At 35.3% G+C, this 70,199-nt stretch overlaps 6 protein-coding genes across 11 annotated transcripts; 3 read left to right on the plus strand and 3 right to left on the minus strand.

Moving 5' to 3' along the window:
• The first annotated feature begins 3,384 nt into the window (after nucleotides 1-3,384).
• On the plus strand, nucleotides 3,385-8,412 carry LOC113712675 (probable pectin methylesterase CGR3). 5 transcript variants are annotated; one of them, XM_027236179.2, is made up of 8 exons: nucleotides 3,385-3,474; nucleotides 3,575-3,618; nucleotides 3,741-3,890; nucleotides 3,977-4,016; nucleotides 5,058-5,096; nucleotides 5,808-6,182; nucleotides 6,823-6,878; nucleotides 7,879-8,412. In XM_027236179.2, exons 3-8 carry the CDS (start codon nucleotides 3,750-3,752, stop codon nucleotides 8,029-8,031), a joined length of 804 nt encoding a protein of 267 aa, XP_027091980.1. In that variant the 5' UTR covers nucleotides 3,385-3,474; nucleotides 3,575-3,618; nucleotides 3,741-3,749; the 3' UTR covers nucleotides 8,032-8,412. The 5 variants fall into 5 exon arrangements, with proteins under 5 accessions (XP_027091980.1, XP_071923810.1, XP_027091977.1 ...); XM_072067709.1 differs by adding an exon at nucleotides 7,534-7,579 and having other exon boundaries at nucleotides 3,387-3,618; nucleotides 7,879-8,109; XM_027236178.2 differs by having other exon boundaries at nucleotides 3,394-3,474; nucleotides 3,733-3,890.
• A 6,137-nt stretch (nucleotides 8,413-14,549) lies between these two features.
• Nucleotides 14,550-16,671, plus strand: LOC113711176 (1-aminocyclopropane-1-carboxylate synthase 3-like). The gene is made up of 4 exons (XM_027234358.2): nucleotides 14,550-14,726; nucleotides 15,135-15,266; nucleotides 15,372-15,532; nucleotides 15,637-16,671. The coding sequence occupies exons 1-4, from the start codon at nucleotides 14,580-14,582 to the stop codon at nucleotides 16,559-16,561; spliced, it is 1,365 nt and encodes a 454-aa protein (XP_027090159.1). The 5' UTR covers nucleotides 14,550-14,579; the 3' UTR covers nucleotides 16,562-16,671.
• An 11,724-nt stretch (nucleotides 16,672-28,395) lies between these two features.
• LOC113711997 (CSC1-like protein RXW8) lies at nucleotides 28,396-38,672 on the plus strand. 2 transcript variants are annotated; one of them, XR_011821675.1, is made up of 13 exons: nucleotides 28,396-28,627; nucleotides 29,184-29,614; nucleotides 31,937-32,083; nucleotides 32,991-33,054; nucleotides 33,168-33,377; nucleotides 34,171-34,350; nucleotides 35,349-35,647; nucleotides 36,035-36,326; nucleotides 36,725-37,003; nucleotides 37,776-38,009; nucleotides 38,094-38,274; nucleotides 38,364-38,554; nucleotides 38,622-38,672. XR_011821675.1 is itself a non-coding variant. In XM_027235266.2 (12 exons), exons 2-12 carry the CDS (start codon nucleotides 29,334-29,336, stop codon nucleotides 38,432-38,434), a joined length of 2,238 nt encoding a protein of 745 aa, XP_027091067.1. In that variant the 5' UTR covers nucleotides 28,396-28,627; nucleotides 29,184-29,333; the 3' UTR covers nucleotides 38,435-38,672. The 2 variants fall into 2 exon arrangements, 1 of the variants encoding a protein (XP_027091067.1); XM_027235266.2 differs by having other exon boundaries at nucleotides 38,364-38,672.
• LOC113711998 (uncharacterized) lies at nucleotides 38,556-41,860 on the minus strand. The gene is made up of 3 exons (XM_027235267.2): nucleotides 41,703-41,860; nucleotides 39,322-39,744; nucleotides 38,556-39,239 (listed from the first exon to the last, which is right to left on the minus strand). The coding sequence occupies exons 1-3, from the start codon at nucleotides 41,742-41,744 to the stop codon at nucleotides 39,003-39,005; spliced, it is 702 nt and encodes a 233-aa protein (XP_027091068.2). The 5' UTR covers nucleotides 41,745-41,860; the 3' UTR covers nucleotides 38,556-39,002.
• Nucleotides 41,861-47,020: 5,160 nt separating this feature from the next.
• LOC113712997 (transcription factor RAX3-like) lies at nucleotides 47,021-48,848 on the minus strand. Its single transcript, XM_027236685.2, has 3 exons — nucleotides 48,484-48,848; nucleotides 48,209-48,338; nucleotides 47,021-48,044 (listed from the first exon to the last, which is right to left on the minus strand). The coding sequence occupies exons 1-3, from the start codon at nucleotides 48,617-48,619 to the stop codon at nucleotides 47,252-47,254; spliced, it is 1,059 nt and encodes a 352-aa protein (XP_027092486.1). The 5' UTR covers nucleotides 48,620-48,848; the 3' UTR covers nucleotides 47,021-47,251.
• A 5,646-nt stretch (nucleotides 48,849-54,494) lies between these two features.
• On the minus strand, nucleotides 54,495-59,646 carry LOC113712776 (branched-chain-amino-acid aminotransferase 2, chloroplastic-like). The gene is made up of 10 exons (XM_027236340.2): nucleotides 59,386-59,646; nucleotides 58,104-58,177; nucleotides 56,960-57,131; nucleotides 56,695-56,871; nucleotides 56,443-56,574; nucleotides 56,212-56,310; nucleotides 55,731-55,847; nucleotides 55,365-55,460; nucleotides 55,073-55,185; nucleotides 54,495-54,826 (listed from the first exon to the last, which is right to left on the minus strand). The coding sequence occupies exons 1-10, from the start codon at nucleotides 59,452-59,454 to the stop codon at nucleotides 54,712-54,714; spliced, it is 1,164 nt and encodes a 387-aa protein (XP_027092141.1). The 5' UTR covers nucleotides 59,455-59,646; the 3' UTR covers nucleotides 54,495-54,711.
• Nucleotides 59,647-70,199: the final 10,553 nt, after the last annotated feature.

Raw genomic sequence — 70,199 nt, forward strand, 5'->3', positions numbered from 1 at the left:
CCCCTATAGTTTGAAAAATTACACTGACCTCCCCTGAGGTTACTAATCCTTTGCAAATTCAGTCCAAATGATTAAAATATTGTTTTAGGGAGTGAAATTATAATTTTTTTATCAAATTTGTCCTTTGTACTACATGTCCAATGAATGACAAAATACTACAAATCAATTAACAATTAATAAATTTTAAGGAATATTTATAGGCAAATATGCATTACCTATTTAAAGCACCGGTTCTTTATGGGTATTTTACTTTCAAACATTTAATTTAATACAAATATTTAAGCTCAAATACATATTTGTATTTATTTTCAAATATTTAATTTTTATTAAATACAAAAACTACCAATCTCTCTTCCGTAAAAATATTAAGATAACACTTTTTCAATTTTAGTTACAAACATTTACGTATTTAACATAAATTAAATGATTCAGAATAGAATACTCATAAAGAGCCAATACTTTACTCATGTAATGGATGAAATCCATACAAAATTAATACTTTATGGATCATTTTTTTAAAAAAATTATTTAATTTATATTAAATAAATAACCTATCGATTTTCTTTTTGCAAGAATATTACTGTAACACTTTTTGAATTTTACTAACAAACACTAATATATATATATATATATATATATATATATATATCATAAATTAAATGTTTGAAAGTAAAATATCCGTAAAAAATCGGTACTTTAAATGAGTAATGCGTGTTTACCTATAAAGACCTGGTAGAGTATTTTACTTTCAAACATTTAATTTAATACAAATATTTACGCTCAAATACATATTTGTATTTACTTTCAAATATTTAATTTTTGTTAAATACAAAACCTATCAATCCTTCTTCCGTAAAAATATTAATATAACACTTTTTCAATTTTAGTTACAAACATTTATGTATTTAACATAAATTAAATGATTCAGAATAAAATGCACATAAATAGCGAATACTTTATTCGTGTAATGGATGAAATCATAAAAAATTAATATTTTATGGGCCATTTATTTTTTAAAAAAAATATTTAATTTATATTAAATAAATAATCTATCGATTTCCTTTTTGTAAGAATATTACTATAACGCTTTTTGAATTTTACTTACAAATATTGATATATTTATCATAAATTAAATATTTGAAAGTAAAATACTCGTAAAGAGTTGGTACTTTAAATAAGTAATGCATGTTTGTCCATAAATTACACTCCTTATAATTTATTAATTGTTAATTGATTTATAGTACTTTGTCATTCATTGGATATATAGCACAAAGGACAAATCTGGTACAAAATTCTAATTTCACTCTCTAAACTAATATTTTAATTATTTGGACTAAATTTGCAAATGATTAATAATCTCAGGGGAGGTCAGTGTTATTTTTAAAATCACAGGGGAGGTCAGTGCAAATGTCAGAAATCTCAGGGGAGGTTTCTGCAATTATCCCAAAAAAAACCCAACTTATCAAAGGTAAATTTGCCACTTAAAGGGATTTAATCCCTATAATTAAAAAATTGCAATACTATAAGGATCGATTAGATAACTAGTTTCATCCCATTTCGGTTCCCCTCCCTTGTAGCCCAAAATAGTATTGGTAGCATAAGATAGTATTGATATTGCCAATTGTTAAAAAACAAAAATTATGCGGTGTGGATTTCTTCATCTATAGTATTAAAAAAAGTCAACTACTAAATCTCATTCCATTTAGAAGAACAAAACTAGCGAAACTCAACTTACTCGTATGAAAATGCACACTTTGGTACTTGTTAAGGTAATTAGCTTTTATTGATCCTTGAATGAGCACTCGTTGATATTTAAAAAAATAAATAAAGTAAGTAAAGTATATAAATATAAGGCAGTGTAATAACTATTAGTGTATGCATTTAAAAAATAGATTGAACGTAATTTAAGTGATTGATTTGGAGCACCCATGCAAAAAATCCTAGTAAAAGCAAATGAAAGCCCTTGTTTTCAAGAGTCAGCTTGGTGATTAATTAGGTAACTAGTTTTATATATACGTTAATTGGCTATATCAAGAGCAAATGCCAATCTTTGTCCCAAGATTTATACTTAAATTGGCTATAATAAGAACAAACAAAAGCCTTTGTCTCCAAAATTTAGTCTTGTTTGACAAATGAGTTTTTTTAATATTTATTTAAAATTTTACTGTAGCTTATCGCAGAAATTGTAGAAAAAATTTGTAAAATGAAAAACTTTTTTTTCTTTCCTCTCTTCTTCTTCTCCATTCTTCCTCCCCTGCCACCTCTCCCTTCCCTCCCGCTAGAAATTGCAATAGAAACAATTTTTTTTTTTGCTTTATTCTCTCTTTCTTTCTTTTCTCCTTCTCCCCCGCCATCTCTCTTCCCCCTCCCCCTCCCCCTCCCCCCAGTCACAATTTAGTTGTGCGACCGGGGGAGGGGGAGCATGGCAGGGAGAGAGAGGTGGCAGGGAAGAGGGGCGGGGAAGGGAAAGGAGGAGGGAGAGGGAAAGGGAGAAGAGGGAAAACAAAATTTTTCTCTGTTGGCGCTAGAAAAGGTGTCTATCAGTATTGGCCAACGGCGAAGGTGGTGGTGGATTGAAGTGGGGAAGAAAGAAGAAGAAAGGAATAAGGAAAATGTGTGTTTTTGGTATTTTAAAATGTGTATTTTAAAAACTTTTGAGAAAATTTTTGAGATTATGTAGTTAAAGTCGTTAAAAAAACTAGTAAAAAACAAAACTTGGACAAAAACTCATTTGGCAAACAAACCCATAAATTGGTATCCAACTCAACTTGCAGGAAGATTAACGAATGATCATGAGGTCTTACCTCAAGATTTTTCGTTTACCCTTTTTCCTAGTAAAACTTTGGAGTATGCATTATAAAAAAATCTTCAAGCTATCAAAAAACTCATTTTTCTAGTAGATATGGATAAAATTTCTTAAAATTTATATTAAAAAAAATCATGCCATCTAAATCAGCAATTTCTATTTTTGTGTAGTAATTGAAAAATTAAAATTGAGTACTTTAAGTTAAATATATAACTCAGTCGATGGTTTCTTTTAAATTACCGGCGCCTAATGCATACCCAATATGTGTGCAATCAAAAAATATATTCACGGTCATATGTTTTAAATAAAATTTTTATTACTGAAGCAAATTTTAATCTTTTAAATATTTTTCATAAAATAATTTTATATTGATAGTTATAAATTATAACTTATAATGTTTAGGGGTAGTTATGTTGAACATATATTTAAATAGTTAAAAGTAAAAATAATTATGAATAATTATAGATAATTAAAATAAAAATATTTTTTATAAGAATAAAAGAGAAAGTTTATAAAGCCGCAATGTTAACTTCAAAGCCTTTTCATATAGTATAGATATATATAACTCTCAGCGTAAGGGTGTCGGCGTACACTATACACAAATACACAACCGTCAAATAACAGGCAAACCCGCGCCATTTACAGCTAATCCCCTCTTTCCACAAAAAGTAAGTCATTTCTCCTCCCAATATCTTCCATCCTCCCCCAATTTCATTCATTTTTCTACTGAACAAGAAATCAAGTCCAACGCCATCGTTGTCAGGGCAGATCTAAAAAAATGCGGATGAGGTTGATTTAGTTGCTTTTATCAGGTACCAATTAATTAATCATTTTCGACCCAGATATAAATCTTTCGGATTGGTTGAATAAAATTTATGCATGCTGAATATGAAGAATTCCTGAATAATAGTAGCTAATTGGTTTAGGTGTTTAGGGTTTAAGAATGATGGCAATGGCAATGTCAAGGAGGCCGATAAATCCATCTAGACGAGTTGCAGATATTGTAGGAGCTTCTCCAGTTCCAACCTCACTTCATTCGAAATCTCGATCGTCACCATTTCTATCTCTTGGACTTATTGTCGTGGTAATGTTTATGCTAGATTCATTGTTAATTCTCCATAAATACTTTACTTAATCTCATTTCTTGTTAAATTTTATTTTTATTTTCAGGGATCAATCCTTCTTATTGGCTATTTTTATCGTGGCTCAGGTCCGTTCGACTCAGTTTCCATTTGTAACTACTTGGTATTTTCTTTAGTTGATAATTTTTGCGTATAAATTCACCATCCCATAGCCAAAGTAGCTAAGTTTTATTTGGAAAGAAAAAATATGGAGAATGGTGCAGACTTTGGCAGGCCAGATTATACTTCCCTAGCCAGTAGCTGGAACTTATGCTGATTGAAAATCTTGATAGAGTAAGGAATCAATATAATTAAGCGTTATTACTATCAAATAAACAAGTGTGGTTTCTGACCTTTCTGATATCAGTGACTGTTAAAATGTGGTATTTTGTGATTTCCTCTAAAGGCAGAGTGAAATACCTATACCCTACTTGGAATCCATGAGTCTGTGGTAGTACTGAACCTGGAGATGATTAATACAAATTCAAATCAATCAGGGGTTTCTTAGAATAAGTGAATAAGTGACCTTTGTTAAGGGCACTATACCTTGGACACAAAAGTTAATGCTAATCACTTTTCATCACACACTTCGGTTTTCCTCTTCCTCAATGCTTGGACACAAAAGTACTGTGTTAGAGTCAATGAGCATCTTTTCTTCTTTATGTATCCATATTATTCCTGAGAGCTCTCCCTCATCCATTTCTTGTCTAACATTTGAAATTAATTGTATGTTGCATCCTATTTCCTTATTGAATTTTAACTATATTGTTAAGCATGCCCCTGAGACAAACACAACGTTGTTTTGTTTTTCTCCTTTATTTAAATGTGGAACATTAATTTGTTTCCACTATAAGAAATTGTGCCTGATTTTATGGGTTTCGATAGTAAGCTATGTAGACTATGGAAGGTGCAACTATCTAAGTTGGTACTTGGTTTGCAAAGTTATTTGTTTCCACTATGAGAAATTGTGTCTGATTTGATGGGTTTCGATAGTTACTTGGAGTATCTACTATGATGTAGACTATGGAAGGCACAACTATCTAAGTTGGTACTTGGTTTGCAAAGTTATTTTGACTTGCTGCATTTACTACCCACTTGTCTATTCACTGAGAACCTATTTTGCCTGACAGGTGGCTTTGGTCATATAGGAGCTGTCAGCAGGGTTCAAGGTAATTCACCTCTGATTCATTCACTTGAGTTCTGGCTTTATTTGTGTGCCCTGTATAACTTTTTCAATTTGCCAGTCTTGCTGGTTGATACATGGAAGTTAAATGTAGACTTGGCTTACATTATTGATGAGAGTTGAAAGCTTTGGTTGAGACTAGAATTTTGAATTGTCTGTCTCCTAATTCCTAGAAGATCTCGGGGTTATGAAATGGATCTAAAATATGTAAATGGCTCTTTGTTTTGTGCTTGAGGTCCTTGAGTTGTCATCTGATGTTAAATCATGAACCATGAAAATTTTGAGTTCTAGACCTGCTTCTTGTTGGTAACTAACTAGATCATGGGCCGTCTTTATTTTGGGTAAACATTTATACAATTAAACATGTGAAATGATATTGGGAGTGATGCTCTTCAACAATAGAAAATATGCAAGATTGGTTCATTAACTATGAAAACTGTAGCCATAGTGGAGATCTGAGCTTTGCATAATAAACAGTCCCATGCATAAAAACTGCCTAAGTTGTTGAGGCTATCATAACAGTTAATCATTTTATCACTTATGCAATTCTCTAGTGATTCACTATTTAGCATGTTGACTGATTAAATTTTATTTTTGATGCTTAGAGGTGGGGACCCCTATCTGAAATTAATGTAGATGTCAGTGTTTGACATACAGTCTTCCATTTAAAAATCTTGGACTTCTTTATTATGTGCAGGGGATTTCTCATGTACTACAGAGGTTCAACAGGCGATTCCTTTTCTGAAGAAAGCATATGGTGACAGCATGCGCAAGGTGTTGCATATTGGTCCAGATACTTGTTCGGTAGTTTCCGCACTATTAAGAGAGGAGGATACTGAAGCTTGGGGACTGGAGCCATATGATATAGAGGATGCTGATCACAGTTGCAAGAGTCTTGTACATAAGGGTCTTGTTCGTGTGGCTGATATCAAGTTTTCTCTTCCATACAGGGCAAAATCATTTTCTGTTGTGATTGTCTCAGATGCACTGGATTATTTGTCCCCAAAGTATCTGAATAAAACCCTTCCTGAATTGGCAAGGGTTTCAGCTGATGGACTTGTTATTTTCACTGGTAAGTTGAGATTCTGCTACATTTCGCTAGTTCCTTAAAATTGTTAAATGTTCTGGGAAAGGTCCTTTTTTACTTTTCTACTAAGTTCCCCTTATATTGTTTTTCATCAACCTTTATTATGCTTTACTTTTTACCTTTCCTTTTAGATTGTAAGAAATCTTAATCCTTTTAGGTGAGAATTTTGTGATCCTTGGGAATAATTGGGATAGAAACCAAATGCTGCGATATTGAGCTTATTAGATGAATACAAAATCTGCTATCTTTTAATTTATTTTGAGATTTTTTGCTGAAATCGAAGTCAGTATTTCTTTTCAAGAAGTTTTCTGCAAATATTTTGTTGCCTTTGCTGGTCATTGGTTGGGATTGTTGCTATTGGTGTCTTTCCTCCTATGTTGATCGTTGTTTAGAAAGATGCAGAAAACAGTCTCATTGCCACTGTCAGTGGAGCATAATTGCCATGGTGTTTTATGGAATTAAAGAAACATTACATCAGTTCCGGCAAAGTGCATGCAATTATTTGGGATTGGAAAAGAGAAAGCAGGCTGTGAGACATTTTATGATGACACATATTATCTAACTCTCCACCTGGCTGCATCAGTATTCCCTATTTCTTATATAATCTGATTTTACAACATATCAGGTTTTCCACAGCATCACAAAGCAAAGCCCACGGATAAATCCAAATTAGGGCGATCTGTAAGTATCTTTGTATCCTATGCTACATTTGTTTTATTATTCATTGTTGTCTATTTTGCTTATGTTCACCTTTTGGAAATAAAATCCATAGTGTCTAAAGTTTGCACAACAGAAGGTCATATTCTTTCTGATCAATGTTTGAGCATGTTAATATCGTCTCACACTTGAAGCTTTTTTCAATTAATATCATTGTTATCAATTTTTGGTTGTGTTATTTTTATCTCTCATGCAAATTATTCCGAGTCATATCCTGATTTCTCAGGGTTTTATAGTATGTTGGCCATAATGTTCATCTGTGCAAATTCAGGTAGATTTTCAGAAATGGCACCATCTGTACAAGTCTTCTTGTTTGTTATGATTGCTGCTTAAGGCTTCAGGTTTAAATAATGTTGTAGCAACACAGATAGAAGCATACAAAATGTCTGCAAGAGTAAAACTGAATATGAGTAGAGAGTTGAGTCTGGAAAATGGTCTTCTGGGCTTGACATATCTAAATGGATTATTAATTTCCTGGGGGAACCACTAAGGTGCTGAATCGCTGGACAATAGCAAATATAAAACAATGAAAAACGATGGGATTATACAAGGGCATCAAAAAGAGAAACTAAAGACAGTGACTTTCAACCACCTAATTCCCTCCGTTTGATGATTACAGAAACAATTGAAAGCTTCTTCAATCTTGTTACGCTTGAAGAACGCAGGCATGTATCATTGAAATTTCAAACATAACATACTTACTAGTTCTTCTCTTTTGCTGGCACAACGCTTACTTTCTCTTATGGAGAAATAAGTATCACAATTCATGATTTGTTTTCAAAATTTGTGTGATGATTTATGTTTAAAATTAGGGACATAACATACTCCAATATATTTTATCTTCTTACTGAGAAAATATTTTATACCTCGTGATGTTTAATCATCCACTTAGGGCTGAAAGAATTTCTCCCCCACTCTTATGATTTTTTTTTTTGGGGGCTGTTGGGCATGGGGTGGTTAATAGGCTAAACTAAGGAGCGCAACCTGGTGGGTTCGACATTTTGTTCAGACAAGTTTGGAAGAAAATGAAGCTGCCGTGAAAAAGTTTGAACAAGCTGCGTTGAGAAGATCTTACAACCCAAGTTGCCAAATATTTCACTTGAAGTCATATCAATAAAGTTTTGGAGTTTTGTCAGCTGAAGTGCCTTTCCAGTTTCCTCGACCCTTAAGTTACAACATTTATTTAGTTCCAAAAGGCCATTGGACCAGTAACTCTTAGAAACGATTTAAACAGTTGAGATCTTTGGGGCATTTATGGACAAAATAGGCCTCTGCTTCGTGATGAAGAGGTTGGATTTCGGCAGATTATTGATCAATTGTAAGCGGGAAATGTAGCTAACATCTGGTAATGCGTACCTATTACTAGATTTCGATGATTAAAGCAGCTTACTATAGCTTCTCATTACAATGGGCAATGGTCGGATGAGAACATCACGGTCATTGTTCAAAGCATAATCAATGTTACAGCAGTAATATTATTAACTGAAAATTGACAGAATCTCTTTTCTTTCTGGTCCTGAAACGGTGTAAAGGATGTTGATTTTACAATGTTCTTCCTTTCATGGATTCTCTTTTGCCGGAATCTACTACAAAATACGAGCCATTGTGAAGTCAGTATTTGTTTACGTACGGGAGGGACATCTAACATGTTTACAGCATCCATCTTGTCTATAATCTAGCAGAAACGCACGCACACACACACACATATGGTAAAAATATTTTCTTCGGCAGTTGTATTAGAAATGCTAGAGAGCCAATTGATTTTACTGCCCGAATTTGGTTGTAATCCTCATTTGGATTCCTGTAGTTCTTGATTAACAATAATGTTATAACTTAAAAAAAAAAAAAAAGAAGATTAACATGAGTGTTATCATAGCACAGGACATATGGTTTGGGACATTGATAACTGATCCGAAAGGGCTCCAAAAAGCTTATGACATATACTCAGGAACATTGATAACTAATCCGAAAAGGCTCTAAACAGTTTATGCTTGGGAGAAAGGGTAAATGGATCCGTCCATTTCTTCTCTCTCGTTGCAATTCAGAGAAATTATCTTTAAATTCCAGATAAATGACTGTCTCCTCTTTAAATGATGAGCGACCATATTGTCAACCCATGTTGCTGTTCTTCTTGTGCTACTGCTCTCTTTTATGCTAACATTGAATGGATTGAAGTGCCCTCCATGGATGACTTTCACACTGATATGACTTTTCACGTTGATGAGCCACAGAGGCTGGACCTTGCAGCCGTTGTTGGGTCTGATGTGTTGATTATGCTTCGGTGGGGTGGGCTGGTATCGCAATTGTCAGCAAGAAACACCACTAAGCTAAAATTCAACACATTTGTCCCTCACATCATGGACTAAATTATCCGTCAACTCCAAATTAAAAAGATGGGGTGATTATTGTGACTAAAGTAAACAACCGAGTTCTTGTGTTTATGCTAGTTACATCTTTGACCTACCCAGAGAGAGAGAGAGAGAGAAAAAGAATAGTATAGTTTAGAATTTGTGAGTGAGCCTTAATTTAGTAGTACATTTGATGCATGCAACTTTTAATGCTTTAGGAACGAAGCGAATACAGTCAGTTTAAATAAGAGTAGCGAAATGGTTCGTCTTACTTATCGAGTACGTACGAGTATTTGATTGTCATATTCTCCATTTTCCTTTCCCGGTTTCATCATTCCTCTCCCATTTTCCTTACTTTTCATATACTGATGGACCAATATCGCTGGTTGAAGAAAGAACACCAATGCAATGGAGCCATCAAGAAAAAGATGTTTCAGCTGTAAGTTCAGCTAGTCAAGTTTACGCTCCATTACTGCCATGTAGATGAAAGACAGGATCCAATTATTGGTTCCATTTGAGGAGCAGAAGTTTTATCCACTTACCGCCAATATTGAATCTCTGATAGACCACTTACCCCTTTTGCTTTAAACTGAAATTACACAAAGCACAGCTGATCTTTTGTACTTCTGCTTCCGTGTTTGCCATTTTGGTGAAGGGTTGCGTGGAGGGCGATGGAAGTCAAGTGAAACATGCAACGCATTAAATTTTGGATAGCTCGAGAGAATTTTTGAGTTTCATTATTAACTTCTAGATAAATGCATGCTTTCTTTCTATCACATTTCCATGCATGATGATGGTCGACTTGTAAGCTGGTGAAAAAGAAGAACTGGAATTGACAGCCTCCTCTGCCTACTACTCCCAGTCCCAGTTCATCATCAAGTCTTCTATTGCGATTTTTCTGTTCTCACACATGGATGCTGCAGCAAATTGACTGAAATGTACTTTTGGAGGGATTGAATACCACCAAAGTCCTACTATATAGTGTGTGTCTTTCATCTTTTTTGACTTTGCGTTTTCCTGATTGTCCTGGTTGAAGCTGTGACCAGTCATGCGTGTCGAGGAGGTCTAACCAGTCACTTATTCCGCTTGCAGATTATTTTTTTTCATTCCATCGTTGGAGATTTAGTGCTCGTTTTTTCTTTCATTTTTTTTTGGGGTGTTATGTTTTTCTTCTTTCTTGCTTTATAATTTCAAGCAAAATTATGCTAATGTTGGATCAACCCTGTTTCTACCAATCTTCACTATGATTATTTGCCTCTGCTTTTTCATTGAAAGAAAAAAAAAATATATATATATATATATATGTGTGTGTGTGTGTGTGTGTGTGCATATTCCGACACAATTTCCGTATACAATCAAGATTCGTAACTTGAAAATTCAGTGGTTGTGAGAGTTCTCAAAACTGTTGCAGAGGCAAGATTTTTGGAGACAAAATTGGATTGGCTTGCATTGTCGAGGGTGAAAAGCATTTGTTGTTATTATCCGAAACCGATCTCAATAGTTATCTGCGGGTTATCATGTTTACACTCAAATGGCAAATTTTGTTCTTGGGATTGAAACGTGGTCTTAAAGCATTTCGTGGCCATTCTAAAGACACCCATCCATTTCTATCCAGACTTTGTTAACTTGGAAATTTTATCTGTTAAAAATTCAGTAGGCCAATGTTATTTTTTGCTCTTTGTTCTTTTTCCTCGCAGACAAGTATTACTACTTCTTCCGTCCTATATTTTTTGAATGTCCCAAAATATTTATGGTTCTTTTAAAATCAAAATTACTTTTAATCTTTTTCTCCCTCTAATGTTATCTGCATGCACCTTTAACATCATCAGCTAGCACGCCATTAATTTTTTAAAAAGTCGAAATTTTGAAATGCAACAAATAATTTGAGAAGAGGACTAGAGGAGTACGTAGTATATATTTTAAGTTAGCGACTAGCGAAAGGTGGTTTCCATCCTTTCCTTAACTTAGTCACACCTACCTACCCAAAATACAGAGAGCTTAGTGGTGGGGGGTGGGGCTGTGGGGTAAGGAGGCAGGGGGAAGAGGGGGATTAGATGTCAATGGAATAAGCAATGTGCTCCCAAAGCTTCATCTTCAGGGATGGGGGGTGCCGGCCTTTTTGGTGAAGCATGAATCATGGCCTAACATGCATATCCTGTCGTATGTTACATTCTACAATAATAATAATATCTTGCAGGTCCCCAAAAGGATCCAACTTATTTGTTCAAAATTAGTGGAGGATAACCTTAAACGCGGTGGGATCGATAGACCTATTGATATTTGAATGAATAGTATGCGTATTTTCAAATGTAGCAAAGCGAAAGAAAAGGAGTTAGCAACATGGAATCCAATCCACCGGCCACCAATACTAGTTAGTATATGGATGTTCTTTGACTCTATCAATATAATATGATAGAGCACAAGAATCTGAAGATTTTCTAGTAGATTTTGGGGGCAAGTTTCCAGAAAATGAAGAGGGATTAATTATTGAGATGCCCAAAAAATTACATGCACGATCAATATTTGTACATTTATTTATGATCGATCAATGTGAAATCTAAAGCAACTCAAACTGTATTCCTGGAATTCTCCAACTTGAGAAATGATTGGTGTAATTAAGGTCGAAGGATGGAGCAAATGCCATATTCCGACCTACAGTTGCAAAGAGGAAAAAGGACGTTTTCTTTCTGAAAAGCAAGCAAATTATGCAGTGCTATATTATATATGCCATCAATATGCATTAGGTGTTACAAATAAATATCTAGTAGGCTTTCCTGCTCTCTCCTATTCCAGTACTCACATGATCACGAATTTGTACTACTGTTGAATGACTAAAGATTTTACAATGTACAGCCATAAGGCAGCATGCATTTGTAAATCTTTTGCGGGGTGTAACCTTTTGGTTTGGCTCTGGAAATAAATTGACCACAAAAGAAAAAAAGAAGAAGATGGAATTGAATTTCACAAGTTGAGACTTGCCACGTCTATCAGTGGCTATTTTTCCAGTTGGAGGTGGATTACAGTAGTGTGTGTTTGGAATCCTGGCCTCAGTCTTTCAGACACAAAAAGTGCATATGAGAAATGGCAGACATGCAACTGACATAAAACTTTAGAACCAGAAGAGGAATGGATAGTTGTATGGGACAAAGTGACTCTCATAAGGGTTGCAGTTCTACGCTCTAGCAAATGCTTTTCGAAAGGATTTTCTTTTTTTTGAAGTCTCTTCCAATCAATGCATGGAAAGCCAAACAAGACTACCCAAGTTGTGGTCATGGACCACCTTGGTTTGGGTTTTGGCAGGACACGTAGTAGAGCAATTGCTACATCAACAGACAGGAGATGCATAATATGAGCGCTGTCTCTCCTTCCTGTACTCTTGAAAATTTGCATGGCTTTTCTACCCCCCAAAAAGATTTTTCTTTTTTTTGTTGTTGTTGTTGTTGTCGTATGCCTTTCAAATTCACTGCAAGCAATGATGATGTCTATTTGTTTTATTTCTCTCCTTCTTGTTCTTCTCAGAATTTGTGGTTGAGGATCGGATCCAATACGAGTAGTTGAAAGCAGCAAGGATCAGGGACGAAAATAGGTTCCTTTGGTTGGAACATCAATTTCTTCATTCCAAATGAAGAAACTGTTTTTCTTTAAGTGTCCACTTACGGAAAAATATAAAGTCTAAATTCCGTAGTTTCTTAATCTCTTGTGCAGTCACCAAGCTACTGTTCACATTTCATCTTAAAACTAACAAGATTCATTGCATTAAAAATTTAATATCAATCAATCAATCAAAAATATTTCTATTTCTAGAGGGTATACAGCTGTGTATCAGGGCAATTACTAAGCTGGCTGTGGCAGTGTGAAACAAGTACAAAATGATTGATATTAGAAAGAGTTACCGTTGTGCTGCATGGAATTAATTTAGATACCATTCAAATTCCAAAAGGAGGAATTGTATTGTATTGTTGCAGAAACTTTTTCAAGTCCTGACTTGACATCCTGTTGGTACAAACGTGCAAGCTAACGCCATAAACCAGGTGACCTTGAGAATTTAAGTTGATGGCAAAGGACGACCTAGGCAGGTATGATGATGGTCTGAAGCAATCATGTTTGATTATTGTACTTTATTAATATAGAATTTACTTATGCATAGACGTTTTATAAGATCTGGCGTATTCAAACAAAATTCACGCATTTAACAGGTTAAGGTAATGTAAACCATAAACTGCAAAAATTCCTTCCACTGATGTTACCGGACAGCTCATTTCATGAAAGTAATGTACTCGGGTAACATGGTACTGCGCAGATGTTCGTACACCCGACTTTGTCAATATACTTAGGATATTGTTGATTATTGCTTTAATTTGGCTTAGTACTCAGTTTTAGATCGATGGCGAATTCTACCTGATATATGTAAAGATTCTTTGCTGTATTGAAGACGCATACGAGTATGCAGAAACTTTCTCAAGTTCATAATCCAATCCAGATTTGTAGCCCCATACTTGTAAAAAAAAATTTATCGGTTTGTTTGGATGGAGTATTATTTAAAATATTATTTGGAATAATTACTGTAGCGCTTTTTTTTATGATGTGATGTATGTGAGATAAAAAAATTATTGAAAATATAAAAAGGCAGATTGAAAAATGTGGCGTCTGCATGTTATTTCTTGGTAGATGAATTTATGTCTTCTTTCTTTAGTACCATCGCACCATGCACAGCAATCAGATCCAAAGAATTTCCTCTCATTGTGTACCTATGTATTAGTTTGAAGGGATACATCATATGTATTAGTTTGAAGGGATACATGATATGCTAGCAGAATAGGCTGAATCCATCCCTATCTCCTTCATCCCCCCCCCCTTCCCCCGGGGCGGCCCCCAACATCCCAGAAAAAAGAAAAGTGAAAAAGGAATAAGAAATTAAATTTGCAGACTGCAAATTTCCATCTCTTTCCGTTTAGGGACCCGCAGGGAGGAATGAAGGACTTGAGTCTTCATATCATTGAATCACCATGGACCCGAGAAGTGATCTATATATATTTTTTTTCTGATTTTTTATATATCATTTTATCGTAAAATACCAAAACTGAACCATTTATTGGTCGGGCAACAATTTTGATCTGTTTGGTCAAAGAAATAATGAACACCGTCCACTACATCCACAATACCATGTTATTCTTTGTTTAGTCTCACAGATGGATCCTATAAATGAGTGCCAATGTTGCAATCAAACCCTACTCGACTCACAATCGTTTCTCTTCTAGCTCTGCATTTGTTTCTTCACTCGAGTTCAAAACAAACTGGTAGACTTTGATAAACGAGCATGGAAATGTTGTCCAAGAAAGCTACATGCAAATCGCATGGGCAAGACTCTTCCTACTTCCTGGGATGGCAGGAGTACGAGAAAAATCCGTTCAATGAGGATAGAAATCCATTGGGGATCATTCAGATGGGACTAGCAGAAAATCAGGTATGTAAAAACCATAATTCTGTCACAATTATTGGAAAGGAGACTAAAAAATAGAAAATTTCATGTGTATTATATGGCCAATTTTTTTTCCTTTTAATTATTTTGGTGAAGTATTATATAACTACAGTTCTGAATTCGTTGAATAAGAAGGAATGGAATTTAAGCACAGTATGACGTACGAAATACATTCCAACCATGCATGCTTCCGAATGTCATCTGTTGTATGTGGAATCTGCTAAATTTCCAACCTTACCAGCACACAAATGGAATATACTCTTCGGAAAAGTCTGACCACAAAATGTTAAAATATGAATTTTCTTTGAGAACCAATGTTAATTGAGAGCAATTTTCCATGCATGTGACATGTCGTACTTAACTCCCTTTTTCTTTCTCTGTCTCTAATTGCAGCTCTCTTTCGACCTTCTTGAATCATGGTTGGCAAGAAATCCAGATGCTACAATGTTTGGAAGCAATGGAGGATCCATATTCAAAGAACTGGCGCTTTTTCAAGATTATCATGGCTTGCAAACTTTCAAGACTGTAATGATTATCATTTCACCACATTTATGATTAATGTGCTATGTACTTTGCTCTATTTCCACTGTACCAGATTGTTTGTCTAAAACTAGGCTCCGCCATTCTCAGGAGTTGGTTGAATTTATGGCCGAGATCAGACGGAATAAGGTAAGATTTGACCCGCAAAAACTCGTACTCACAGCTGGTGCAACTTCAGCAAATGAGACTCTCATGTTTTGCCTTGCCGAACCTGGCGAAGCTTTTCTTATCCCTACGCCTTACTATCCCGGGTAATGTCGTCAAACAAGCCAGGAGCTTTTTTGCAGGAAAATGATTCAGCCAGTTCCCCCCATCAACTGTTTTTTTAACCCCTTTCTTTTTTCCTTATGGTCAGGTTCGATAGAGATCTTAAATGGCGAACCGGGGTCAAAATTGTTCCTATACATTGCTCTAGCTTGAATGGTTTCAGAATTACCAAGGCTGCCCTGGACGAAGCCTATGATGAGGCGCTAAAACTTAATTTAAGAGTGAAAGGGGTGTTTATCACTAACCCTTCGAATCCATTGGGCACGACCATGAATCAAGACGAATTTAATCATGTCATCAGCTTTGCGGTGTCCAAAAATATTCATATAGTTAGTGATGAAATATATGCTGGAACAGTTTTTGATTCCTCAAAATTCACAAGCATCATAGAAGCTATAATGGACCGGAACCTGGAAAAAACCGATATCTGGAGCCGAATTCATGTAGTTTCTAGCCTGTCAAAGGATTTAGGCCTGCCTGGATTCAGAATTGGTATGATTTATTCCAATAATGAAACGCTAATAGCTGCTGCTACAAAAATGTCAAGCTTTGGACTTGTTTCCTCCCAAACTCAATACCTACTTTCCAAACTTCTTGGAGACAAAAAGTTTACCAGGCACTACATCCAGGAGAATCAGAGGCGGCTTAAAAAGAGACAACAGGTGCTGGTCTCCGGCCTTCAAAGTTATGGGATCCCATGCCTAAAAAGCAATGCTGGATTATTTTGTTGGGTAGACATGAGAAATTTACTGAGTTCAAATGCATTCGAGGCTGAGATGGAGCTTTGGAAGAAGATTCTTTATGAGGTTGGCTTAAACATCTCTCCTGGATCTTCTTGCCACTGTACTGAACCTGGTTGGTTTCGTGTTTGCTTTGCAAACATGTCACAAGAAACATTAAACCTTTCGATTCATCGACTCCAGGCATTTGTCACTTCCAATGGAGATGGAAATTATCAGAATCAGAAGCTGTCCACAAGAATCTCTAGACGAAATTCACTAGTGGTTAGCTGATCATTTTTCGTCAGTTGGGGTCTTAGTAATACTGCATGAACATGTTACATGCTTGTATTTTCGTAAATTTCTGGGTTAATTTCACATACCTCCCCTGAGGTTTTTCACAATTACAGAAAGCTCCCCTCAAGTTTTAAAAATTACACCTACATCCCCTATTTTCACTATTTTAGTAACATTCTAGGCCCAAAAGACTATACTTTTTTCAAAATTTCTATAATACCCTTGAGTTATAATTCACAATCAAATGGTTCACAGTCTCTATTTCATTTATCTTTACTTGATATCACTATTACCTACCCATCAACATCTAAATGACCATTAAATAAATACTTATCTTTGCTCTAATGTTCCTCTTTTACCTAAAATTTTTGTATGCAGACTATTGTATCAACTATAAACGCTACATCAGATACCCAAAAACTTACCTACAATCTCATATCAATTTTATATTTTACTTAATACATAATAGTATTCATCAATATCACTAAATTTCAATTCCACGACCGCCACCTTTTTAACACAAAATAATTTAAACCATCACTACTAATATCAATATCCAATATATTCCATTGGCACAGAGTTCAAAATCAATCAAATTCTCTCTGTAGGAATAATATCAATAATTGTAAATAAAAAATAGAAACATAATGCAGTTATAAATATATACCAAGAACAATTTTTTTTTTCATGGCAACCACAACAGTATAACCTATATTTAGTTCCTATTTCACTTCTTATATTTAATTTTTATTTTTTATCATTGTCACTATCTTCATCTCTATCTAGTTTGGTAATGAAATGAGTACTCAATTTGTCATTTGACAATTTCAATTTGTTAATGCCTATAAAAAAAATTGGCAACAAAAATGGACGCAAGGAAACTATTTAATGATAATGGAAAATCGAGAACTGGGAATAGATACCAAGACATGTAAATAGTGGTGGTTTGGTGTGAATGGTAATTTTATTGCTGGTGACAGTACACATTTGGTTGATAATAATAAACGAATGGGTTTGAAAGAAAAATAAATGCAGGAGGAAGATAATAGATAGTTAAATAAGAAAAATTGTAGTTTGAATTATTGGTTGATAATAGATGAGAGAGCCTTAATATTTGAAAGAGTTTTTTAATGAGTTGACAATTAATGAAGGGCATTACTATCTTTTTATCACACCAAAGGAGATCTTTATAATTATGTAAATATCAAGGGAGCCGAATGAAATTATTAAAAATTTTAGAGGAGGTTTCTGAAATTATCCCTAAATTTTACTTTCTAGTAGTTATCAATAATGTACATAAGAAAATAGCAGAAGAAGCTGCCTTGTTCGACTCAATGATTATGATGGACCATGACTTGTTGGTAATAGTACAGCCATGAGATCCGAGTAGCAATTTCTACTTGGTGACATCATGTTTATTATGTACAAGAATAATTGAAGATATCAGAAGAACTTCGTGGTGGATGATTCCTGTTGGGCATCTCGTTTCCATGTGTGTCACGATTGCGAGTTATTCTCTTGGGTATATATCTTCTTCTTTTAGGAAGAAAGTGAAGTGCACAACTCAGTTGTTTGTCACAAGTCAAATACAAATTCAACTACGCCACGACAGCATATGACTTTGTAAGAAAAATAAGTAAATCTATCCCTTAAAGAACCATAATTATAATCCTTAAAGAAAAAAAAAATTGAACCAGGTACATATCGGTGTGTTACATACGCTAGGAGGGCTGATGGATTGGGTGGTTTAGGGAAAGAAGATTAATTATTACATTGAGAGGAGGGATGAACTGAGTGGTTTAGAAAAAGAAGTGTAAGTGATAAGTTTCGAGTTAGATTAATTATTATCTACAATTACTGGGATGTATAAGAGACTTTTAGATATAATAGAATATAACAGTGGAACCCAGACACATTTTCAGTGGAGGCACAAATAAAAGAAAAACCTTTTTACTTTTGTAAATAGATGCATACAATTTTCTATAACCTATTGGAAAAAATTTGTATTAATCCTAAACATGTTTTCAAACAATCCTTTCATATCACAAACATTATACAACAAATAGTGTTACAACGAAGAATGCAAAAAAAAAATCCAAATAATATTAACTCCAACGCTCACATAAATGTTCATCTATAGGAATAGCAGTGGATGATCAAGTAAAATACATTACCCAGGGGTATCCAATCCAATAGTTAATCTGATTAGACCACCAATGAATTATCCATTAGAATTTGATATTGATGAGGGATTACCAATGAGTAGGCAAATAGAATTTGGTAAAAGGATTTCAAAACTCAATACCGGATACCTAATTATATATATATATATATATATATATAGTTTGATTCTTCTTTTGGATATTTGCTAAAATTGCTAATAGCCAAAGATATATTTTAATTAAAAGTCTCAAATGGAGATAATTATTTGCAAAAATGAAAGAACGTTGATTTAATCCTTTAAAATGTTGAATATTTATCATACAAGTTCTATGGATCCATGATAGGGTATAATTTGTTAGTATTTTTATTATTAATTTTTCCTTTTATCCCTGATAAATATTGTATTAATTGTTGATATTTACTCATATTTGGTATCTGGACTTAATTTCAGGAATGAAGCAGAAAATCATCAAAAAGGAAGGATTTTATGGAAAATAGGGAGACTTCTAAGGGTTTCAATTCTTGGGCCCTTGAATTGGTGGGGGACCACAAGCTAGTGGAAAGCATCTAGTCATTTGAACTCTTAAAAGAAAGCTACGGAAAAGAGACTTGGAACAAGAAGTACTTGGAGGGATTTGTCCACATGTGTGGGGATCACCTAGATAGCCTTTAGTCATCTTTCTCTTGTTGCTTAAATAGGGATAACGTAGAGTAGCAGGGACATCTGGAGTTTTAGTCTTTTAGTTTAGTTTTAGTTTTGCTTTCTCCGGACTGGCCTCTGACACATGCCAGGTGTTCGACAATATTCCCCAACGGGGAGAGTTTCTCATGAGGCGTGGTTAAGCTTTTCTAGTCAAGGGGACAACTGACGATTTGGTTCGACAATTACTGTGAGATCGAATCTGTTTTAATTATTTTCTTCATTTATTGGTATTTATATGTTCCTTGATTTTAATTGCTATGGCCTTGTGTATGATTGATTAGTGCGCAATAATTAATTATTCATATAGGCTATTTTTGTTAAATAGGGGTAATTGAATCCGTAATTGTTCATTATCTCTACCTCAGTAGCAACTGGCGTAATTGGGTTTATGTCAGGGGAGCATATGATCTAATTTAAATAAACCCTCGTAGCGTGTTTGTTGGTTAGGATTGGGCCTTTCTAATTATTAATGCAATCTAGAAATTAAATCCTACGGTCGTACCTAGGGTTATTTTTGGGTTAGAGAAATAGCTAACGGTCGTACCTTAGCTATCGAGAAATTAAAGAAGGGTTGGTTGTTTATCGCGTGTATGACAACTATAACTAATCTATTGCTAAATGTTGGAATTATTTCTGCATCAATGATCAGTGCATGAACCATTTCTGATGTGTACCCTTGGCTAGAGTTTCCCCAATCATTTCTTTTAATTAATTATTTTCTGCAGTTAATTTATTTAGTTAGCATTTAATCCAAAACCCCCCATACTTCGGACTCTAGAAGAAACGAATTATCCCCAGTCCCTGTGGATTCGACCCTACTCACTGCTATATACAAAATCTGTATTTTTCTCGAGTAGGTTTTTATTATTGCACAGGTTCGGCACCTGTCAATTTTTGGCGCCGTTGCCGGGGACTGGTGCCAGGTTAATTTGTTTCTTTTTGAGTTCATCTTTTTTTTATTTTTCTTATTTATTTTTCTCTTATTTTTTTTATATAGTTTATGGCTTCTAACACTCCGTATTTTGGTGATATAATGGATTTTGTTTCCGGGGAAGGCGATGAGACTAGTTTTTTCGCTAAGTTTGCATATTCAGAGGCACTAAACTCTATTAGAGAAAGAATGGCTGCTGCAACCTGTAAAATTTGTTATGTCAGGGATCATTCAACCGGTATGTGCCCCGAATATCAAGATAATCTGAGTGTCCCACTTAATAATTATGGAGATTTTTCACCATGGTCTCAAACGTGGTATAACCCTAATCCAAACGGGTATGATCAAGGATGGTGGGATAACTCCAGCTATAATTATACAACAGGGCCAGTGAATTTTCAGCAGTATGAGTCTCCAGAATCATCGTCTATGTCAGGTATGTCTCTTGAAGAAATGGTTGAATCAATAGCTACTAATACGTATAAATTCCAACAGGAGACACGAATGAGAAATTAGATGATGAAGGATGCAATGAGTAATCTGGAAGATCAAATATGTCTATTGACATCCAAAATAAATCGATTGGTGGCTTCTCAAATTGAAGAATTGCCCTCAAAAACCATTGTTGATTTTGAAGAAAATGAGAGTACAATTTGCCTGACTAGTGATGAGGAGCTGCAAGATTTTCAAGAAGAGAGATGTACAGATGCAGTTGAAAAAGAAGCTGAAAATGAAGAAATGAAACCCCAACCGCAACCCATTCAAGTGAAAGAATCCAGTGAAGAATCATCAAATGTGGTGACACCACCTCCATTCCCTAACCCGCATTTTCTTAATTCTTACTCCATGATTTCTGTTAATGGGATTGATTTTGTTATACCGGAAGTTCTTGAGTCTCATGGCAGGAATGAGTTAAGAATAGCTATGGTCAAATATCTTGAACCGTCGAAAGCTCTTGATGGAGGAGTGGATGAAGAATTGCGATCAATGCTTGATTACTTGGCGCCATCAACTAGTTCATGGAAGACCGTAGCTCGTGTGCTCAAAGATTACTCCATCTATGAGGGCTATCAGGACTATGTAGAGGATGAAGCAATGAGACGAGCCACAAGATTTTATCCTCCATGAACAAAACATGATAATGTCTAGCCAAAGACATTAAAGAAAGGCGCTCATTGGGAGGCAACCCAATTGTTTCTTTTAATTGTTTATTTGATTTCGTGTCTTAGTTGAAATCTATTTTCCTTGAATTTGACTGATTTTGGGTGTTAATTTTCGTTTTTGCTGTTATGTAGGTGGCATTTCCTCTTGACGCGGCCGCGTGATGAAGTGCAGGAAGGGGTCAAGATTCAAAAAAAAAAAAAAAAAATTGCGACTCGAAGTCGCGTTTACCTGCACAGTCGCGTTTCCATTTCTGCAAGTTTTGTGCAGAAAACGCGACTTAGAAAACGCGAGTTGGAGGCGCGTTTTCAATCGCGTTTTAATTCCTGCGAGTTTTGTGCAGGAAACGCGACTTAGAAAATGTGAGTTGAAGGCGCGTTTTCAATCGCGTTTTCTGTGTCCCAATAAAGGTTTCAGAAACGCAAGCTTTGGAGGCTCGGATGGTCAATGTTGACACCAATGTTGCCGGCATGGCACAGAATATAGCAGCATTTATACAGCAAGCCGGGTTCTCTCCTCAGTTTCCGCCTAACCCTCCCATGTTCTGACGACTACAGGGAAGTACCGTTGCTCTTCTCCTTTTTCTGCTTTTTCATTTTCACATTGAGGGCAATGTGTGACTTAGGTGTGGGGGGGTCAGTTTGGGTGCTACATGTTTCCAGTTTTCCGTTTTTGGGGTGTTTTTCCTATGTTTTTAGTTTAAGTGTTTTCTATTTTAGGTGTTGTTCCTTTATCCCTTTTGGGTGATTTTTCCTTGCTTTTGTCTTAGTGAATATGTTGGCAGCTCACTTCTTTATTGCTAGTTGTAGTTTATACTATGGGTTGAGTTTCGGTGGCTAGTAAAAGCATGTTTTCTTGGTGAATACTTTGAGTTTAACGACTTGGTGCAATTTATGGCTAACTTGTTTAGGCAATATAAATATTTTGCCGGCATTGTTGTGTAGTTTGGTCTCCTGGTTACCTTAGTTCTCCATATTTAGGACATGACGCAGGCTATGATCTGTAATTATTTGGTATCTTGGTGTTTTTTGGTGAATAACGTATGGCTATACTCCGCTAGTGTCGCCACCTAGTAACCGGGAGTCTTCACCACAAATGTCGGCTCTCGCGTCAAAAAGTGGCGATATCCATGAGTAAATAGTCCTGGAGCTATGAAAGGTCGAGTAACTGGGCTCTTTCATCTAAAAATGTCATAGTTCACGTCAAAAGACTTGAATAGCTCGTGACTAAGCATTATTCGTGCAATTCAAAAAAAAAAAAAGGAAAAAAGAAACAAAATAGAAGAAAAAAAGAAAATCAGATGTGGAGAATATGGGAGTTTATGATCATGTTAGCCTGCCGATCCTTGGTTCGTATTGTTGAGATTTTGGTTGCCAGTTGACTTAATTACTGACTGTTGCTAGTTAATATTTGGATTTCCTACGCGAATTAGCCATGAATTGGACAGGTCTATGAACTTAGAAGCTAACCGAGTGAGATCTGACTTGACACTTAGCCGTTAAATCTTGATTTTTTGGTATAAGCACAGCTGGCAATGAAAGCTTGAATGCTAGCCAGTTTTGAGTTGAGTTGTCCCCATGCTTGAGGGCAAGCATGATTCAGGTGTGGGGGGAATTGATAGGGTATAATTTGTTAGTATTTTTATTATTAATTTTCCCTTTTATCCCTGATAAATATTGTATTAATTGTTGATATTTACTCATATTTGGTATCTGGACTTAATTTCAGGAATGAAGCAGAAAATCATCAAAAAGGAAGGACTTTATGGAAAATAGGGAGACTTCTAAGGGCTTCAATTCTTGGGCCCTTGAATTGGTGGGGGACCACAAGCTAGTGGAAAGCATCTAGTCATTTGAACTCTTAAAAGAAAGCTACGGAAAAGAGACTTGGAACAAGAAGTACTTGGAGGGATTTGTCCACATGTGTGGGGACCACCTAGATAGCCTTTAGTCATCTTCCTCTTGTTGCTTAAATAGGGATAACGTAGAGTAGCAGGGACATCTGGAGTTTTAGTCTTTTAGTTTAGTTTTAGTTTTGCTTTCTCCGGACTGGCCTCTGACACACGCCAGGTGTTCGACAATATTCCCCAACGGGGAGAGTTTCTCATGAGGCGTGGTTAAGCTTTTCTAGTCAAGGGGACAACTGACGATTTGGTTCGACAATTATTGTGAGATCGAATCTGTTTTAATTATTTTCTTCATTTATTGGTATTTATATGTTCCTTGATTTTAATTGCTATGGCCTTGTGTATGATTGATTAGTGCGCAATAATTAATTATTCATATAGGCTATTTTTGTTAAATAGGGGTAATTGAATCCGTAATTGTTCATTATCTCAACCTCAGTAGCAACTGGCGTAATTGGGTTTATGTCAGGGGAGCATATGATCTAATTTAAATAAACCCTCGTAGCGTGTTTGTTGGTTAGGATTGGGCCTTTCTAATTATTAATGCAATCTAGAAATTAAATCCTACGGTCGTACCTAGGGTTATTTTTGGGTTAGAGAAATAGCTAACGGTCGTACCTTAGCTATCGAGAAATTAAAGAAGGGTTGGTTGTTTATCGCGTGTATGACAACTATAACTAATCTATTGCTAAATGTTGGAATTATTTCTGCATCAATGATCAGTGCATGAACCATTTCTGATGTGTACCCTTGGCTAGAGTTTCCCCAATCATTTCTTTTAATTAATTATTTTCTGCAGTTAATTTATTTAGTTAGCATTTAATCCAAAACCCCCCATACTTCGGACTCTAGAAGAAACGAATTATCCCCAGTCCCTGTGGATTCGACCCTACTCACTGCTATATACAAAATCTGTATTTTTCTCGAGTAGGTTTTTATTATTGCACAGGTTCGGCACCTGTCAATCCATTTAAGTTTAAGACTCAACATTGCATGTTGATTTAACATGAAATATGTGTCAATTTAGTTGGATAAAAGTTAATTTCCTTTTCTTGAACAATTCAAATAAGGGAATAGAGAGTAGCAAATATATAATCCGACCCCGTGAGCAAGAGAGTTTGATAATGGAAATCAAAAGCGGTAAGGTTGATAGGATTTGGTAATAGATTTAGATAAGTAGATAGGGATTAATAAAAGACTTTTACCAGACTATCCAACCCCGCTACCATTCCTATTCATGTAGCAAGTAACAATATACATATTGGGCAAAAAACCTCAACGACTATTGAATTATTATTCGCATCGACTTTTGATCATCAAACAATTTTTCGTGTCAAATTGGTAATTAAACTAACTAATTAGCACAACCGTGGCCATTTCATGGATTTTGGCTCTTAGCCTACAAAATAATCAAAACGCCTAGGGGTAATTTTATCCACAACTAAGTGTTAATTATATTGGATGAAATTTGAATTTGCTGAAAATACCACATGCACTGATCTTGAAGAACTGCAAGAAATAGGATCAGATACATTTAGTACTGTTTATCTGGAAAGAGGAAGGATGCAACTGTTGCCACCAAAAAAATTTTTTAAAAAAAAACCTATTTTGCTAGAACTTAATGGAGCAAGGGTATAGGATCGAGTTAGTGGTGGACAAAAATACCCTTGGGTGTTTTGATTATTTTGCAGATTAAGAGGCAAAATTCACAAAATGGCCACGGTTATATTGATTAGTTATTTCAATGGCCAATTTATGATGAAAATTTATTTTATGGTCAAAAGTCGATGCGAGCAATAATTTAATGGCTACCGAGATTTTTTACTCTATATATGTTTAGCACATAAAATAATAGGACGAACCACATGCTTTACTACATAAAAAAAATCTCATTGTTGGACTAAATGAATTATTACTGATTTAATGAATTATTTCCATTGGAAAAATTATCAAATTACTTGTGAGGAGATATTTAAATTGATTGAGAGTAAAAAACAAAATTTTCTTTACCTCGTGGGGGACACATGCACAAATTATAAGAGTGAAATCAAATTTTCTTGCAAACGCTATACCTAAAATAGTAATTTTCTTTTGCTAGTGTGGTCTTGCCACCTTTGGCTTGCAAGTAGCTCCGCCCTTGACAGAAGAACTAAAGCCACGTAGAGATTGTAGTATTTCAAAGTCAAGTAAAGTTGCGTTTGACAAAATTAGAATCTAAAATTTGAATCAATTAAATTATTAAATTATTAAGTATTATATCTAATAAATTTGATTATATATCACATTCAGTAATAAGTGAGTAACTTATCATTTATTTTTTGAAGTAAGTTTTGTTTAGGAAATTCATTGCCACTTTATTAATTTGGATGTTCAATTTTTGATTATCAAACACGTCTAAACATATTAAAATTTGAATTTATTAAGTTTAAATGTTGAATTGAATTATTAAACGGGGTCTAAGTATAACAAGTCTTCACGACAACAAAACAAGCACGTGCCAGTTACATGCTACTAGCAAGCTTTATGTCTATGAATGATTAAAAAAAATTTAAATTTTAGAATAAAGTAGAATTTTGTACATTTATTAAACTCATGTCTCGTGCCACGTAGAGATTCGAACATTTGAACTTAAGTAATATACAATTATCACTGGACAGCATGAATTTATAAAAATTATTAAAGAATAAAATAATAAAATAATCTTAGAAAATGACACATGCCAGAGCATTGAAAAAATATCTTAACTAGTGAATATGTATATAGATAGATTTCCAATCTCTAAATTAAAATTAAAAGAAATTATTGAGATATTCAAAGCAAAATGAGAATTACAACCGAAACCCCATAATTTCCTCAGACATGCTAAACATCTATTCCTTGTATTAGAGATCTGAATAGTCCTATCCTCATCACAATAGATTCATAGATCTCATTTGACTAACGTAGGATTGAATGGCCTATAATTTGCACCCTAACACATTAATGATATACTACTAAATTGTGATGCCGCAAGCCACGTGCTACAATCCCCAAAGTCTTCCTACCTAAGGGACCTTGTGGTTGTAGCCTTGTAGGTGCATTACGCACATAATCAAAATCATACTCCCTTGATCCCCCCCCCCTCCGGGTATATGTTTAGGGATACGTGCTTTTTATATATGTTACACTCTATAAAAAAAATTTTCTTTTTGTTTCACTTTGATACTCTATGTCGTGTGTTGGTCGAAGTAAAAAGGCAAAAAACAATCCCATTATATTTGTATTTGTGTATCATTAATGAAGGATATCAGGGAAATTTCAGAATATAAAGTAGTTAGAAATGTCAAACATGTCAAATATTTCGGGATAATAATAAAAGGAAAGTATGACACTTTCAATGAGGCGGAAGGAGCACTTGTTTTCTTTAATGGACACTCATTAACAAAGATTTCCGATGTTAGTTTTATAAAAAAAAATAAAATCAATTTGACAAAGTATTTAAATGAGGAAAAGCTATAAATAAAAATGCGTGCATTCATATAATAAATTAAGTACAATTCAAATATATAAATGAGTGATCACGGGGAAAATTCCTTTTTCAACATAATTTTCATTCTCTTAGGCGTGGAATCGAAATTTTTTGCATTGTTTTAATTCATCGACAATTTATCTTTTTTTTCTCTCTCTCTTTTTAATGTTTTAGTTTATTAACGATCTATGGAAATGAACTAGACGGGCTTTCTAATGTAGCACATCTTTCATGAAGTAGATCGAGAAGGTACCAACGGAAATGATAATTTGCGTGCCAAAGCAGAATTCGGAGCAAGCCTTTCTGTCATTATGCTTGATGGACACCGCTTTGTCGGTTGCAAAATCCACGTAAAGGCGTACACATGCGTGCTACTTGTTTCTCTAAAACATTGATTGATTGATTGATTCATTTAAGAGTGCACTTATAATTAATTAATTCTGCAATTGAGATTTATCCATCTGTTCTGTGAGTCTCCCACGCAACATCACAGATTTGATGTATTAAACAGGGTGTTGATGACTTCCTTAAGTAAGTAAATAACTTTCTAGAGGGTTCAAATTGTTTTTCATATTCAAAAACTCAGCAAATACAAGAGCACATAGTTCAACCGACCGAATATATGAGACAGACAAAAGATCAGTCCTTAGCAACAAAAGATGACTGTATCTTGATATTCAGATTAGTTTGAAGTGACTCGTTCAACATGGTTCTGGTATCTTGGTATATTTTCAATATCTCCAATTTGGATGGTTATTTTTTTTGGAGTTTTTATGACAAAAATATAATTGTAACGATTTGATGGATATAAATTAAAAAGATGATTAAAAAATGTAAAAATTTTCTGAATGAAAAATTGTAATCCAAATTAAGGCCGTTGAAAGGCACTTAAACTCTCAATAATCTCAGTTGTTTGATCTTTTCTAATTTAATTATTTTTCACTTAAACGTCTTAAAGATTCATCAGATGTTGTGATTCTTAATTGATAAACGGATACTTGTTCTCATCACACTATAACCTTATACAACTTCAACTCTAATTTTTGTTTCTGAACACATTTTTTTAATTATACTTTTATATCTCCAAGCATTTTTTTCATCTAAAAATAAAAAAAAAATTACTTTCGAATAATCTTCAATGGAAATGCATTCTAACTAAACTAGTGATACTGTGATAAGTTATGTATAAATTTCAGAGAGGTAGGACTATAAAAGCAGCATTTGGCATGATTTTTTTTTTTTAAAAAAAACAAAAACTGAACTTATCATCAAAATTTTTTCTCGGGGAAGAAAGGAAAAACACAGAAAAAAAAAGAGACAGTTGGAGAGGGCAGTTTCTTTCACTTCAATCGATTTCGGCAGTCCACTCGCTTATTCATTGGCTTCCACGTGGCGCCTCCGTTGGGTCCGCAAATCCTCTACCCAAAATAAATATTCAGTAGACAAATCGACGCATTTCATTGTTCGTACTGCATGATTTTCATCCCGCGCCGAGACCCCCATTCTCTCTCTCTCTCTATCCTGGCTTTCTCGAAAAGTTTATTGGAAAAGAAAAATAAATTCAGATATTGTGCGTAAATTTGAGTCTAGGGTTTCCATTTCTCCAATCATTCACGCATTTGTTGAAGTTCAAGCCAAGTCTCTCGTTCTTCTCCTGCACGGCTAAATTTCCTGTCCAATTCCGGTTACAGGTAATAGTTGTTTAAATCTTTGTATCTTTTTCTTCGTTTTAGTCGGCAACTTCATCACGATTTGAGCGTTTTTCATTTTTGGTAGCTTTTTCTACTGAATTTTTGGTTATGCCGTTTGCACTGCTTTTTGAATTCTTTTAATTTATTTATCAGGTAATGTAAATTCTATGTATAAGAATCGAAAACTGCTTTTTGTGTAAAATGTTTTTTTTTTTGGTTCTACACAGTTATGTTTAGAGTTTAAAGTAGAGTTGAGGAACTTTGCTTGAAATTTGCTCAGGAATGAATTTTTCTTTTCTGCATGAATGTAAAGCAGAAGCAGAACTTACTCTGTTTTGTGCGTTTTTATTAATGTGACGTTAATTATATAATTTATGCGTATTCTGAAGCCGCCATTAGTTGTTATCGTGCAAAATTGTGATATTGGCATGTGAGTATGAATTTGAAGCACAATGTTTTCCTTTTTTTGCTTGGTAGTTATTCATTTAATTGAAATCATAAGTAGAATTGCCGTGTAAAATTGTGATGAGATTAGCACTTTTTCTCTTATTTGCAGTTTGGAGACGAGTGTCAGGAATTGCTGATTGATGACCTTATTTGTGGCAATTTTGTTCTGGGGGAACATTTTGGAGCCTAAGAGATGGTATCCATTTTATTGAAGCTGGGAAATGAGACACGTTTCTGTATTTGGTTTTATTGACTGAAGATGTACTTAGCTGCTCTATTGACTTCTGCTGGAATTAATATAGCAGTTTGCGTGGTGATTTTCTCACTGTATTCTATTCTAAGAAAACAACCACGGTTTATGAATGTCTACTTTGGTCAAAAGCTCGCTCATGCGAAATCAAGACGCCAAGATCCATTTTGTTTTGAAAGGCTAGTTCCTTCCGCTAGTTGGATAGTGAAAGCCTGGGAAGCATCTGAAGATCAAATTTGTGCTGCTGGAGGATTAGATGCTCTAGTATTCATCCGGTTGATTGTTTTCAGGTGAGTACATGTTCCCACATAATTTGTTGTGTTTGAAGTTCATAAGATTACTTTATGGATGACATATGCTGAATTCTTGTCAGCATTTTTGTTTGATTGATTCATTCAAATCAGTATTTGCTTAAGCTACATTGAAAACGTGGATTCAGATTTGTTTTAAGTAATTTTATGAGCACACTTCTTGTTTCAAATGTATCTATGAATGTTAAAAGTCCAAAGTTTGTTGATCAGTGTAGATGAACATGACTTGAAATAACACTGTACTCCTGATCTGATGGCAAAAGAACTTTCAGATCTCAAATAAATTTGATGGAAGACAAGGAATTAGTACTGCTTCATAGATAATGATGAGGATTTGGACTTCAATGTTAAATTTATGCAACTTAACTACTTTTGTCATTTGCACATAGAATATTTGTTTCACTTGTTAACCGCACGTGTTCTTTGGGATGCCTGAGCCCTATATTGGAAAAGAACTTCTATGCTTCATCTGTACAATTGTATTACTTGGAGATACTTACATCTTTTTTGCTAAAAATTTAGCTTCTTGCTGCATATTTGTGCTTTGATCCAATCATTCTCTTGATTTTATGAACATGGTTAACTGAAGGATTAGAGGTAAGTGGTAGACTGGAATAATGGATGTCCAGCTTTATGAAGGAGGACAAGTGATGAATGTGCCCCTTAACATTATATGCCTCAATTGGGCAGCACAGATTTACATGGTCACGAGTCAATAGTAAGTAGAGTTGGCCATATTTATCTGAGAATGATTGACATTTCAAATAAACTTTATGCGCTTCAGGCTTGGGCCATGAGAAAGTAGGATAATATGACTTTTTATGTAGTACATTGTCATGGTGATTTGAACTGAAGGCCGGTTTTTTGAATTTTGTGCACAATAAGTGGTCTTCTGATATTTTGTGGTTGGTTTTTTTTTTTTTTTTTTTTTTGCTTAGATGTCATTGTTTAATACCTTGAAGCAATACTATTTGGTTCATAGACGGGGTGTGATGGGATCATTTATACCAAGATTAGCTTTTTTGAGATTATTTCATCTAAAGTAGTCATTTTATATTGAAAAATCGTGGATTATTCAGGGGATATCCCATGGATAGCCCAATATTGTGTTTGCTAAGTATATGGTAGAAATGAATTCGATAAAACTAAAAGCATTCATAGCATTGCATTTGTTTATCCCATCAATTTGTCATCCAAGGATAAATAGTACCACCTTGCCCTGGGATTATTATATTATTACTTGGATTAAAGAGGATGACTTATCCATGTGTAAATTTCAACCCAACGAGGGAGGACTAGGGTTAGTAATTTTATCACGTGTCATCACTTGAACCAAATGGATGTTATTGCTGATAGTAATCTCATGTTGAGGATAAGATGTAAGATGCAACAATGAACCTGGATAAATTTAGTTTTTGGTGGATTTCCACTTCAATGCTTGAAATGGTAGGACAGAGTATTTCCTTCGTAGAATAGCCAATAACTAAGTCAAGTTAATGTTTTGGCAATTCATGAAACTGAATATATGCCAAACATACTTGTTTTTGCTGCAGTAAACTTTTGACTGTATCTGGAGAATGCTGTTTACAATGTGATTTCTGAAACTGTTTCTGGAGAATGCTGTTTACAATGTGATTTCTGAAAGGTTAGGTCCGTCAATTGCCTATCTATGGTGACAAATGGGTTGTGAAAACTATAACATCTTTTAAGATTTTGGCTCTTCATTTAGGAACCATTATTCTACAATCATCCCTGAAAAAGTAGGTGATTATCTACTTTTTATTAATTGTGTGTTTTTTTGCCTTTTTTTTGTGTTTTAAATGTCCAAAAGCTAGTCAGCTATGGATGTTTAAATGGGTTGGGTCATTGCAGTTTAAGTTCTATGTGCGATGACGGCTAATTGGTCTCACTGCCACATGTTTTTCTTTTGAATTAAACAAAATGAGGAATTAGCCTTTTTGCAGTTTTGTGCTTTTACAGTACAACCAATCTGTCACCGCAAGGCATTCATTGATGAAGGAAAAAAGTTCAATATACGTGATGAATCATTTTGATCATGATGTGTCGGGGAATGACAAGTATAATATCCCTGTTTTCTTAATTCTAGTTTATATTTGAAAAATTGTTAAATTTTAATAAAACTGTTTTGAATATCATAAAAAATATGGGATATTCTTCTATTTTCAGGGTAGAGATCAACTTCCTAGTGGTTTGTGATTTTAGGCTTTGTCATTCTTCGCATGGAGAATTTGGTTTTGTTTTCTTGGATTATGTGCTTATATGTGCTTATTTATTTTCCAGTATCAGGATATTCTCCATAGCTGCTACCATATGCATCTCTCTTGTGCTTCCACTTAACTATTATGGACACGACATGGAGCACAAAGTCATTCCATCGGAGTCGCTTGAAGTCTTTTCCATTGCAAATGTTCAGAAAGGATCAAAAAGGTACAAAAGATACTTCAATTTTTATGCAATTAGGATTGCTTGCTCGTATTAATACAGATGCCTAGTTCATGATATTGCATTCCATAATGTCACCACTATTCATCAGTAGTTGACAGTGATCCAGAAAGCAGAAATGTTCATGCTTCGATACAGTCAATACTGATGCTTGATTATAGACGGAGTAATGCTCACTTTATTGTTATCCTTCTTCTCTTGATGATTTTTAGAGATTGATGGTCACTATTGGGGAAATTGCATATGTACCAACTTTAGCTCAAAACTTGTGTTCTTGCAGTTATATGAAATTGCCTACTTGATGCTGGAACCTGCATCCAGAAGGCTTGCTTTTGGTCCATATTTTTTCTGAATAGGATTTTCTTCGCATTTGCTTGGCAGAAAGTTCTTTTGTAAAACTTTGGTCATACTAAGGGATTGCACTAGATAAGCAGCTTGTCTTAATTGGAATTTTGGACCTTGATTGAATATGACCTTTTCTTGATCCATGATATACTTAGTTTCCTGACTAATTTATCTATACGCAGAGAAAGAGGTACACATAAATTTTTCATGCTTCAGAGTTATTCTCAATGGTGTTCCTGACTAATTTATCTATACGCAGAGAAAGAGATACACGTAACTTTTTCATGCTTCAGAGTTATTCTCAATGGTGTTCTTGACCCAATTATGATTTGTACTGTTTTTGTTTGCTTATGAAACTTTTGTTGCTTTTTATTTCGATACAGAGCTTCTGACTTCTAGTTTATATCCATTCACAGCACTTGGGCCCACTATGTTGTGCTATACATCACAATCATGTTTTTTGTGCTGTAATTTTATGTTTAAGAAATGCGTGTTGCATTTTGTCCTAATGTGGAGTATCTGATTTCAAGTATATATCCATTTTCAGGCTTTGGGCCCACTGTCTTGCACTATATATCATTTCTTGCTGCACTTGTGCTCTTCTTTACCATGTAAGGCTGAACAACATAAGTAACTAGTTATTTGTGGGATTACTTAAAAGTTTGTTCAACTGTTTCCTTGAAATTCTAGCTTTTAATCAAAAGCTTCCATGTTTTACTTCCAGGAGTATAAAAGCATCACAAAGTTGAGGCTCTTACACATTACTGAAGCTCTTTCTAACCCGAGTCACTTCACAGTTCTTGTTCGTGGCATTCCGTCGTCTCAAACTGAATCATATAGTGAGACAGTGGCCAAATTTTTTAGCACATACTATGCCTCGAGTTATTTATCGCATAAAATGGTTTATCAATCTGGTACAGTTCAGAAACTGATGGTGAGATAAAAGCTTCAGTATACTGAAAATTTTAATATTGTTTGTAGCTTTTGAAATACATACCAGGCTTTCATTTCATTTTGTTGGTGCAAAAGGAATATGGAATGTTGATTAATAACTTAGCTGTTTTGGAGTCACCAAAATGTTTTATTTGCTCGTATGTATACAGTAGATATATACTGTAACTTCTGGACTAGATAATGCCAAAAATTCATAATGCAAATAGGCCTTCTATGGTTCTTCCAAACAGTTGATAACGAATTCCACAAGTGCACTTTTTTGTGTTACAAACTCTAGTCTCCCATCCTTATATTTCTTAGCATTTTAGAGGGTTTGATTTTGTACCTTTTGATATGTCCATGCAAGTTCTTTCCCTTACTGTTTTTGACCTTTAATTAGCAAGAGAGAAGTAGAATGTGCATTTAGAAACCACACAGTTGGAACACATTTTTCACGAATGTAAACTTCAGCACAAAGAAAATATTGGACCAAAAGTATAAATAAAACAAATGGATCAGTATAATATTGTTTTTTTTTTGGGGGGGGGGTGTGTGTGGAAGAAGCTGTTGTTGCAGGAAGACATATAAGTAGGATACCAACAAGAAAGAAAATGCTATTAAGATTTGGAAATTTGTTTGGTAATCATACAATATTATATTTATATTGGCATTTTTAACACGCATTAGTGGTGCTGATGATGCAGGCTCGTGTCAGTCACTTACATCTGCACTTGTATTATTCTATACTTCTCTATTCAATGCTCAGTTTTGTTCTTTGCCCTTTTTACCTGCAGAGTGATGCAGGGAAGATGTACAAGATGCTCAAGACTTGTACCAGAGAACAACAATGTGGCCCAAATTTGATGAGATGTGGTCTTTGTGGAGGGACTACATCATCTTTTAAGATGCTTGCCATAGAGTCTCAAAATGACAAGGGGAGAAGTGACTTTGATGCAGCAGATTTGAGAAGAAAGGTCCAAAAATTTTACTTTAAACGGATATCCTTGGTGCTTTGCGCCTGTAGATATATGGTTAAGACAGAAATAGAAGGAAAGAAGACCTTTAGTTTTGAATAATCTTTCAGTGTGGTGATACCTCATTTCCATTTTTTTTACCCTTTCGCTTTCCTAAGTAGTTTCAAGACTCCTGGTAGAAAGTATACATTCATACATTCCTAACTTAGTTCAGTTTGAAACCTAACAGAAATATAGCTTGCAACTACCAAATCTTGAAAGATTTTGTTTTAACCATAGACAGAGATCAAGCGAACCTGCAACTGTGTGGGCTTGTCTATTTACAACGAGGAACATAAGAAGAGTTTGTACATGTGGAACTAATTTCAGGCGGTCTGGAACCTGGCATAAACTTAGTTTGCATTAACCAAAATGTTTGAGAATTCTATCTTGAACAGTTTGGTTTTGAAGCATAGGTAGAGATTTCCTTGGAAGATTCTTGCTTAATGTACTTTCTCTATGTTGATGAATAGAGAACAGAAATGATACATTGCATGATGTGCATCCAGCTTTGTTCTTTATGTCTGAAGGATTTGCTAGTCTACCTCTCTACTTTGAATAAGCCCCTGTTTATCTATTCCTAGAATCCATTTGGGGCTCCATAAAATAGAAGGAAACCGAGTTGTTTATCCTGTCTTCCCTGCTTAGGATTCTAGGGTTTAATGATGCTTCATTCATGTAGAATTTGGTCCTTGTCGTGTGCCTGGTCTTAAATCTCCTGGGCTAAGAATTTAGCCTGGCCGGAAGTATTCCTCTTCCCTCTCAGTAGGACTTTGCTTTCATGTCAACCTCATTCTATGGTTTTTTTTTTTCTTATTGTGCTACTTTCTACTATGTGTAGTATTTTGTAATTTATGCCATGACATGCTTTTTAGTCCTTGTTTTCTTGTTGAAACTTAACTACCAATAGTTTGGTTAGAACTGCATCGTTGTCTGAAGTATCTCTATCTTTCCTGCAGGAATGTGGTGCTGCATTTGTTTTCTTCAGGACCCGCTATGCTGCTTTGGTTGCCGCACAATCTCTTCAATCACAAAATCCCATGAAATGGGTGACTGAGAGGGCTCCGGATCCAAAAGATGTCTATTGGACGAACCTTGGTCTGCCTTATAGAATCCTTTGGATTCGACGAATAGCTATTTTTGTGGTCTCCATTCTTTTTGTTGCATTTTTCCTCGTGCCTGTTACACTAACACAAAGCCTTGTGAACCTTGATAAGCTGCAGAATACATTTCCATTTCTGAAAGGAATTTTAAAGAGGTAGGATTTGGACTTGGATTTGGTTTTCGTATACTCAAGTTACCAGCTATGCATGACGGTTGTTGAAATTCTTTTGGTACAGCTAGTAGACATATAATGTCTGTTTGTTGTTTGGAATCTGAAATTTGTGATAGGCTGTGTATGGCTGGAAGATATATGAAAATGAAAATGCAGGTTGACTGGAGATGATCAGTCAGTGGGAATATGGACGTGACATCATTGAACCAGCAATTTGTGCTTTTAGTGTTTATTTTTTGGCCTTTTACTTGGATATAGATAATGTTAGCTGTTATATTTCTCATTTAAATGTTAGAAGAAGGGTTTAATTTAAAGGATTCCTAGAACATAAAACGGATGTGACTTCTTATCCTTCACTTGCTTTTGCAGGAAGTTTATGAGCCAGCTTGCTACTGGATATTTACCAAGTGTCATATTGATGTTATTTCTGTACATGGCTCCACCACTTATGCTTTTTTTCTCTACCATGGAGGGTGCTGTCTCTCGCAGTGGCAGGAAATTGAGTGCTTGCATCAAGCTTCTGTACTTCATGATATGGAATGTTTTCTTTGCAAACATTTTAACGGGGACCATTATTAAGAATTTGGTCGGCGAAGTTACTCGGAGATTGCAAGATCCAAAAAATATTCCAAACGAGCTTGCCACTGCCATCCCAACAACGGTGATTTTCCATTGTTTCTCTGTTTCTTAAATTTTCTGGCCTTTGTAAAGGTCAAGTAATTTACCTTGGTCTTGGAAAATCATTATCTTATGCAATTAAAAGGGTAATTGATTTGTATATTTGTTTATGCACTTTTGGGCCTTGGAGATGAGTGCTTTTCTTAATGCTTCTCATGATGTAATTGAGATTGGTCTTGATGAAAGTATTTGCTTGCACAGATCGACTTCTCTTTCTAGAACTATTTAGTTTGTGGAAATTGAATTGATATAATAGCTTTTGTCATCTTTGTTCAGAAATTTAAATCAATCCTAAGAATATATATAATCACCTTAAAGAGATATCTATAGATTGTGATCATTGATAATCATCTTAACAATATGAGATTTGACATATTGCAGGCTACCTTTTTCATGACTTACATTTTGACATCCGGTTGGGCAAGTTTGTCATTTGAGATTCTACAACCATTGGCCCTGATATGCAACCTTTTCTACAGATATGCTCTCAGAAACAAAGACGAATCAACCTATGGGACCTGGACTTTTCCTTACCACACAGAAATTCCAAGAGTTATCCTTTTTGGAGTTATGGGCTTCACCTGTTCCATAATGGCACCTTTGATCTTACCATTTTTGCTAGTCTACTTCTTCCTTGCTTACCTTGTGTATCGCAATCAGGTTAGCTTTCCCTCTTAGTGGACTAAGGAGTAGGCTGTCTCCGGTTTTCACTTTGTGTGAATTTTCAGGTCTACACTCGTGTGTGAATGATTTATACGTGGAAGTTGTTTTCTCTATTTATTCTTTTGTTATCAGTTAGTAAATTGATACTTGTATAGATATTAATCTAAGATTTTTGTAGTGTGCATGCTTTCTGTCAATTTCTTTGCAGCTTCCAATGCAAGTTATTTAGCAGTTGTCATTACATGCTTGCCGCCTGCCCAACTATTGCACATAGAGCTGTTTTCTAATGTTTAATGCAAATTCAAGTTATCAAATCACTGATTTGGGTAATGTAGTAGGACTATGGTCACAAAAGAGTGTTGAAACTTAAGCTGTAATTCATTCTTTAGAATAACAGCCTTTTTTTAACCTGAAGTTCATTATGTTTCTGTAGAAGCAGCTAGTCAACGTTATTCTGAGCTACAAATTTTTGGTTTGTCAAAAAAATGTTCATGGATGGGCATGTTTAGCAGTATAATCAACTTCTCTGGTGAATCTGTATGTAGTTGGATGTGCGTTACAGATGGATATGTTTATTGAGCTTTGATATCAAGTACCAATGATTGTTTAGGTTTTATAAAATGCATTAATTCATGAATTTGTGTGATGGGCATAGAGCTACTCGTTTTAGCTCAATTGCTTTGTGATCTTTTTCGTTGTTGCCTTTACCATTTCATGCTTGCATTATGACCATCTAATTAGTAAAATGCTGTAATGATGTACCTCTCAGATTCTTAACGTGTATGTCACTAAATATCAAACTGGAGGACTCTATTGGCCAACTGTGCACAATGCTACAATATTCTCATTGGTGCTGACGCAAATAATAGCTTCCGGAGTCTTTGGAATTAAAAAATCCACTGTTGCATCCAGCTTCACCTTTCCGCTGATCATCCTTACACTACTGTTCAATGAATATTGCCGGCAAAGGTTCCTCCCGGTATTTAAGAGGAATGCTGCAAAGGTAACTTGTAGTGGTTGAAGTTCATTTTTAGAGATGCTCGTGTCCTATTAGTGTTGTGTCTGCTAATATGTGGTTAATCCAAAGGTTCTCATTGAGATGGATTGGCAAGATGAGCAGAGTGGAATAATGGAAGAGACTCATCAGAAACTGCAATCAGCATATTGTCAATTGACATTGACTACTCTTCACCAGGATGCAACCTTGCACGAGCATCCCGGCGAAACAGTTGCTAGCGGGTTGCAAGACCTAGAAAACTTAGATTCAGGTTTGGTTAGCTTAATTAGCACCATACCACAATCAAGTCATTTGAGTGGCTCTGGAAAGGTATTTATCGTTGTCCTGTTCGTCTTGCAGGAAAGACTCAGACATCTGGATTATGGGCTGGGCATTCCTCACCAGAAATCAAAGAGCTTCATGCGATGTAGATAGACGTATTTCTTGTGTGTACATTAGTTGTTTGTCATGTACAAAATGATGTTCATTGGAAGATCTATACAATGTAAGGCAAAAAATATAGGTGTTTCTGCTGTAAAGAGCAACATCAGGTACTCGAAGATCTATACATTGTAAGGCAAAAAATATAGGTGTTTCTGCTGTAAAGAGCAGCATCAGGTACTCGAAGTTCTTACACATTACAACCAAGAAACTAGCACCATTTCTCAATTAGCAAACTCGTCCTCGAGAAGATACCTCACTTCCTTGGGTTCTACTACTAGTTGTCACAAAGCTTATCAAGAAGCTACTATTGATAATAAATCCTACTTGTTAACTCCTATTATAACATCAAGTTCCAGCGTATCAGTCAAGCAGTTTGTTATAACTGAAACTCAATGAACAATTATCAGTAGTTTTACAAGGCAAAGATCTACCACGCTCGATGGTTGGGCGCAAAAGCAGAACTGAGATGTAGATCATCCATTTGTAGAGCCCGATATTTCCATTCAGAAGTGTAGACTTCGTGTATAAGAATTTAGGAATTGAACAATCATTTGATCAATCCGATCTAGTAATCTGCACCTCGGAAGAACAACCATCCTCCAAAGGAACATTGTTTGCATCATTTCCCTCAGGCTGCAACGAAGTTCTCCATTGCCATAGGATTTGCATCAACCCACCATTTGCAGCATGCAACAGAAATGACTGCGGCTCAACTGCGATACATATGGCAAAGATCCTAACTAGAACAAAGAAGCAACCTATAACCAAAAGCTGCCAATTCTTGCCCCTCTCCTGTCAAGCAGATAGTCAAATAATAAGCAGCATATCAAAACAGGCAGAGAAATGATAAAGTTATGAGTTGTGAATCCATTACCTGGGTGGAACGAATAAGCTCGTGAGACGTTTCGTTTAAAAAGTCAGCCACTACACAACCACAGAAAAGACCAATGGGAATGACTAGCTCCTTGTTTTTAGAGATAGAGTATATGAAGTCAGACGCAGAACTTAAGATGAATAAAGCCGTAAGAGACCACTTCAATGCCAACTGCCCTAAAGCTAGCAGATGCTGCAGAGCAGCATTCTCTGCTTTTGCCCATGGAAAATTTTGGACCGAGGGAGGGATGAACTCAGATAGTTTCTTCACAGCATAATCAATGTGCACCTTGAACTTGGCAGGCTCATTGAACCATTCCATTCTGAACGATTTCACTGGATGACAAGCAGAAATTCGGCAAATGGATACTTGTCTGACTAATGGGCTTTGAAGTTGACAGGGCAGGCTTTTAAACAACATAATCTGATTCAAAGAAGAAGATGAATTATGTAGTTCAGCTCATTCAAAAAAAATATTTGATTCAACACCTAAAGGACTCAAATACAAAGATCCTAATTGTAAATGAAAACCACTTGATACTACCAAAAGAACACATTAAAAGCACACATTCACTTGAAGGCTCTCTTACCTTTTTCATTATATAAATGTAGAAATTCCATCCCAAATGACATACAGATTGCATTATGTGAATACTTTCTCAATTCTGAGGTTGCATTTGGATAAGTCATAATCCCATTAAGGTATCAGAGTGGGAATGCAGGATCCACTAGTAGCTTTATCTTCTTAACAAATTTACAACTAGACTATTTTGGTCATTACTCACTTATAGTCAAAACATCTGAAGCAGATATCTACAGCATCATTGATGCTCAATTTTTGGCACACTAATTTTTTTTGGGGAGCAAAAGTCTTAAAGCTAAGAGAGTTTCAAAAGTATTGTGTGTCATGAAACATTCCCAGTTTAGTAGAAAACTACATCTATGCTAACTAGTTTCACCAAAACCAATATACAAGTACCATTACTAATTCTTACTTGGTTTAGACATAATACACAACCACGCACAAGGACACGCCAACACACATGTATACAATCTCCTTAAATTTCTTTTCTAACAGATGTAAAGCTAGACTCATTTACATAATGTTATTATTCTAACCAAAAGCATGTAAATTTATCCTTTTACTTGAGTTCCACAAAAATAGAGAAATTGATCTCAACTTTTCAATTGATTCCCATATCCTTGTCTCTCTCCCTCTGTCGACTATATCCCTCAACAACAGAACCCTCATTTCTCCCTCTATCATCTGAACAAATACCCTTCCCATTCCTCAAAAATCATCTTCTTCTCCCACGCTCCCAGATTTAATACCAAAATTCAACCAGAGCCTAAGTTCCTCCACCCAGTTCAATAACCACATGCTCAAAATATTTATTGTAGAAAGCATCCGTAGATACAATTCAATCATCAAACTAAGATCAAACCAAGACCAATGATCAAGAATACACTATTGGGCTGAATAGACGCTACAAACTAAAATGTTAAGATATACATATATATATATATATGGCAGCGGCACTCTGACGCTGTTAACAATGAATAGGTGATAACAGCAGCTGATTTGTTATGGAGAATTAATAAATAAGAGAAGCCTCAAATTTTACAAGTGAAAATTAGTGTCTATGGACCTGTCTGGAGTTCTGTTTTGTTTAAGAAGAAGTCAACATTAATATTGACTTTAAAGTCGATTTTCACATCTCCTTCTATATATTAAGAAATCAAATAAACTTTCAATATTTATTTAATCTCGAATTAAACACAAAGTATTTTCATAAAGAACCGTGAAAAGCAACATAACATGAATTCAGCAAGCTATCCGAAGGTAGGAGCAAATTAAGGTGAACGAGAGTTCAATCTCAACATGACTAACAATAATAAACGTGTCAGAAAGAAATACAGAGCATGAAAATGGTCAAAAGCCTCACAGAAAACAGCAATGTCAATATTTTTTTCACTCCACATTCTAAAGAACCACGCTTTCTCTTCACAAGAGAAGCATCACAAGCTACCAAGTATCAAGAAAAACATAGAAATTACATACCAGAACTCCAGATAAGAATGCAAGTCGGGAATTTATTCAATTTCCTCCAACACACACACACACACACACAAAGTTGGACAGAAAACTGAAAGAACCCACGAAATATTTGAGCTTGTTTTCCGAAATTGAAAATTGTAGCATACAAAGAAATGCTCAACCAGTAGAACTTCAGCATATAGTGCACCATTTCCAGCTGTTATAAAATACATGTCTTTTTGACTACCTAGTCTGTCTAGCCCGAAAAATAAAAAATGCTAAAAATAAGTAACTGAAAAAGAATAAAAACCAAAAGCACTCATAAGGGAACAAACTAGTTTTACCGGGCAACTTGACGGAGTGATTGCCGCCGTCGATAACGCCATTTTTGCTGCTATCTCCGCCGGTGTTGATCAGGATTCATTAGCGGCATCGTTCTCACACGGTATTGTGGAGTATTTGTCTATTGCAACTACTACATCTGGCCTTTTTTATGTGGGCCAGAAGTTGTTCCCTCATCTTTGACCCAAAAGGTATTCTGTTTACATAATGAGATTGGCCGGGACCATTTTTATCTTTACAGTTGCTGGCCTTGACCACTCTGTAATCTTCGACCCGACAAAAGTCTGGGCTTGGTGCCTTACGAACAGGCCATTCTTAAAAGGCCCCGGCTTTTGATTTTTGCGGACCATGAACATTGGATTGGGGTTCGTCTAAAATACGGCACCGGGCGAAATTTGTAGATGCTAGGTTACAAAATTGTGACCTGAAAGTCTATAATATTCCAATCTAGGGATAATTTCAGAAACCTCCCTGAGGTTTCTAACAATTTGAATCATCCCTGCTAAAGTTTGTAGAATTACATTAACCTCTCTAAATATTATTAAAGGGCTATATTATTAACCTTCATAAAATCACGACCATGATTTTTATAGAAAATTAAAAAAAAAAACAATATCTCCTACGCACCTTTTTTTTTTTTACTATACTAAACACCTCTTTATAAGATGCAAAAAAAAAAAAAAAAAAATTTTACATTGATCATCTAGTGATTTTTATCTACAACAAGCAACTTTCAAATCCCAACCATGTGCTCATCCTGTTAAATTTAACCAGCCTATTATGATTTTATTAAACCTCAAATCTGCACAATTGATTTTTATTCCCAATAATCTAATCGTCAAATCTCATCGATTTTTTTCTCTTAAATAGGGGTATTTTTTCTTTTTACAAAATATTAACCTATTTAGTTTCTTTAAGAAATGAGATGGGAGTAACATAAGGTATTCATTAGATTATTTGTGTTTATATCATCAATTGTTACCTAGCCATATATTTTAACGTAGGTTTCTATAATTATTGAAATTAAGTGCAGAGACTTCAATTGTCAAAACCCTCAAGGGTGGTTTTTGAAATTAGCCCAAATTTTTAACACAAGAAAATATCTCAAACCCTAGTGCAATATAGCCCTATCCATTTCTTTCAAATCTGATGTGCAGTGTATAGGTCTGGATCTACTGCTTGGATTACTCTGTCTGACACCATACGGATAAGGGTTTTTATTAGGCTAGCAAGTTTGAATATACACAACATCTGAAAAGAAAATGATTTGATATTGGAATAAAAAGAATCTTTAAACCAGTTATGTAAGAAAGATTAAGCTTTTTTTTTTTTTTTTCAAATTAAGGATAATGAAATGAAAAAGAAAACATCCATGAGAATACTGGGCAGAATTATCAACCAACAGTGCACTTTCAATACCTAATTAAATAATCTGAGCCTAGACAATAGAATAGTAGTTTTCTCTAAATAGAATTCAGAAGTATTTTTAAGCATAAAAAAGAAACAAATTGAGCTCTTACAATTTTGACTAGCACCGGCACTTATGCCACCCATGCTTGCCACTACCCTTGCATGTTCCTCAAGCAAATCCTCCTTTACCTCATCGCTCTTGTTTTGTTTTGCTTGTATCATTACCTCTATTCATTATTTTAGCATAGCCCTTAAATTGCTTCAAAAAAAAAAAAAAAACACAATGCACAAGACAACAAATGTATCATCTACATTGTTCAATACTATATGCTGCTTCCTTTTGAGGGGATGAAAAGTTTATTAGCCAGACAGACCGTCACGGAACTGTATTGGAAATGCATGATTGCATAAGCAGTGCTTTACACCTATAAACTAATGGAAATCTCAGTACCCTTCGTTTGAAATTGAGTGAAGGCCATTGACGGATATCTTCTTCTCCTTGGAGAGAGAATATAGGCCAATTCTTTAATCCGTTTTAGGTCCTTTCACTGCATTTTTATTTGATGAACCACTCTATCAGGTCCAAGAATAGGACAAATCTCAAGGAATTTCTCATCTTAGTGAGTGTCATTATCATAAAATAAACTAAAAATTCTACAAAGATACATTGCTTAGCATCCACTAATTTAAAACTAGAAAGGTGGTGGGCATAGTCGTCGTTTGCCTCTTGTCATTGCTAGGGTAACCCTGCTCATATACCTCTATCAAGAGCCTTAATTTGGTTTTTATTACCGTCACCAAGTTGCCAGAATGTGCCCATCAGTAAAGTCAAATTTTGAAAATTTGGTCTTTTGTTTAAGGCTCTTTCTGTTCTGTTCCTTCTTACCAAGGGATATTCCTTGTCACTTTACAGAAATAAGCGTGTTTTGTTTGCATACATATAGTTAATTGTAAAGAATTATTTTTCTGGTTACTTGCATAAGCAATGCTTTTTTCTTGGATGTTTATGGCAGCTTATCTGTATTCCTTGGGGTTTCTTGTCTGGAAAAATTCTATTTGCTCAGTATTTTAAGCAATAAAAACAAGGCACATGACTTTCTTGAAGATAGGAATGTACGGTGGAATTGCAGAATATGAACCTGCTGAATATGCTCAATATTCCTGGATTTATTGGAACGTGACACGGGGACACCTAGGACACATTCTAGGGCTTCCTCTAGCTTGATTCTTTCTTTGAAAAATTTTTTTTTTCCCAAGAGACCGCCACTCAAGAAAGAGCCATAAAAACATTGGCAGCAAAATATCATAGCCTTTGCTACGAGGAATTGTGTCTCATTATGTATGGGGTCGGTGTTCATGGAAGCTAGAAGTGTAAATTACCTACCAGTTCTAAATTATGTCAACAAGTTTCTAACAAACCGTGACAATTGCTTACCAAACAAAGGTTAGTAGCAGCAGCAAAGGTCAGCGCAGGAAATATATATTTGGTCCAAAGTGTTACAACTGTAAACAATTTTCTTGATTGTTTTGTCAGCCATACAAAGAATCCATGTAAAAGTTCGCTTTTATTAAGACCTCCTAAAGTTTAGATCAAGATGAACGCACAGGATATTTTCTAGAATTGCATTATCATGAAGAATCTAATTGCCTTTTGAATGCGAAATGATCAATGTGAAATGAGCTACTGTGTGATGGATGCCTTTATTTCATGCTTGGATCTCTTCTCAGTCTTTGTATGGCAAGAATGAAATAAAAGGAGTAGGAGGTATTTTGAAGAGGAAAATGGGAGAGCTGAACTAGGAAAGAGATGCTGCTTTAAAACAAGTGCAACTTTACACAGATTCTAGAACGCATGCATGCTAGTGTTGGGGATTAAGACTGAAAGCAATATTATGTGGTCATGAAATTTATCAATCGATTGAAATCCCTCACTCGCTTAAGGATCTAATTAATACATGTTGAACTTTGAGTGAAAGGGGAATTAGATGATATATAGTTCTGTTCAAGATTGTGAGGAATTTTGTTTTTCCTTCTTCCACAAAGGTTGAATCTATCGCATCTTACACTTTTTAACAAAGATTTTTTTTTTTTTTATTTAAAAACCCACGATAGCCATAACGCACAAACGAGGAGAAAATTTAGGCCAAAGCTTGTTTTTTTTTTTTTTTTGTGTGTGTGTTAATAACAAAATAATAAAAAACTATGTGAAAGTGGTGGGATTAGGCATAGATTCTGACTTGTTTATTAAGACGTGTAAAATATCTCCAACATGCTTCATATCAATGTCAATTCTCGTTAATAACTGCAATGTAATTTGCAATTTGGAAACAAATACATATATATATTGACCATGCTCTCAAGCATAATGGGAAAACATGTTTCATTGAAGCAGTTTAATGTTGGTAGAGCTTCTTCTTCTTATTATATATATTCTACTTCGTCACTTTATTATACACCGTGTTCTTCTTCTGGATATTACAAGTCACAACAAACACGTATGATAACCTTCTGGACATAGCTCAATTGGTGCACAATTATACTCGTCTAAATCTTAATTGATAAGCACGTTACTGGCGTCCTGTATGCATTTGTATGAGAAAATTAAAGTATATAAAGCCATCATGTCTCCATTTCAGCCTCGCGAATGCATGGCTGGCTGGATACACATACATGTTCATGCCATGCAAGACCTGCTGCTACACACAAAATCCAGTATTCCTAGCTGTGTATTGTAGAAAGGAATTATACAACATGCAAGTAACTCGAGGGTCGTACAAATTAGGATTTTAGCAACATCAAATAAATCTGGAGACGAATATGCACAGTTTCATTGTGCTGGCTTGATACGGACAACTAGCAAGTAACAACTATATGTCAACCTAAGTTTAAGCTAGCTGGTGAATTTCTTCTCCATCTCTGAATCACAAAATTCTCCGGAGCTGGTTAATTAAGGGATTATTCCAAGTCATTAGGATATGTACGGAATTACACTCAGGGAGAGAGAGAGAGAGAGAGAGAGAGAGAGAGGATAAGGCAAAGCAAATTAAGGAACGCGACATTGTTGACCTATGGGTTGAAGCTGGATTAGTGTTATGGTCCTAGTATCTAACATAGGATTCTAGGTAGTACCTCCTAACTCTATGTTAGCCTAAAGGACAAAAAACATAATTTACTTGGTAGTCTAGCACTTATCAGACTCCATTAACATGTTAGAATTCCTGCCTGCTTATTTAATTAAGACAGTTTGAAGATAATGATTAACCTCAAGATTCTCAGATATCTTTGTTCTTCTCAAGGGATTGCTAGGTTATATATATATATATATGGCTACATGACCATTTTTATTTCTTGTGAGAAAAAATAACAAATTTATGTGAATGAGTACCGATAATCTGATAATAGCTGAATCACCTGAGTAATACAAGAATGATTTAGTGTCATACAAAAGAAAGGCAAAGTGAATTTAAAGACTGAGAGGGCTACTTTCATGGTACAACTCTACTACATACTCTTTGAAGTTACTAGTAATCAACGTATAGACTTTAGAATCAGGTAATATTCCAATTAATTCTACAACATCTTTTCCAAGTTCCAATGATTTCAAATGATCACAATCATTAAATTTCTTCTAAGATATCATAGAAACAAATGGCACTAAAATAATGAAAGAAGTTTGAAAAATAGCCTACTCCACAAAGCTCAACCAAGTTGTTGCCAAAATGTCAAAGGAATTTACTTTACTAGTTAGGTTCATTTTGTGGAGGCCACAATGGAAGTTTGTGAGATTTTTCAGCACATTTATGTCGAAGGAAAAACCAGCACTAATTAATTTGCACTGCTAGCTTCACCATATAGTTCAGCAGAAAAAATATACTCCCAAGCAACTTTTCCATAAGATGCTTCAGCCGGAGAACCAAATAAAAATCAATTATGCATCCTGAGAAAACGACCCTAGCTTCCAAGTCCTAAGTTCTCCCATTTCAACATCAAGACAACTAGATAATTTTAGTCCAAATGGACTAAATGAAAGGAAAAGAACCAAATTTCTCAAGAAGTTTATTAGGGTTTCCGAGACAATTAATCCAAATTCAATCTCTCGTCTAATAACACAAATTTACAAATGAAATATGCACGAACTTTATCATGGTCCAAGGTACCTCAATTGATCAATTGCACATTCTTGCAGCGTCCCTTGTTGAAGACCCTCATAGCCGGAAGCAACAGCAGGAAGTACCAGAGAATTCATCTCCCCCCAATCTGAACTCCCTCCACAAGTATTCCCGGTCCTATGATTGATCAAAATATCTCCGCATAAGAACTCAAGACCATCTAATCTCTGAGGATTGTTACAGATCATTTGCTCCAGCCCAGCTTGAAAGCTGTTTTGTCCTTGTAAAGTTGACAAATCTGCTGCATCAATGGTGTATAGCGTTTCTGGCAAAGATGAAGTTGTATTCAAGACATCCAGGGGGGCAGAAGATAGCATATTAATCTGCTGATCATAAAGTGGTTGAACTTGCACCAGCGAATTGGTACTATCCAAAGGATACTGAAGATTGGTATTCATGGTGCCATTTGTTGGTTGATCATCATCGTCAGAAAACCTTCCTCCAAGTTTTATCAACAACTTTCTAATAGAAGCATGGTCATTAAAGCGTGGTTCTTCGTTTGAGTAGGGTACTGGAGGCAGTACAGGCAGCTCAGGCCAATAGGGACTTTGGTTACTGTTATAATCAGAGGAAGAAGAAGAAACCATATGATTAATATTTTCCCTCATCCCCTTTCGCAGCATTTCTTGCTTTTGGCTGGTACTTTTTCGAGCATGTTGATCCTTTCGCTGCTTCCCAAGGAGCTTCTTCTTCAGCCTTGTGTTCCAGTAGTTCTTTATGTCATTATCAGTTCTTCCAGGTAATTGTGCAGCAATAATTGACCACCTGTTTGTGCAAATAAAAAAGAAATGTTTAATTCGGTAATGGAAGATACTACTTGCTTTACTCAACCCTTGTCCTAATTAAGAAGAGGAAGACTACGGAACCTTAACTACGTCCAATTTGGAGTAGTTAAGAGGTTGAAAATTGTTAGGAAATATGCGACTTACCTGCTTCCAATACTAATATAGAGGCTGCATATGATGTTGTCTTCTTCTTCAGAGAATCCTCCATGCTTAATGTTGGGACGAAGGTAGTTGAGCCATCGAAGGCGACAGCTCTTTCCGCATCTCTTGAGGCCTAATTTTAGACACAAAACTCGTACATCAAGATGATCATCATATGCATTAGAAATTAGAAAATCCAGTTAAGCATATTACTGTACTGTACTTAGGTTGAAGAAATTAAACTTGAAAATCATTGAAGATCTTTGCTAGCTACGAACCGATTTTCTGCGGCAAAGCAATCCAGTTGCCTCCAGTTCCATGCTGCTCAATATAGGACTTCAGCTTAGCATCTTCTTCGGGCGACCATGGCCCCTTCTTCACGTTGGCTTTGTCACAGCATGGAGCTCTTCCCATTTCTTTTCACTTCTGCTTCTAAGCCTAACCCTTTTCCCTTCTTCCTTCTTGGAATACTAGTTTTGTGTGTTTGTGTGTGTCTGTGAGAGAGAAAGAGAGGGGGAGAGAGAGACTATAATAGCTGGAAAAGGATATACATGTCTCCTGGAGCAGCCAATATGATTCAGAAAATGAGGTAGCAAAAAGGATGAAAAGATGGATAGAAAAGTATATGCCCGGATAGGAAACCAGGGTTTTTCTTCTTGTCTTTCTCATTCAAGAATCATTATATACATTGACTGTAAAAACCAGTGGGGATGTGCGCCCCATAACCTTAATTACTTGCGTTGGAAAATGATTTACACGTTATAGGATGTGTGTCATGGTCCTAACCACGTTATATTTATAGCTTTAAGGAGATATGGTGTATCCACATCAAATAACAGCATGATGTTTACAATTACATAATCCTTCCAAATGGAACAGTAATGCTCTCATTCTACTCAATTTTACAGCGATCTTAACTCTTCTGGCTTGTGTAGATTTACCACAATAATTAAGGTTAACGGGGGCTTCCTAACAGTTTCATGATGGATGGTCCAAATTGGATGCGGAAAGACATATCCAGCTGCAGATCTGCGGATGATAAATTTTACAAGAGCTTAAAGCTGGATTGTTTTGTATTTTGCTGTTATCTACATATAGTGCACCAATTTGTAGATGGTAAAATAAATAGTACATAAAAAATATTCTTTAAAAAAAAAACAAATTAAGCCTTGACTTGTACGATTTATGCAATTAATCAAACATAGTACTTAAAATAAGTACTTTGTATCTTTGGGATCAGATAATCATAGCTGCTGGTATATATTGCACAGGAATCTGCAGAAATGCGGGATTATTCATCAATGTAAATGTGAATCTCTTGCGTAGTAAAAGTTTACATGGTTGCGTGATAGGCCAAGTCATCAAGGTAATTACGGTATTACCCACCTTCCATCCTCCCTAGTTTTTTAGAGGAAAAACTGGGAAAAGGGATTGTACCACATTGCGACTTGGTTAATGATAGTCAAACATTGATAATTTATTCTTGATCATAACAACATATTTCAAACTCCATCGGAAATGTGAGAAAAAGCATGCCAATGAAACTTTTCTCCAAGAGTCAAAAAAATGTTCTAGAACCAAAAGGACGAGACTTGAACAAGTGGAAACCAAAATATGAAGCAAGAAGAAATTGCCCTTTGAGTAGGTGACCAGAGACGACCTGCGAAAATGGAATATTACCCTATTAGAAAAGTTGGCCAAGTCAAAAGTAGAGGACGCATTGATGCCATATCTTGATATGGTTCATATTTCTTCTTTCTTGTACCCAATTCAACACCAAGCCTAAAGTTAGTAGTTATCACTGTTGAGAATGTAATGTGTTTGACGGAAAATCATACAATCAATGCCACATCTTGATACGGTTCATATTTGTTCTTTCTGAGCAACAGAGCCTAGAGTTAGTAGCTGACACTGTTCAGATGTCTTGGCAAAAAATCATACAATCAGATTCTTTTATTTAGCATGCTCTGATGAACAAATTGTCATTGGTGAAAAAAAAGTTTGTCCGCAACGCCCGAATTTTAGTTGTTAAAGGCTCCAAAACCCCCTATGTCGTCGAATGGCAAAATCCACCCAAAACGAGCCATTTGAACAAGGTCTTTTTCCTTTCCCAATTGATTATTCTGGAAGATATCATGTTCTCAACTTTTATCTCTCATCAAAGATAATATATAGTTTAAACTTTTAAATATTTTAACAATGTTTAATCTAAGAGTCAATATATAACACTTTTTTCATCATCATCATCATCATCTAATGCTGAATTTCACTTATCAACATGATACCTAAAAGGCACTATAGAATATCTCCTGATTATATGTCGAGGAGGAAAGTTAAAAATAAATAATCGACTTGGGGATGAAGTGAAATAATCCCACACGGGCACTGAGGGAGTAGGGGTGCGGTGAACTTAGCCGTTTTGAGGAGCTCATTGTCACATCGATGCATTACATAATTGACTTTAACGTGGGTGTTACATATGGTCTCCAATTCTTGTCATATATGCCAGAAAAATCATAGAGCTTCACAAAATGGATGTGTTTTTTTTGTTTTCTTTTCGTTGGTTGGTCTCCTAATTAACCTTCAGGCTGAAGGCTTTCTTTTTCTTGGTTCTTTTCTTCCTTTTTCATTGCCTCGATTGCTGGAATCTTTTAAGATGACTATCGATCCCATATGATTTGTAAAATGGGACATACATGGTAAGGAATTAATTACATTATTTAGCAACTTAAATGGTAAATTATATCCTATCTAATCATCCACTAGAAGAAACATTAGTTTAGTGTGTATCAAATATATATCTAGCTAGACCTTTTTTATTAATTAATTTATTTAAAAGTGGCCTCAATATCTCAGTTAGACATAACGTGATACATAAGATAATTGAATACCCAATAATCAACACGTCTTTCAAATACTTTCTAATATTATTATACACTTTTTCCCCTTGAATTAATGGGCATTATGCCTCTCTAACGACGTACTGTTGTTGAAGACTAATTTTAATTTTGAAGTCAACTGATGATGCTAATTCCTAATGCTCATTTTTGTACGAGTCCTTTCGAGCAACTTAATCCTACCTTCATAAAGGCACGGGGCCTTGGTCGGCAAGCCAAAGAGTTCAAAGTCAAGTTCTGTTGTGGTAGTACTCCAGTTTTTCTCCCTTTGCGATTTCTCTCTACATTTTAGATGAAATACAAGATACTAGCTCCTTGTAAGGTTTTTATTATCTTATTATTTATATATATATTTTTTTTCTAATTCAAAGGGAGGCTCGGAAGTCGGAACTGCTCGCGAACGGCTCGAGTCGTTTGCAACTCTACTCGGAACCTTAATTATAAAAAGAAAGGGGGGAAGAAGAAGATTTAAGACTTAATTAATTAAAGAGCTTGAAGTGATCCTGGCTAATGTCCCCATTAATTATATACTATATTGGTTCTTGATGACTATATAACATCCATAATGATTCTGAAACTGTTCTTACCGTTTCCAGACTGCTATAAATTTTGACAAACGTAGTCAAGTTAGCTGTCAAGACATGTACATGCATTAACTATTTAACAACCAATCAAGACTTGTAGCATTAATGTTTATCACTTGACGAGAGAGAAACAGGATTACGAGAGCATCTTTGAACGACTATGCTAATAAAGTCGCTCGCTTTTCTTCATGGACCTATACGCTTGAAATATATCTATCAAATTGACCGAGTTAATATATAGTCCATGACGATTTCCATCTCCAGGCAGTTTTAACTTTTATCATCTTGTTGTAAGTTGTTTACATGAGCAAATCTTTTACCAGTCTTTTTTGTTTTTCGAAGCTCATCAACACTGCTACCATTTTCCGTGCAATATCTACTACTAAAACTTTCGATGACTACCACTACTTTTAAACAGATACATATGTCATTCATGCTCACACCCTGCGTGGACCTCATCAAAAGTTAAAAGTAGTACGTACTTGGATTGGTATCCGAGATTTTTTCTTGTCTTTAAAAAAAAAAAAAAGATTAATAGAACTTGATTAGCAAGTTTTACCCTTATTATGCACTAAATCGTGTACTTGCAGATGCGTACAAGATATTGGGTCAATTTGACTGAAGAGAAATCATACATTGAAGGTTCTAGTACAAATTACTGGATCTGAGAGTCTAAGTTTGTTCCAAAACTGTCAAGATTTCTGTTATGGTTATTAATAGCAGTCACATTCTTACCAGCTGTAGTGATCATGTATGTGGGAGGAGTAGTGCAATCAATCAGCCAATTTTTGAGCTTATCAAAGAATGCCACGATGCTGTGGATGCATCTTGTGAGCAGATCATACATCACCAGTTTCTCAGCCATTTTTCTAATGGTTGGTGTAAGTTCGGTCGATTGGGACTATTAGCAGTGACAATTTTCTGATTGATGGATTATGATGGAGACGGTTGCTAATTGAGTATTTGATCCCTGTTTTCTTTCTTTTTCAATGATAAAAAAGATAAGCTAATGCTGCAAATATCACGCATTTTCTTCCTTTACATCGTCATTAATCACTCTCCTTGTGCTGGGAGACGATGTAATTAGACTCCAAAACTAAACATGCACGTCGAGTTTTCTGCTGCACTTTTTTCTACACGTAAATTTCCTTCTTTCTCCAAAATTATTTCCAGTGGCTTTCGTAACTTGGTGTTCATCATGATGATGTCAAGAAAATATTATTCTCTTACACCAAATTTGGATCCGCCTAAAATATAAAAGGAAAAACAAGAAGTTACGCACTCTCGAGAGTTTGAAAGTTACAATTGTTTTTTGAGTTAATCTTATACGCACTGACTCAGAGTCTATACATTATTACGATTAGATTCTTGACCCAAATGCAAAATTTAAATTTCAAATTCAAATTCAGATTATGTATCATGCATTCAACGGTAAAAGTGTAAACACTGTCGCTGTATAGAAAAATTAATCCTTGCTCTTAACCACTAATTCTCTCAAGGTTAGGCTAATTCTCTCAAGGTTAGTGTTTTGTGGAGGATGATTTTGGTGCATGATTTTTTTACTGCACCTTTATAAGTAACAATTCTTAACTTTTGTGGATGATGATTTTCATTATCTTTTGAGGTGGATGGGGTGTCGGCCAATTTTTGGTTTTAGTCTATTGGAAAAACTTTGGGCTCCAGCCTGGTGAAATAGTTTTCACAAACTATCATGGGCTGATTTTTAACAGCTGCACCAATAAATTTTGGCGCGTCGAATCTTAAGTCTCCAACTTCCATCTGGATTCAAATTCAATCAAAAAAGATTATTATTGAGAACGCCGGATCCAATTTTTGTAGGGATGACCAATTTTCTGTGGACCATTCACGTAATATTCCTGAGTCCATGGGCTAAAAGCTTGAAGTATAGCTAGAGTACGGGTGTAAACAGAACACAGGCCAGATCTTCAGGGTCTCAATATGTGGTTACAGGTCAGGGCCCGTCTAGATCCAAATCCAGGTCAAGAATATATGGATTTTGAAATTAATTTAATAGAATTATTTTCCAATAGTTTTAAAATTTTAATTGAACATAAAATGTATCAATACAATATTACCATTTTTATAGAAGATCTTTTCTAGTAGAAGATAAGTGGGTTTGCAATAAATTTTAATGAATATATAATTTTTTATGAAAAAATTTATATTAATTAGATTCGAGTCCAAAATGGGTCGAAACATGTAAATCCATGTCCGATCCATTTATAGTGTAGATAAAAAATGGATATGGATTAAGTCTAAGTAAATGAACCTATTACCTATTCCGAATACAAAATAAAAAAATAAATAGGGTCTACATCCAATCCAAATCTAAACCTAATCCGTTGACAGTCCTATGCTAGACGTTTATCCTTTGGGCATGGAGTGCTGATTAATATTTTGTAGCAATTTATTTAAAACTTTTCTTTTTTAGATTTTCAAAAAAAAAAAAATACTCCAAGGGGAAGAAATGGGAGCAAAAAGGGAGATTGGTGACGCATTTTCTCCGGGATCCACCAGATTTCTTGTGTAGCTCAGCTTAAAATTGTTGCTGTGAGATGTGACATTTGGCCTCAAATCAACCTAAAAAGAAAAGGGAATGGTGAATTGAATAAAATGATCATTGGACAATTATTCTAGAGTACTACTAGTAAACAAAGATGGTTGAATATTGGGCTACATCTAATTTTCCTACAGATTTGGAGCAAATTAACCAATTCATTTTTTGGTAAGATGGCCAGCGAAAAGGGTTTTAAATCCCTTTCTGGGCTTTCTGCTTGGATTAGGAAAGAAGTTTAACAGGGCAGTCTTATCCTTTTAGCCACTTGAATAACTCAGTTGGAGTCCACAAGAGTTTTCCATGATTACAGCTCAAAGCTGCAGAGTTACTAGAGACTGTTCAAGAATGAAACAGACATTTTTACAAACTAAATAAAGACTAATATCTTCTGATTCGATGATTTACAGCAGAATATGTCAATAAAGCAACCAGAGTTGACCATATCTTTTAATCAATTTCGACAACCCAGCCCCTATTATCCTCGACAGCACCACTTTGAATTCCTACGAGCCTCGAGTAAAGTTTCTTGCAGACAAGATCAGGGCTGATCTCGTATTCAGTCCTGCATAAACGGAAGAAACCAATTACTGATGACTCTCTATACCTTATTCATCCAAACAAAGTTGTGAACCTTGAGAAAGCAAATTAAAGTTCAGAAAATGTTCCTATAGCTCTTGAGTAACTTCATCTTCATGGGGGGGTTAGTCCTGCTTAATCTTCTGCACAGCACGACCTTTTCACAAGATCATACGCTGGGATGAAACAGTGTTGGGATAACACTAGAATAAGCATGCATGCTACTTATTACCTTTTACCATTGTATGTGATGCTTCCCACAGCGGCAACACCAACCGCAGTTCCTGTGCAGAATACTTCATCAGCATCGATTAGGTCGTCCGCCGGAATGGTACGTTCTTCAACCTGGCAACATCATAGAAAAGGCTCAGATAGCCCATACACTGCTTCAGTCACATTAGAGTAGCAATAGAACACTTCCAAACCTTAGCATGATGGCAATTATGTGAGCCAATACCACGAATTCTCTTATCATTTTTTCAACTGCCTGCTTAATTAGCAGTTAATACAAGTTTTTTGTTTACCTGGTATCCAAGATCCTTTGCAATTTCCATGATGCTTTTTCGTGTTACACCTTCAAGGATGGTGCCATTAGTTGCTGGAGTTGAAAGAATATTTCCCTGGATATATGCATTGGAGTAGTAATAAGTTTAATGGTCCAGACCCTTCAAAATCTAGCTGCAGATTGCGCAGGCTGCACTAAGAACATTATAGAGCCCTATATCTATAGTTTCTACTTACACTCTCACATGAACAAGATTTTTCTTTTTGTTAAAGCTTTTGACCTTACGTCCATATTGTAACCCAATATGTCCGGGTTGTATAGAGTTGTTATTTGTATTAACATATCAGCTACTGAAATAGTTTGATGAGGTAATGGAGTAGAATACCTTGACAATGAAAATGTTACAAGAAGAGACCTCCTCAATGTTTTTCTTGTTCAGTGAATCTAGGTACAAGACATCAGAGAATCCTCTATCCTTTGCTCTATGTATTGCTTTTAAGACCTACGCAACACAAAGTAAATGTGAATCTGAAAGGAAACAACAAGAAGGTAAGCAAAAAACAGAGCATTTCTGGTTGGAGGAAATGCATAGAAAGATTAACTGGCTAACAAGTTCCAAATTTTTAGGCAACATAATCAATTTACGAGTTTATTCAACAAACAGTAGCTTTATGATATCAAAGGTTAATAAGAAAATTTAGAAAATAAAATATGTAAACAAAAGCCTTTAATTGGTCTTCTTTGACTTCCTTTGCCATCAAATGCAAGTTTAGATAGGGCCAATATTGCGGTTTATTCCATTTCTTTTCATTTTCTGGGGTTTGGAGATTGGGCTGAATAGTAACATGAAGGATCATTTAGCTTACTGGAGCATAATTTGTTATGCTTTTGACTCCTCCGGCTCCTCCACGTGAAGCGCGATGAAACTCACCCTCCACATATAAGTTTATCGGTGCAGTTCCTTCCTGTATAACCACAACTCAAAATAAACACATTCTTCTTTAATGACAGAGAAATGGACAACTTAGGAATAAGAAAGAAGAACATGAAGTGTTTATAATGACAGGAAAGAAGCATATAAAGAAAAAGATCTGAACCTTGAAGTAGTTTCCAACAGGCGAAGCATAGACAAGAAATGTATATTCAGGTGATGGAGCCAAACCAAGTACAGGTCCTGTTCCTATGAGCAGAGGCCTAACATAAAGTGATCCTTTTCCTGGAGGTGGGATCTGCGCAAACTCAAAAGCAAAATAGGTTACACGAAAGAAAGAAAACACACAAAACAAAAATTTTGTTACTGACTGACAACACAATTGTACTGCAAGAATTTGGGGACTAAAAATAATTACCCAACGCCTGTTAGCCAAGGCAGTTTGCTTCACTGCATTGATGAAGTGCTCAATGGATGGAGAGGGCATGCACATTCTTTCAGCACCAATTTGCATTCGGGTGGCGTTCTGATCTGGGCGGAATAGATAGAGGCCTCCATCTTTTTTCCTGTAGACTTTCGTACCCTCAAACAATCCCTGTTTCAATTTTCACAGACAGAAAGAATTAACTTACAGTTTGTGTGAGACGACCTGTAGTCCAGATGTGATGAGGAACGGAACGTACCTGTCCATAATTTAATACCCCTGCTGAAGGGCTTAACTCAATGTTCCCATATCGGCAAAGTTGGCCTTGCTGGAAATATCCATCACTGGGACACTTCATGATGTACATATAGTCAGTTGGTATAACACCGAATCCGAGACCATTCCAATCAATATCAGCATACTCGTCATTGCTGTCAATTATCAACATGGACAAAGAAGTGTGGAAGAACAAATTAGAGTTGGGCATGATAATTTGTCCCCATTGCTCTTATTACCATTGCAACGAAGAAATAGTAAATGCTTATGATTGCCATATAAAACATATTCAACTGTCCTCATATTCCAAAAGGACATGTTTAGCAATGAGTTTTCGATACAGGCAGCTCCTTATACTTCATGGCTTCCACTAAGACAGCTACATAGGTTTAGCAGTGAGCTTGCTACATAAAAGTGTGGGATTGTCCAGGGATGGCTGCTCTGGTTGGGCAGGTGGCTTGTTTCCACAATACTTCCATGCCTTTGATGATGCCGAGCGTTTTATCAACAGAAGCTCTTCATTGTTTGCAGACATTTTGAATCCAGGTTGTGTAATCTCTTTCGTTTATTTTTCCTTTGATCTGTGTATGCTTTAAGTGGCTTTCTCAATAATTGGATTTACTAACACAAATACCACTGAATGATGGAGTTCACAAATGAAGAGACGCAAAGCATATGTAGCTCTCACCCAAAGCATATGAAGCAATCATAGAAGACATACGACAAGGCAAACACAAAGATGGACCATTGACAAAAACTAAATGACATTTTGTTATTTTCTCAGGTCGATGAGGGAAGATCAACAATGGAATGGCGCATTCTGGGATCAGCATGGTTTCTGGTGAACGTAGAGGACAAATAACAGAATGATTTATATTCAACAGAATGACGCCCTCCTTACATTGCACCTTGCTAAAAACCAAGTAAACACAGCATAATGTGCAATTCTTTGAGAAAATTAATAGAACAACTAAAGCAACCTGCAGAAGGGGATATGATATTTTTGCATGAAGATTGTCGAGGTATAAAATCCATGGAGTAAACTACAAAATCTTGCAGAACCAAATGATTTGACTTGCATGCATTAGGGAATTTAGTTATGCAGATGAGAGTCGATTAACATTTACCTATAGGCTGATGGCGGTTCACAGGCTTGCTGTAAAGAAGATGCAGCCTGAGTTGCATAGCTGCTAGCTCCCAACTACAAAACAAAACAAAACAAACAGTTTATTTTTTGGTCGAGTAAATTATCATGATGTAGATCACGATTTGTTGTTTTTAGCTAAAATTCATCAATCCATCCTACTTTTTTTTTATTAAAAAAAATCCAGATTATGTACAGTAGCAAAATATAAAATTTCCTTAATTAAGATCTTGTTTAGTCGCCAAAAATTAAAAAAAAAAACCTGTTTCAAATATATTATTCTTTGGATGAAGTGTACATCTATGCAAATCTGTTTCATTACTATTTATTCAACATCCTTTGTTGGATTATCAATATTTGAATCCATAATCACCTAACATATATATATATATATATTTAATTATTCTATTTAAATCTCCTAAATAAATTTTTTTTGGGGGGTAAGTAAAGATTTGTAAACAAGTTGACCATTCTTAATCGGAACAGGTGAAATTATTCTACTAATCCTGTAGTTTTTGCTCGTCTTTAATTAAAATGGATGAACTGTTTAAGATAGAAATTGTTGACTTTTTTTCCTAGTGGGTTTGGATCTGCTAATTAACCACTAAAATAAAATTAAGAAGGGATTGAATTTAAAATAATAAAAAGCGATAAAATTGACCACACATCATTATCCCCATTCGAGAAGTTTTGCTAGGTTTAAGCAATAGTGACATTTTGTCCTTGCTTTTTACAATGACATCAATGCTGAACCTATTAGCCTAAAAAAATGTGTGATTCACGCTGCTTTTGAAAATTTCTTTCATAATCCACCAGCTCACTAAACAATTGTGGATATGAAAATCATTTCATCTATTACTAGCATAAGCATTCCTTTGCTGTTAGAATAAATTCGTGAGTTTTCCAGACAAAAACAAAATAATAATGTATATTTGATATCTTTTTACATCAAGAAAAACAACGGCTGTTATCAACATTGCATGCTGCTCTTCCAAATATTTGGAGGATCAAACTCTTTCACAACCCCCCCCCCCCTTTTTTTTGGGTCCGTCTTCTCCAACCTCAAATTCAATTCTATGTTCAAGAAAGAACAGGACATCTACTCTAGTTTCTGACGCTAGCCAGATTTTATTTGTTTTTTTTTCCCCTCAGAATTCAAAATAAGTTGACATAATCAAAGACAGCAGAAAGAGAAACGAATTCCAAAATATTAAAAAAAAAAAAAACAGAAAACTGAAGACAAAAAGAAGTTCTTTGACACTAACCTTTGATATAAGAGAGCTTAATGCGGAAGGTTGAATCAAATTACGAATGCTGGTAATTTTATGAATCATCTTGCTCTTCTTTTTGCTCAGCGCAGATCTTCAAAGAAAACCCGTCAGTTGTATTTCCGGCGAACGTTTAGAAAACGGGTAAAGATTACAAGTGACTATTCAGAAGAGGAAGAGCAGAAAGAAAGAACAGGGACGGAAAAATGAAGATGATCGAAGAATTGCATATATTAATTAATGTTCCATAATGATCACAAGCAGCGGTGCTCACATATGCAGGCATGCAAATGGGAACTGGCAAGAAAAGGCCAAAGAATTGGAGAGGTTGAACACGGAACCATGAGCACTTCGACTGCTAGTGCTAGGATATGCATCAAAGGAATTGGACGGATAAAGAATAGGAACAATTGTATAAGAACTCCTTTACATTTCAAGTTATTCTGTTCTAGTCCCTTATATTTACAATGACACGTTTTCATCTGCAACATATTGGAAATGGTGATATTTTGATCCCAAATTTCATTTTCACTTGCTTTTGTTCTTGAAAATTTTTCTTTGATTTTCTGTACGTTATGATGTATATTGAAGGGAAAAATTTAAAATAGATGGTTCCTTATATTGAAGGACAAAATTGAAAATAGACAATTATTATGTAAAATATAACTAGTATTTCATATTAAGGCCCCATTTGATAACTCATTTAATCTTAATGAATTCAGATTTTAATATGTTCAGACGTATTTGATAACCAAAAATAGGACATCTGAATTAATTAAGTGGCATTGAATTTTCTAAACAAAACTTACCTTCAAGATTAAGGAATAAACTAATCACTTATCACTGAATGTGATATATATTCAAATGAATCAGATTTAACACTTAACAATTCAATAATTTAATGAATTCAGACTTTAGATTTCAAATTTTAAAATTAAGTTTTCAGACTTCAACTTTATCAAACGCATCCTAAGTTAACAAATCCTGTTTGGTGAAGAAGGAAGAAGCCACAGCAATTACACCAAGCATGGGATAAGATTTAACACTTAACAATTCAATAATTTAATGAATTCAAACTTTAGATTTCAAATTTTAAAATTCAGTTTTCAGACTTCAACTTTATCAAACGCATCCTATGTTAACAAATCCTATTTGGTGAAGAAGGAAGAAGCCACAGCAATTACACCAAGCATGGGATAAAAAGTCACACACTTCCCTTTTTTTTTTGTCCCTAAAGAAATTTGACCGGAAATAGAATTCGGGCTTATAATTGAGATACACTTTGAATAGGTTAGGGTTCAAAATGTATAACTTAAATGTGAAGGACTAGACGATGGTATTTTGTGAATGGAGGGTTTGATTTGTGCAAAACATCTAGTTTTGATTTTAAACGGAGAGGCATAGTGTGTGAGTGCACATGCGTAGCATGAGTGACTCCAGGCCGACAATTTGACGTCAGTCAACTCCAAGCGATGAGGATTCCTTCTCACCAACCCTTCATTTTCCTTTCGTGACAAAAAAGGAAAGAAACATATGTATTACTATAAAATAAGAGGAATGCTTGCACATTCACCATCAATTTTATAATACAATTTTTTATTTATTAGACTATATGATAAAAGAAATTACTGAAGTGCGATTAATAAAGACTGGAATGCGATTCATGATTTTCTACAATAATTAGTCATAGTTTAATTACTTGTGTTGTGTTGTGAAGGCTTTGGATTTTTTTTTTCTCGTTTAAATAAAATTAGAAAGATCTGTTAACGGTAGGTGCAATACAGACAATCTACAATTACAATATTACAGAACGTACAAATGGTTCTGCACTTATTGATTTCTGTCAGCAGGTTGTTCGCTTTCAAACAACAAACGCATCAATGTGAGTAGAAACTCCATCGAAGAAAACCAAAGAAGACCGTCACATATTGTAACAAATTTTTGAGGGAGGCAGGGTTCAAACCCATAACTTCTTTGCATCACCAAACCTTATAAGGTTTGGGATGACCACTGGACCAAAGGCTCAATGCCCATCAATGGTAGTTAGTGGCGCTGATTATAATCAATTTAATCAAGCAAACAATCTTTTGTAGACGTGCAAGTCTATCATACCTAAAAGTTGTACAACCAAGGATGCATTTGAGACGAGTTGAGATTTCGAGTAGTGAACTACTTGAGCTCGGCTCGAGACAAAATAATTGAGTTGAGAATCAACCTCAAACTCGACTTCAATGTATCTTAATTGGATTTGAGTTTAATTAAATTCAATCCAAGTCTAATCAAACTCACCTAATAAAAATTAATACTTTACATATAATTCTAAATAAAGGATATAATTGACATTTCACAATAATAAATATAAAAATTTTTAAAATATATACTATAAAAAAATTTGATTTGGCTTGTTGAGCCTCCGAGTACAAGAATTTGGAACTTAAACTCGACTCATGAACCCAAACGAGCAGCTTGAACTCAAGTTCGAGTTCAATCAAAGCGACCTCGAACCAACTTGTTGACTGAGTAGATTGTGACTTCGAATTGAACTAGTTGATTCAGCATCCCCTCTAATATAACCAAAGACAATCAACTACATAAAACAAATGAAATGGTTGATTGTCATGAAAATAAAAATTGGGATCTACAAAGAAAATTTTGTAGAATTTTTATCAGCTTAAAGTTATGAAAATAACTTCTTTCATCATTTTCGTTTTCTCGCCTCCAACAAGATGTACAATTCAGTCCAAGGCACAACCGTGCTCCTTCTGTGCGAGCTTCCTTTTTTTTTGGGTCGTTAATAATAGATTTCTGCCAATCCGCAAATTTTGATGTTAGTCCTCATCCGTTAAAGGAGAGAATTTACAAGAGGCACTGTTGGTCCACAGAGTTACACTATGTTAGCCTCAGGCCCAACATTCAACTGTATGATCGGTTGTCAGTGGACCACTCTTGGTGGACACTGGTCTGACAAAATTGGGACCGAGCGGCTCTATTATTGGACCAACAGAGCTGAAACCCAAATATACACCACAATTCAGTCGTCATCTGTGTCTGGGCTTCATTAGGCTAAGTTTTGATTAAACTAGAGCTGCAAACGAGTCGAGCCGAGTCGAGTTTTGGCCTTATCGAGTCAACCCTTGACTAAATTTTATCGAACTCGAACTCGAGTTCGAGCTTGACGAGCTGGCAGTTTTCAAGCTCGACTCGATTCGTGCTAATTATTTTTATTTTTTAAAAAAATTAAATAAAATAATATTTTTTTAATAAATAATAAAATATTAAAGATATTTATGTAATTTTACTATTAAAATAAAAATAAAAAAATAAATATATATATATATGCTCGAACTCGCGAGCCGGGGTTAATGTTTTGAACTCGAGCTCGAGCTCGACTTTAGCTCGACCAGCTCGAGCTGGAGTCGAGCTTGAATCGAGTCGCTCGCGAGCGGCTCGATTCGTTTGCACCCCTAGATTAAACCCTGGTTTGGAATTATTATGTTTAAATTTTAAAATTAATAGATAATTGTAGAATGGTGTATAATGTTAATATATATTATATTACAGGTTAAGTCAGAAATAGATCCAGAACCTACAGATCTTTATAAGTCGAGTATGGAACTTACAAAATGGCCTCTAGCTCGTGCCAAAAGATTCTATTTGTTTTTTGAGTCGAAATTATGTTTATCAAAACTCAATTCAAGAAACCCAATTGACAACCTTATTTGTGTAATTAGTGAATTCCATCACAAAACTCTTGCAAACAATATATGTTGTGACAATAATGGTCTTTAGGTAAGATTAAGCCTAAATTTATGAGTGCAATTAAGCCAAGTTGAATTCAAATAGTTCTAGTGGACTACTCAACCTCATTTTGAGTTAAAATGCTTGAACTCGAGGTCGAGGTCGAGGTCGAGTTCGAACTCGTTGAACTATTCGATTTTACCTTAATCTAGCTCAAACTCAAATAGATCTAATTAAATCAAGGTCAATCGAGTGTAAATGTTATAATAATGTTTTATATAATTTTAAATAAGGATCAAGATAGACAAATCCCCTACCTTTTCCTACTTCTTAAATCCCACCCTTCCCCTATTGAATTTTTTTTTAAAATTAAAAATACATGCTCCCTCCATCCCAATATTGAAGTCTACACATGCATCTATTGAATTTAAAATATTTCGATGTTAAATGTGTATTGAGATTTTAAAAAGTCGCTTTGTTCAGATGAGAAGATTGGAAAGCATGTATTGAATTTGAAATGATAATTTTTATTTTGAGACACTCAACTCGAACTCCATCAATGCAAACTCGAGATCGAATTTTGATCAAGTAGACTCGCAAATAGTTCAATTAACCTCGACTCTTCTGCAGCGCATGCCTGATTAAACTGGTATCTCCTCATTCGAACTCATTTATATTTTGCTTAACTTTTTATTCCCAATAAATTTCATTTCATTTCTTGGCGAATTTTTGTGGCTCGAAACTTTTACTAGAATAGGGCGTCATGCTTCGTTGAATGGAAAATGCAAACAAGTACACAGGTATAAAAGGTTATAGTTTTGTAACGGGGACTTCTGCATGCAACATAGTAGTATATTAAGTCAACAAGGCGGTGAGAAGCAGAAATTGCTCTCAAAAGAACAATACCGAAATAACGGTGGCTTTATTTTCATAGCTCTGCCAAAAGGCCAAGTGAAATGCAAATTGGTGACCAGGAAAAGCCAAAGACGAGAGGATTTTCTCAAAGAATAGTACAATGGGAGGAGGAGGAGGAGGAGGAATTTTCAGAACCACCCTTGTCTTTAACTCCCGGCCAATCCTTGCACTGACAGTGTTTGCCTTGCGGAATTCTTGCATACACAGATGCCACATGCTTTCCACAGCCAACCCAAGTGGTCTTGCCACATCTCGAGCACTTGTCTTCGTAGCACATTTTCTTCTTCTTTTCGGCCTGCGTAATCAATCGATCGATCAAATCAAATCAAATCTGCCTGCCCCTTTGCTCTTTTGTTTTCAGTGTTAATATGTAGTGCAAGTTTGCTTATGAAGCAACGATTTTATACAGAGCAATTGGTACTTTTAAAGTCATCCATCCATCCTAGAACATAACGAGATGGTAGGAAAACATTTCCCGTCGATGCCACCGACAATCATTCGACATTTCGTGACTGACAATGTTATTAATTATTATTCCAAAAGATATTCCAACTTTCGTACAAACCTACGACGATAACTAAGAATGCCTGGTTTTCGGCCGCTTTGGTGGTAATATTTCTCCTCAGCTTGAAGGCGTTATTATCATACCGCCCTGGAGCAACTTGTTCGAGTTCGTCAGTCTGGGCCTCCGATTTCAAGAACCACTGGTGAATTGGGCCAGCATGTCAGAGTAATGGATCGTATGCCAATGCCCAATTTGTATAGGACTGCATATGTGTTTATATTCCCCGATCTCATATGCCTCTCCTCAAGGCTCAAACAATTAAGGGTGAATAATAATAATAATTTAACGTTTCGAGTCCAAAGAGGGAAAATAGGTTTAGAGTCTCTCTTTGAATCGAAAAGAAAAACAATGATCAACAACTTGATCCGACTGACTTTTGATACGACCCCACGGGCAACTTCAACATGGAAAAATTAGTAGGAAAAAAAAAAGAGAGAGTTCGACTGTTAGATATTTTTTATTTATATATATATATATATATAATCAATGCTATATATATATATATATATATATATATATATATATATATAGCATTAAGAACATATATATACTCTAGAGTTTTTATATAAAAAACAGTTCGACTGTTTAATGGAGGACCTGCTATTGTTGTTTTCAATTTGTGAAGCTCACCTCAATTAATTTTGAAGTATCTCATGCTATAAAAAGGAACACCAACGACATAGCCTAAACCTCTCAACATGACAATACATTAAAAGTTTTAGAATAACGGCCAATGTGTTGTGGGGAGCATGCATCTATGAGGCTATCACAAAGTTTCGGCAACTTTGAGATGTCGGCTTGGTGATGACCAGTGCAAATCGTTGAAGATAAATATTGAATAAGAATTTAGAACCTAAGATGACGGCCAAGAATAATCGATCATAGCCAAATAGTACATGTTTTCGTACAATGATATGAATTAGTTGGAATTTTGGGTAGGTTTCTGAGAATCAAACATTATGAATTATCCCACACTCATGACTTCTATCAAACGACTTGTAAATATATTCTCTCTGCTGATGATTAGCAGCTAGGGGCATCTATATCTCTTCTAGAAAAGTGGTTAATTATGTGTACATGTTATTGCGTCGTGAGAGCCTTTTTGGGAAGAGTATTATCTTATCTTGTCAAGGGGAAAGGCTAATCAACTATTAATTAGGTGCGACACTCAAGAAAACAAATACTCATTTTACCACGTATCGTATTCGCAACGGATCTTCTGTCCCACTTTTTATTATATTGCTATTTCTCTTTCACAAACATCATGTTTTAATTCCTTTTTATTTCCTTATGATCCAATAACTATTAATTGAGTAAAAAATAAATACAACAGTTTCAAAAAGCTAATATATAATAGAAAATTAAAAAATACAGCAGAAAATTCATAAAAAATCTCATTTTTTATGCATTTTGATTTTTTGAGTTTGTTAAATTTTGTGTATTACTCAACTAATAGTAAGTTCGCTTCACGTATAGATGAGTAAGTTTTTTTTTTTTTTAATGTATTGTCACTATATAATATTTTTAATATATAAATACATTTAGATCATATCACATAATATCAATTCAAATTCGAAATTCAAATCACGCACGTTGACATACATTCATAACCGTCACTGTAAAAAGATCACTACACTACACTATCATAGTGTATAAAAAGTTACTTCTATATCTATATGTATATATACGCTGACTGAAATGACATCAATTATTCCACAAGCCGGCACATCAAAAACTCGTGAAACAGGAAATTAAGTACCTTAAGAAAAACTTTTAATACACGTCTCTAGATGACAAATAATGTTCAAGAAATCATAAACGGCTGCAATTGCATGCATGCTCAATCAAGAGGTGGATTAGTGGTGCATCTATCTTTCGCAAAATTCTTTATGAAAGTTTGACTTTGTAATAGTAAATTGCATTCAATCAACCGAATTTCAAGTTGCGAGTTGATAGGTGCAGGTGTAGACGGTTCAATTTTTTCTCAAGAATCTAAAAGATGCCAAGAGCTGATACAGTATTCTGGATCCTCCCACAATGTCTGCTTAACTTGAAACGTGGAACATCAAAGGTTCTAGATACTCGTGATTTTCCAATCATATAGATATGTGGCTCGAATCCACTTGTGTGGCGAATGATTCTCTGAAGTCAGTCCGATTAACCGAGTGTGGCTGATTTCTTTATCATCATCAAATCATATCATAAGGAGGTCAAAATCAAAAAGGCGCATTGTCTAGTAGCTAAAGCAAACATATTCTTCATTCCTCAGTAATGTATCCTCAAGCTGCGTTCACACTTCACACTGCGTACATTAATCCCTTTTGCTTTAGAGCAAAGCTTCTAGACGTGCGTACATAATTATCAGATCCAGAGATACACATAAAGACAGAACAGGCCAAAGGAACATATCGGACTTGAGGTAGGTATGGCTGTCTTGTGTCTTCTGGTTCAGTGTTATACATACATAATCTACATACATATCGCACATAACTAGGTCATGAAACCACAGTCGTACGTACGTGCTGCCCTAACTCCAAACACATCAATATCCAAATATTCACATCAAAATATGGTCCCGAAACCTTTTGCTTTAATTTCTTTCTTCTTCCTTGTATCTTTGATCTTCGGACTAAGGGGTGAAACCAAAAGGGTTGAAGCATGCTCTACCCATACAAGACCGCTATCATGCACGTATCATCCCACAGGACTTGTAGTTTCTGGCTTCCGAATTCCAAGTTCCAGCAATCAAATATGGGGTTTATGGAAGGTTGGGGCCCCTGTGCCATATCTTCGAGACACTAAACCACCCGATTTGGCAGCAGCACGATAACCCTTTGCACTCTCCAGGACCAACAGGATATATTACATTACACCATATTTAGTGAGGATATGATTGTCACCGATTTTTCTCATCCGTATTGGTTGTGGGCCAAATCCACTTAAATAAATAAGTAATCACTATTTTTTTAGCCTTTCAATGAAGAGTGAGCTGACACTCAATCACGAGGAGGTTTTTTTCATGAATTTCCCACGAACTTTCATGGAGTTCAACTTTTTTAAATTTGTGTTATGATGTCTCCATAGAGTGGAAGACAATCTCTGTGGGGTAGAGTAGGTTTTACTTTTTCACAAAGTCGGTGTCTTGCTGATGCTTTCTCTTGGAAATAATAATGAAATCAAGGAAGGTATCTCGCTTCTCATATCAGCTAGAATGTAGCTCTGACTAGACATTTTTTGTCTAGAGGGAGCTTATTCCATCTTTTGTGAGTCTTACATTCAGCATTTCTATGATTGTGGAGAGAAATTTGTTTCACTAATTCTTTCTTTACATCTAGTCAGTGGAGTTAAATCCTTGGTGATTAAGGTATAAACTTTCACATTGAAAATTTGCGAAAATGGCTGTCATTTTTATTTGATTCGTGATACACTCACGTGCATAAAATAGAAAAACCCTATTTCAAGTAAATGATTTCCGGTTCAAGCTTCACGAATTAATATATCTCTTGACTTCATCTTAGCTATTACTAGTAAGGCAGCAAAAAAAAAAACCAAATGATGAGAAAAAACCTCGGAGTTTGGCACTGCTGCTAGTGTATGTTTTTTTTTCCCGATCGAACAATTAGTTTCAAAAACATTTTCTTAACACGTACATTTCAATTCTCTTCTTCATCTCACATGCATCGCATCACATCGACACATTATGATTTTCTTTAAAATAAAAGGCTCCCACAAACTCCAATCCAAACGGGACATTAGCATTGCATGGTGCGATTGGCTATAGGCTAAGTTACAGCATTGTTATTATTATTAACTTGTATAAAGCGGAAAGTGGGATGCACAAAAGCCAAACAAAGAGCACAAAATCACACCAGCAGTAGCAGTGGTCGTCTGGCCGTAAAGCCCGGAACACAATTTGAAACCTTATCTCCAACATCATCCCCACCCATCATTGCCAACTTGTACGCTCAATAATCGCCCTCCTCATTCCTGATTCCTCAAGAATCAAATGCCCATGATGCCAAATCATTGGTGGGCTCTACATGCCGCTCTGAGGCTTGTCCTCTCAGCATTAGCAGCAATGCTGCTGTCCACGTGTCAAGCAGAGAGGCTTGACACGTGTATGCGGGCCCACTGCCGATACACAACACAAATGGGAAAAGAATTTGCATGCACATAATGGCGTGCATTATGAGGGGGAGGAGATTGCAGAAGAACCTCTTTTTTAAGTTAGGCATATATACTTAAAAAGGAGTGGAGTAATCAGATTTCTTCCGCTTTTTGCTGTCCGTTTAAATTAATTGTCCTTAATTTGGCTTGGCTAAGGTGGGATTAAGGAAAGATGGGTTTAATTACGAGCATGATGATTAGGTTTGGTATTTGATTATTCTGAAATCATCACTTACAGGCGTTCGATTTTATCCACTGTTGTCGAAGTCAAATGTCTATCTATTGATCACGTAAGGAAAACTTGTTAGTTAAGCTTTGGATAACTCTATTTACCTTAATTTAATGGTGCTCGACAGCTTTTCATGGCCTAATGTCCTGACCTCATCTCCTCTACTTTTCATCTTGTCCGGCCGCGTTCTTTACAAATTTTTTTTTTTTTTTTACTGTTAAACCATTTGAAAAAGAACAATTATTGCCAAGACCTGAGATATATATATGATTCTGCAATATAATTCTGTATAGATCAATGGTTGCAAAAGCCTCCAAGACGTGGCCATGAATGCATTATCCCGATCAATGCTGAATTATAACTAGTGGATGGAAATAAATCGTCGGTGATGGATAAGCCGTGACAGATCAAGCATATACCTCATTCGGTAATTATCTTCATAGCAAAAGATGTTTGTACGTGAAAATTCGATCAGGTTCTCTTGTAACTTGCCATTCACAAATATGCTTGTTTGAGTAAGTGACAAATTAAGACAAATGTCGCACCGCATTTAATCTCAAGATCTACTTACGTCTCAGCGAAGTAATTGATCTTGGATTTAATGAATGAAAGAACTGATGAGATATATCGAGCGTAGGAAGGACTACATGTTATTTAATAATTAAAAATATACTCCATATTTAGTAAATCTTTTTTGGTTTGCATTCATTCAATGGGTAGAAATTGGTATATATGTAATCAAACACGACCTAAGATAGTTTGGTCTTAAAGAAAAAGGGTTATAAAATCGTAAAACTTGATGGATTAATTAATCTTTCTTACACACAACAAGTCTGTTCACTGACAAGATTAAACGAATACCATATCGTATCAGTTCGAATTTTGAACTCTAAAATTTATAAAAGTCACGAGCATATAGATCTATCAGCGTATATATACATTGAAAGGATTTAATTACCCTAAAACTTATGATTAGGCCGGGTAATCTGGTTCTGTCCAAACCGGTCGGTTGGTGTACCCGAAAACTTAAAAGCAGAAAAGGAGAAGTACTACATGAAAAGTGGCTAATTAACCTTTAGAAAGCTGCCGTTGCCTGAACTGAACAATCAAAAAAAAACGCATTAGGGTACTTCAGCTATTACGTGGGATTCAGTCCTGGAGGATAATCTCATCGCATATATATGAACAACAATACAA

The sequence above is a fragment of the Coffea arabica genome, chromosome 10e (assembly GCF_036785885.1).
Source record: "Coffea arabica cultivar ET-39 chromosome 10e, Coffea Arabica ET-39 HiFi, whole genome shotgun sequence".
In the NCBI taxonomy this organism is placed as follows: Eukaryota; Viridiplantae; Streptophyta; class Magnoliopsida; order Gentianales; family Rubiaceae; genus Coffea; species Coffea arabica.

Bases quoted from the DNA above. Each gene is read 5' to 3' on its own strand.
- LOC113711176 (XM_027234358.2), top strand. From the start codon at position 14,580: ATGGAAATGTTGTCCAAGAAAGCTACATGCAAATCGCATGGGCAAGAC. The intron at 14,727-15,134 runs GTATGTAAAAAC...CTCTAATTGCAG, and splicing joins TGGGACTAGCAGAAAATCAG to CTCTCTTTCGACCTTCTTGA. The intron at 15,533-15,636 runs GTAATGTCGTCA...CCTTATGGTCAG, and splicing joins CCTACGCCTTACTATCCCGG to GTTCGATAGAGATCTTAAAT.
- LOC113711998 (XM_027235267.2), bottom strand. From the start codon at position 41,744: ATGGCGTTATCGACGGCGGCAATCACTCCGTCAAGTTGCCCG. The intron at 39,745-41,702 runs GTAAAACTAGTT...TCTTTGAATCAG, and splicing joins TCACTCCGTCAAGTTGCCCG to ATTATGTTGTTTAAAAGCCT. The intron at 39,240-39,321 runs GTAATGGATTCA...TCTGCTTGACAG, and splicing joins AGCTTATTCGTTCCACCCAG to GAGAGGGGCAAGAATTGGCA.
- LOC113712675 (XM_027236179.2), top strand. From the start codon at position 3,750: ATGATGGCAATGGCAATGTCAAGGAGGCCGATAAATCCATCTAGACGA. The intron at 3,891-3,976 runs GTAATGTTTATG...TTTTATTTTCAG, and splicing joins CTCTTGGACTTATTGTCGTG to GGATCAATCCTTCTTATTGG. The intron at 6,183-6,822 runs GTAAGTTGAGAT...ACAACATATCAG, and splicing joins TGGACTTGTTATTTTCACTG to GTTTTCCACAGCATCACAAA.
- LOC113711997 (XM_027235266.2), top strand. From the start codon at position 29,334: ATGTACTTAGCTGCTCTATTGACTTCTGCTGGAATTAATATAGCAGTT. The intron at 37,004-37,775 runs GTTAGCTTTCCC...TGTACCTCTCAG, and splicing joins ACCTTGTGTATCGCAATCAG to ATTCTTAACGTGTATGTCAC. The intron at 38,010-38,093 runs GTAACTTGTAGT...GTTAATCCAAAG, and splicing joins TTAAGAGGAATGCTGCAAAG to GTTCTCATTGAGATGGATTG.
- LOC113712776 (XM_027236340.2), bottom strand. From the start codon at position 59,454: ATGATTCATAAAATTACCAGCATTCGTAATTTGATTCAACCTTCCGCA. The intron at 58,178-59,385 runs GTTAGTGTCAAA...TTTGTTTTGTAG, and splicing joins TAAGCTCTCTTATATCAAAG to TTGGGAGCTAGCAGCTATGC. The intron at 55,848-56,211 runs GTAAGCTAAATG...TGTGTTGCGTAG, and splicing joins GCATAACAAATTATGCTCCA to GTCTTAAAAGCAATACATAG.
- LOC113712997 (XM_027236685.2), bottom strand. From the start codon at position 48,619: ATGGGAAGAGCTCCATGCTGTGACAAAGCCAACGTGAAGAAGGGGCCA. The intron at 48,339-48,483 runs GTTCGTAGCTAG...GTCTAAAATTAG, and splicing joins TGCTTTGCCGCAGAAAATCG to GCCTCAAGAGATGCGGAAAG. The intron at 48,045-48,208 runs GTAAGTCGCATA...TTGCACAAACAG, and splicing joins TATATTAGTATTGGAAGCAG to GTGGTCAATTATTGCTGCAC.